The sequence below is a fragment of the Nelumbo nucifera genome, chromosome 4 (assembly GCF_055504915.1).
Source record: "Nelumbo nucifera cultivar China Antique chromosome 4, China Antique-T2T, whole genome shotgun sequence".
Taxonomy (NCBI): Eukaryota; Viridiplantae; Streptophyta; class Magnoliopsida; order Proteales; family Nelumbonaceae; genus Nelumbo; species Nelumbo nucifera.
Window position 1 is genome coordinate 13,876,865 of NC_142652.1, and position 72,089 is coordinate 13,948,953.

General features: G+C 37.1%; 5 protein-coding genes and 1 long non-coding RNA gene across 13 annotated transcripts in view; 2 read left to right on the forward strand and 4 right to left on the reverse strand.

The window, feature by feature from the left end:
* Positions 1–13,673: 13,673 nt before the first annotated feature.
* Positions 13,674–16,208, forward strand: LOC104608003 (glycosyltransferase family 92 protein RCOM_0530710-like). The gene has a single exon (XM_010273835.3). It carries the CDS (start codon positions 14,097–14,099, stop codon positions 15,939–15,941), a length of 1,845 nt encoding a protein of 614 aa, XP_010272137.1. The 5' UTR covers positions 13,674–14,096; the 3' UTR covers positions 15,942–16,208.
* Positions 16,209–16,570: 362 nt separating this feature from the next.
* On the reverse strand, positions 16,571–24,134 carry LOC104608004 (uncharacterized). The gene is made up of 2 exons (XR_737041.3): positions 23,668–24,134; positions 16,571–16,963 (listed from the first exon to the last, which is right to left on the reverse strand). It is a non-coding gene; the product is annotated as an uncharacterized LOC104608004 (long non-coding RNA).
* A 5,460-nt stretch (positions 24,135–29,594) lies between these two features.
* On the reverse strand, positions 29,595–35,985 carry CCB4 (cofactor assembly of complex C). Of its 7 annotated transcripts, none has more exons than XR_016085126.1 (10): positions 35,647–35,985; positions 35,394–35,560; positions 33,956–34,055; positions 33,756–33,829; positions 32,481–32,665; positions 32,298–32,368; positions 31,645–31,709; positions 31,429–31,508; positions 30,200–30,355; positions 29,595–30,058 (listed from the first exon to the last, which is right to left on the reverse strand). XR_016085126.1 is itself a non-coding variant. In XM_088902392.1 (9 exons), the coding sequence occupies exons 1-8, from the start codon at positions 35,755–35,757 to the stop codon at positions 31,470–31,472; spliced, it is 816 nt and encodes a 271-aa protein (XP_088758518.1). In that variant the 5' UTR covers positions 35,758–35,985; the 3' UTR covers positions 29,595–30,355; positions 31,429–31,469. The 7 variants fall into 7 exon arrangements, 3 of the variants coding, with proteins under 3 accessions (XP_088758518.1, XP_010272139.1, XP_010272141.1); XR_016085125.1 differs by having other exon boundaries at positions 31,429–31,512; XR_016085127.1 differs by lacking the exon at positions 31,645–31,709 and having other exon boundaries at positions 35,647–35,981.
* Positions 35,986–36,741: 756 nt separating this feature from the next.
* LOC104608070 (uncharacterized) lies at positions 36,742–37,293 on the reverse strand. Its single transcript, XM_010273933.1, has one exon. It carries the CDS (start codon positions 37,291–37,293, stop codon positions 36,742–36,744), a length of 552 nt encoding a protein of 183 aa, XP_010272235.1.
* A 5,405-nt stretch (positions 37,294–42,698) lies between these two features.
* Positions 42,699–59,194, reverse strand: LOC104608006 (uncharacterized). Its single transcript, XM_010273840.2, has 4 exons — positions 59,000–59,194; positions 58,563–58,739; positions 44,552–45,955; positions 42,699–43,084 (listed from the first exon to the last, which is right to left on the reverse strand). Exons 1-4 carry the CDS (start codon positions 59,012–59,014, stop codon positions 43,052–43,054), a joined length of 1,629 nt encoding a protein of 542 aa, XP_010272142.1. The 5' UTR covers positions 59,015–59,194; the 3' UTR covers positions 42,699–43,051.
* A 12,039-nt stretch (positions 59,195–71,233) lies between these two features.
* Positions 71,234–72,089, forward strand: part of PTAC2 (plastid transcriptionally active 2) — an 18,386-nt gene continuing 17,530 nt past the window's right edge. Inside the window, exon 1 of one of the 2 annotated variants that reach the window (XM_088886573.1) lies at positions 71,234–72,089. This exon is cut by the window's right edge and continues 1,324 nt beyond it. In XM_088886573.1, the coding sequence (XP_088742699.1) occupies positions 71,540–72,089 (550 nt within the window). In that variant the 5' untranslated portion in view covers positions 71,234–71,539. The other variant, XM_010273841.3, reaches the window with a different exon arrangement.

Below are 72,089 nucleotides of genomic sequence, written 5' to 3' on the forward strand. Positions count from 1 at the left end.
ACTTAGGACCATAAGACAGACCCAAACATCGCTGCAATTTCCATAAATGCAACAGAATACATATTTAAATGTTTGAAAAGGAAATATAACTTACACAAACCAGAAATGAACACCTCTTTCTTATTTTCCTCCAACTCTCCCTTCAACAATCAACACGTACCACAATTAATATCGACCATTACTGCAATTTTTCTCACTACCTCTACCCTCTTGGTGGAGGGTGGCGTCGTGGTTAGTGCAGAAAATGACTTTAAATTTCAGTGAAATTTCAAATTTCAATCAGCCCCGGATATGTTGAACTAAAATAAAAACATTGAAAATTTGGGATTTCTTCATTTATTTCATCCGAAAATTACAGGCTTTTCTTTCAAAATTAATAATTTCAATAATATAAATATTTAAAATCTTTGTAAAATTTGTTGACTATCAAATACTCTCCCAAAATTTTGCAACAATAAAGGATATCAAATACTCATTTTGATAGGGTTTCTCATGGGTCGTTGTAGTGGAGACTCAACATCAAATCAATGTTGCAAGACTCGGCCCAGATAGGACAGTTGGACCGTGAAAATTGGAAATAGGTGGCTTTCTGGGTCCTGATTAAATGACAGCTTTGCTGGTTCTTTATGGGCTGAACAGCTTAACCGTTCAGTTATCGGTAAAATTCGGACCCATGAAAGAAGAACAAGATGAAAAAGAAGAAGATGATGATGATGATAATGAATCTAGGTATTTTGAACGGGTTTGTGGTGCAATCAAAGATAAATGAACTAACGAAGATGTTTATATTCAGTGAAAATCTATGTATATGTTTGGCAATGATGTTGTATATACAGTACCGTTTTCTAAGAAAATAATGTCTTTTTTATGTTTGAAAATGTTGCTGTCAAGTAGGACGTTTTTGGGGCAACAGCAATACCCTATGTTTGATACCAATGCTCTATCTGTTTTTAGCATGGGTACCCATTATAGGAAGTCCACATCACCGCCACATCATATGCTAGTTGGAAGTAACGAGTTCCAAATTGAGAAAACGTTAAATTTGGCATTTTCCCAAACCATGCCTCCTCGATTTTCAAAGCGTGGTTTGGAGTATCATTTTTTATGAAAAAACGGTTCCAAACATGTTATCGTTTTCTAGAGCACCAATTTTTCCAACATGGTGCTGATATATCACCGTTTTCTGGAGCAACGATATCAATGCCAAATAGGGCTGTTCACGGGTCAGGTTGGGTCGGTTTACTGAGATTTTTTCAACCAACCCGACCTGGTCGGGTTACCTGAAATTGAAACCGAAATTGATCCTATGTTAAGCAAAACCGACCTGGTCGGTTTGAGTCGGGTTGAGTCAGTTTTGGCTCTAAGTTCAACAATGGTAATAAATTGGTAGATTGGAGAAAGAATGTTGAAATTTGATATAAAAAAGACACCTAATTCTATTAAAGAAAGAAGACTGAAATTGGTAGGGGGCAGACCAAGTTAGAATAAAAGTTATCAAGAAAATAGAAATTCAAACTGTATTAGAGAAAGAAGACTGGAATTTGTATATTTCAAGAAACCTTCTAATCTAAGTAAAAAATGACAACTAATTCTAATTGTAATTGGTTGCCTATTTGGTGTAAAAGACCATAAAAACTATGACCCTTTGATTCTTTTCTTTAAACTTTTCCAAAAAAATTCATTGTCTAGTTGTCTTACAATACTTATCATTAATGTCATTCCTAACTAGAAGACTAGAAATTAAGTTAGGTTGTAACTAGGATAGAGACAACTTAGTTAAGTAGGAACTAAGTAGGTTGTAAATACTAAATAGGAACTAACTACTAAGTCGATTCGGTTCGGGTCGGTTTCAATTTTCACATATGAAAACCGAAACCGACCCGAACCATTTATGATTTTTTACAACTCGAAACTGACCGATACTAAAGAAAACCCGACCGATTTAGGTTGAGCCGGTTCGGGTTTGTCGATTTGGTCGGGTTGGGTCTTCTTATCAACAGCCCTAATGCCAAACACCACCTACGATACTGAAAATACATGGTATTGCAAGAGTTTAAAATTTTGACAAATTCCACCTCATTGATTAACATAGTTAATTGGTCAGTAAAAAAAATAGTGTATCAAGGAAGCTTATTTTGATCAATACTCTTTTATTAATTATTTTAATTTGATAGTTTGTCCATAGAAATGGTCCATCAGTTATTAACATATAAAATAATTAAAATAACCAAACTCTTATAATTTAAATATCAGCATAAGATACCTTGCTTCTATTGGTATTACATTATTATACACAACTCCAATTTTAAATGTAGATTTCAATGCTTTCGCTGACAAAATTTTAGTGGATCAGAAGTTTCTCTTTAATTAATATGTAGGTAGGTCGGTTCCAGAAGCCCCATTTGGAGTACTCAACAATAGACCCTGCAAGAAGAATATCTGCTGAGACAAAAAGTAAAGAAAGAAACCTCATATAATCTCATAAAATTTTCACCTACTAAAGTTGCTAACAAGGATTAATAATCACCTCAGGAGTCGTGATCAGGGGTAACCAATCAGTAATTATCAGTGTTAAAACTGATCCCAACTTGTATTGATGTTATACGTCCCAACTAGATGCCAATTTTGAAGGATTTCAATGGAATAATGGGTTGGGTCCGTGTGGGAATTCAGTTTAGTTTCAACTCCCGAACTGGGCGGTGATATGTCCAAACACAACCTTCACTGTAGCAGTGGTCGTGCTTGCCTCTAAATAAGACAGTTGTGCTCGAACATGAAATTGAATTCAATCCGCTCAAGGCATTCCAAATTCGATGCATTTATAATTGGATTGAGTGTGGGTACAATCAAATCTGATCTCAATAAATTAATAATAATATGCATTTATTTATTGAAGTTATTGGTTTGAATGTTGTATTTTATTAACGGTGATATAATTTTTTAATCATTTTTAATTTACTCCACGATCACGATTAATAGTGTATTAAAAAATCGAAAAACTGAATTGAATCGATAAAATCAAAATAAAAAAAAATTCAGTTAATTGAATGGATTTGTATATTATATATTATAAAAAATTCATTTAATATATAAATATTATATATGTTTATTTATAATATATTAGAAATATAAAAATTGAAAAACTAAAACCAATCGTCCAGTCGATTCGGTTGCTAATCCCGTTTTTTTTTTTTTTTTTTGTTGGTGCCCTCCTTTCGATGGTTTTGTGAAGTTGAATGTTGATGGAGGCTTCCTTTGGTTTTGTTGCGAGAGATTCAGCTGTTGGACTGCATGTGGTCCTCTCTCAGATGATTCCCCTTTGGTTTTTGAATTGGACTGTCAGCTCCTGGTTACACATCTAAACAGTCCCTCTCCTCACTGTCCTAAGGAGTCGGTCTTCCTCAATGAAGATTTGGCTTCTCTCCGTGAAGATTTGGAGGTCAGGTTTTTGTTGTGCCCTCGAAGTGCAAATTCGGCTGCCCCTGCCCACGAATTAGCTAAGGCTGCAGGTGCAGGTTTTCACTCTGTGCTCTGGTTGGAAGGAGCTATTCCAGCCTGGTTACCTTCGTTTTTATGATTAGTTTGTTGTTTTCTGTAGTAGGTTTGTTGTGTTTATTTCTTGTTTTTTCTGTCGCTTTAATTAGTTTGTTCTTCTTGAATGAATCTTGATGTTTGTTTTGTTGTTGGTGGTTGTACTCGTCCATAAGAGTCCACATTTTCTGCCAACAAAATACATTCTAACATCCTTCCAACACGATCTTACATCATACATCTCATACATGACAAGTTCCATCTAGGGATCTAGGGGTGCAATTTGGGCAGGTTCAGTCTGAGCCCGAACTGGTCCAACCTGGAACTTTACATGGGCTGGGCTTGGATTTTTGATCCTCAGACTAGGCTCGGACCTAAGAAGTTGGGTTTTTTATTTTTCGGGCCGGGCTCAGGCCTAGCCCTTAGGTAGCCCGAACCCAGTCTGAGCCTGACCCAATTATATACATTTATACATATATATGTGTATATATGCAAGTGTTGCATACATATTTACATACATACACACACACACACACACACACACATATATATATATATATATATATTGCATAAATACATTTATATATGTATAATTTTAGAGTGGGTTCATTGACCAACCCGAGCCCAACCTGAGTGCATCAAATTATAGAGCGGACTAGGCTCGGATTGGAAAAATCAGGCTTGACCTCGGGCTTGGGCCTTAAGCCCAAATTTTAAGGCCGGGCCTGAATTGACTATAAACCCAGTCCAACCCACCCGACTTGCACCTCTAGTACCATCGTAATCTTATATACAGTGTCAGATCATGTTGAGAGGGTGTTGAGACATGTTTTATTGGCAGGAAATGACACGTTCGTCCATAGACAAAAATGGCCATTTGGATCTCGGATGCATGATAAATCCAAGCCCAGAACAGCTAGGTATCCTTAGTGGCACCGTTGAGTCCAATTAGGATTCACTGGATGTGTATTCTGGAACACCATAGGCTCCTCATTAATTATGGTCCAATCTCTCCACTGCAGACATAATTTCTTCTGTCTGCGTATAGTTACCACTTACCAGTTCTCCAATGCTGCCTACCCTGCCTTCTTACATCTAGCTTCGCAAATTCAATCATGACACATTATGGTAAAAGTTAATAAACAGAGGTATTTTTTTTAGGTCTTATTCGTTTCTTGGTAAGTTATTTATTCGGGTAAATATAGTTACTTGGGTAATTTTTCCTGGGAAATATTTACCTAGATAAGTGTATTTATCCATGTTCTTTTATTTCTTATTTAAATAAGACAATGATTATTTTAGTCATAAAAATCCATTATTAAAAAATGCATTATTGTCCCATTCAAGTATTAGCAACTTTCCCTTAGGTGGGAAAGTTATTTACCCACCTAGGATCAGGAAAATAAACTTTCCCAGGCCACTACATAAATCTGAAAAAAGAACATGAGATGTTCTCATTGACCAACTTTCTCCCTCTCAAAATCCGAAAAAAATGCCCCCTTATTTATAATTAGGGATGTGATCCCTTTCTCATGAAATGGGATGTGCGATCTCACCACAACACCACAACACTTTCATATGTCTTGATTCAGTTTAACTAAAATATTATTAAGCTTGAGTTCTAGTTTGATTTATACTTTACTTCCTTACTTATCTCAAGTGTTTCAGTGCTTGTTTTGGGAGGGTTGAGCTCAACATTCAGATAAACTGGTTCAACTGCTTTGAGGCACTTCGGATAAGCTATTTAAAGATGATGAATTGGATAGACCAAAACATATAATTGGCCGAGAATTGATTTGGGCTCTCTAGATTATTCAACTTGGAAGGCCAGAAACTGCCATACATCAACCCTTCCTAAACACTCAAAGCAGCTGAATGAGCTTAGCTGAATCTTCAGCTCATCCCTCCCAAACAAGTATTAATACAATAATACTAGATTCATGTGCAGCATATCCAACACGTATCTTTCCAATACCTTGAACCTTGTTAATACTAAATCCATGTGCAATGCACACGCCTTCCTGCTAGTAAAATTACATAGAGTGAAATGGCCCCGTTCTATCAACACAAGCTAATGGTAAGCACGCATTTCATTGTTTGAATTTTAATAAGAACATTGGGCCTCATTACCAAAAAGAAGAAAAAGAATATTGGGCCTAAAAGTGATAAATAATCCATTACATCACTTGGGTGGGTTGGGAGTCTTGTCGCTGGCCCATAATCATCGTATGCCTGACCTCAACACTTGTCATGGGCCTCATGGCTGAGAAGATTTGGCATGTATCTGCTAGACTTCTACCCACAAGCCACAGCAAACTAGTATCTTCTGAGTAGTGTGGCTAGCGTTTCCTATTGTCTAACGCTTGCTTGCCGTCATATTCACACTCATAACATGTATATTTATGATATGACTCGAGCTGGTAGGGTTTCAACAGCAACAGTGCTGACCAATTTGTTGATGTGAAGGTTTCAAAAAATCTGAAAAATAATAAAAAAACCTAACCCAATTTATACTCTATCTCCTATTCTCTCTTTCATCTTTATCATAACAATCCACTCAAATCTTATCATGACATTCCTAGGCTCAGTTTGGAAGTTTGGATAGAATACAGATACAAAAATATATATACAGTGCAAATACATATAAAATAGAGGTTTTTAGCACTTGACAGAACTCTATACAGTCCAGTCCACCCAGAGGTTTCACGCTTAGAATTTAGAGAAACCACTTAGTTGGGGAATCCTTGAGTCATTGTTTTTAATGAAAATATAGGCAATGGAGGAAATAAATTTAGAAGAAAAACACTCCCCTTCTAGCTTCTCTACTCGACTAGCGACCTACCGATACCGACGCTAGCAGAAAGTGATTAGCTACTGGGTGATAGATCAACTAACGGTACAAGATAAATCTCCCATCCCTCATGTTTTCAATGAGTTTGGTGGTGGATAACCATTTCTACCAACCCACCCACTGCATTCATTCTCTTTAGTTTGAGATTTTGAGCTTCGAAAGAAACGAGACATGGAAAGTAAGACCTAGGGACAAATTAAACATATTTGAAATAATTATATGTAGTGTATTACACTGAAAACGACTAATCAAAACTTATTCTATATTCTTGATTGGAGGGTTGCACTTCTTATCATTACAACATCCATTATTCTTCTGCTCAATGCATTACTTCATATTTTCCCTTCTCCTTGGGCGCCTCTATTTTCTATTTTAAGTTACGACACCCCAATTATGACTTGTAATCAATCGTTTGCGGTATCTATTTATTTATTTATTTATTGTTTTATGTGGTTGCACAATGGGATATTCTATCTCTTTTTTTTTTTAAAAAAAAAAAGGGATATTCCGTGGCAGCAGGATGTGATTCCACGTCTCTACTCTAACGACTCAGAAATCCTATTAACTAAACCACCATCAATGTTAAAGCCCTTCCATTGAACATATTTTATAGTTCGACTGTGTGATACTATAAAGATATGATCCAAAAAAAGTGTAGCCAATCAACCAGTATTGTACAAGTGGTAATCAATCAGGTGATTATTTATCAAATTGATGAAGGGGTTTGATTGGTCAAAATCCTTTCAATATGTAGCATAGATTTTCTCTGTATTTTAAAAGATCATTTACTAAAACACCCTTATAGTTTTATGGCTTTGCTAAAACCTAACCTATAGTTTGTGTTTTTCTAAATCGTCCCTTATAATTTGCAACCAACTTAGTGGAAAAAGATAATTTTAACCCTAACATCCAAGCCTCAATCATATGCACCCAATTTCGTCTTCATCTAAGTTTTGTTTGGCAAGCGGGGAGGGGGGTCTTTCTAAGAGCTTGATATGAAATGCTAGCGGTACTTTCGGAATAAACAACAATGAGCCCGCCCATAGACAACTTCCACTCAGTTTAGGTGGTCATGTGATCATTCCAAATGCCAATACAAATGCTTCTTGATGAAAGGTCAATTAAGTAAATCAGCAAAAACCCATAAGGGGTATTTTAATAAAACACAAACTAGAGGATAGATTTTAGTAAACACATACAATTATAAGGATTTTTAACTGAGCTTTTCACAAGTCCGGATGGGCTTAGACTTGGCAATTGGGTTGGGTGGGTCAGGTTTGAGTTGGGTCAAGACTCTTCAGGTTTGTTTTGGGTCAGGTTGAATTTCGGATTAGGTCGGCAAATGCTAGACCCTAACCCTAAATGTTTGGGTTAGGGTTAACCCACAGATAAATTTGGGTCATCCCAAAAAAAAATAATTAGAATTTTAAAAAATAAAAAAATACATGAAAAATACTAAAACTAAAGAAATTAACCTTAAAATTCTAAACATAAAACTAAAAACTTGAACATTTAACAATTCAAAAAGTAAAGATTAAAGAGTGGAAATTTCTAAGAATATATAAATAATCACAATCAATTGGATCGGCGGATTCACCAATGAACCAACCCAACCCAGTTTCTTTTCCGAGTTAAATTGGATCAGGTTGGGTCGGGTCGAATTCGTGGGTTGGATCCACTTTTTGCCACGTTTAGATGGACGAGAAACAAAGTGGGCTGTACAACCTATCAGCGGTGAAATCTTCTACGTAGGACGCACATATGAGTTAACATCGTCGGCATCCGGGATGCAAAATTTCTACATCCGCGAATGAGAAAGCACCACGTCACTTATAGGTTTCAAAGAGTAACGGAGTCCAGCTTTAACGGACGTTGGTAAAACCCGCCCAAACTCCAATCCCCTTTCTTGTCTGCACTCGAAAGTCCTGTTCCCCTCACTTTCCTTCGCTCTCTCCCTGCCTTCTCTCTCCTCTCAGGCTCTCTCAGAACCTATCACCGTCCAGCGTCCACCGTTACTAGTGCGCCATTGGAACTCTCTCTCTTCCTTTGGAATCGGCAACCCAACCCTCCATCTACATCTAGTGCCGCCACTGCAAAGATAGACATACTTCCTACAAAATGATTTTCCATATTCTTCAATGAATTCAGTTGATACAAGATTCGTATACCTCTAATCTTAGGTGGAGTCTCACCAGGTAACTCACTCCTATTCTGATCAATGAATATTAACAGCTTGCATTGGCTGATCTCTATGGTGATTGGGGTTGAGAACTTGTTTTTGCTAAAATCCATCTTGTTGCAATCTTACCATCTCAGTTGTATTGCTACCTGAAAAAATTCCTGTCAAGGAGTTTTTGCTTGCCAAATAAGCTTTTGATGGACCGTGGAAGAGATCCCATCAACTGTTTGTTATATAGATTGCTCTGCTCAAGGTTTTCAACTTGAATTTCTACCTAGGCAAGCATGGGGGCTAAAAGGATTGTGTTACTAAAACGTGGCGTTCGATAAATTTGAAATCTGAAGTCTAAAAAGTTAAAAAGATATTAAACGTGTCTGAAATCTGAAAAGAGGTATAAATGTTTTTCTACTTTTTAGAGGCTTTGAATCTACAAATTTGTTTGTATTCAATCAACCATTTATCATCTGAAATTTACTGGCTTTACTATTTTACCCCTAAAATATACTATTTAGAAATGTTGAATTCAATTTGCATTATCTCATAAAAAATAATTTTCAACCTCAAAATAATATTGTAACAATGTAAATAAAAAATAATAAATTAATAATTAAAAATTAAAAATTACTAATTATTAATCATTAAATGAAACGATTAAAATTAAAAAAATAATTAATGATTATAAAATATTAAAATAATTAATAATTTATACAAATAAATATTAAAATAATTTTTAAAATTTAATGAAATAATTAAAATTTACTAGTTAATAAAAATAATTAATAATTAGTAATGTTTAATAAAAAATAATTATTAAATATTAATAATTAATAAAAAATATTTAATAATTAATAAAATAATTAATGTTTAATAAAAATATTAAAATAATTAATAATATTATTATTATTACTATTCACCGAACCGCCGCTGTAAGTTGCAACGGTAGTGGCAGTGGCAAGAAGATAGGAGAGAGAGAGAGAGAGAAGGAACCGTCACCGCTGCAGCGATGGTGAGGAAAAGACAAAGGGGAAAGAAAGAGAGAGCGAGAGAGAAGGAATCGCCGTACTGCAACTTGCAGCGGCGGTGACAGAAAGGTAGGGGGAGAGAGAGAGCGGCAGCGATGGTGATGGGAAGGCAGGGGAGAGAGAGAGAGAGAGAGAAGGAACCTCCGCCGTTGCAAGTTGCAACGGTGGTGACGGGAAGGCAAGGGAGAGAGAGAGAGAGAGAGAAGGAACCGCCCCTGCAAGTTGCAGCGGCGGTGGCAGGCAGTGGAGCTTCATTGGGTTGCAAATTCGCAGTGAGGTTCGATTCGAGTAAGGTTGTAGACTCGCAGTGAGGTGCAACGACGGTGGTGGCGGTGGAGCTTCCTTAGGTTGCAGACTCGTGAGGTTCGATTCGAGGTACACGAAGGACAAAAAACATGTAATATTAAAATTTTTTTGAAGTTATTTATGTCTTTTAAATACCTCTGAATTACGTCTGATCCATTAAGCAACAGCTCTATGTCTTAAAAATTAAAATCTGAAATCCAATTTCAAACCTCTAATAAGAGGATATACCAAACGCTTGGTGGCGTCTGAAAAACAACATTTTTAAATTTAGACATCTAAAAAGTAGAATCAAACGCCACCTAAGAAATTTCTCTCGGGGGCCAAAAAAATACAGCTCTCGCCTCTCTGATGGAAATGTACTAAAAAAGGTTCGACTCCGAAATGTAAGAAGTCAATAAGTTACGAAATTGATTAAAAATAATCAAACCGAGGAAATAACTCAGATAAAACCTAAAAAGTGTAGGGGTTCGTCCACGAAAAGCCCAAACCTACACATTTTAATTAGATGGACGAATCATAGCCCAATTTAGCACCTTACCTAAGCCCACTTACGGATATAGATCCATTATGGTTTCTGAAGTCTGATTCAAGCTTTATTACTACCAGACTGCGACAACTAGTGGACCACTTCAAGTTCTTGTGTTCATTTCATGTTGGTGGTCTACTCCGATGGTTATATAACACAAGTGGATTAATTGCACTATTGTAAGTGTGGACTCTCCTGTGTAACTCAGCAAAAAACACACCCTGCGCAGAGTTGAAGATGGTCCTTGGCGGAGGACCCTCACCCTCACCCGACCGTGATGATGATGATGATGGTGTCCGACTTTATGGATGGAGCTAGGATAGACATTCTGTTGCTTGAGCCCCACGAAATCAAATATCAAACTGTCAATGCTCTGTCAGAAGGAGAGAGAGAGAGAGTCTGGAGTGGGACCTCCATCCGTGAATCATTGCATTCTCTACCAGTGGGACCCCTTCCAATGACCAAAGACTCGCAAATGGGAACCCCATTTTACAAAGTCAAGAAAAAAAAAAATCAGTAGCAGTAAAATGGATAGGAGGATCCTGGGTTTTCCCTCATCCAATGAGTTGGTGATGGTAATTGCAGGAAGAATATATTCCATTGGATAAACCCAACAGGGAGACCCACTTGAGGGGGGCATTAGGATTTGTTTGGTAGTTGAGAATGACAAACATATCAGTAGATGTACACTTTTAAAAAAAGGACATGTATGTATATCCCCTAGCTGCTAATGTCATTCAATTATATGTGGAAGAGGATATTTGTTTATTCATCTCTTACCAATGTACCTAATGCCATGTACAACACAACTTCCAGCCAACCCTGAAATTACAAAAAGAAGAGGAAGAGAAAAAAATGGGAAAAACAAAAGGGTATAGTTCAGTTACAACCCAAATGAAGATCCAGAACTTGCTTGTTGTGATGGTAGGCTGGCCCCAGCTCCCAAGGAGACTAGGACAGTTGTTCTGAATGAGGACCCAGCACCTCAGAACCGAACTATTCTGATAACTTTGGAGTTTATATTATAATCCCTAGCTAATAACTGTACTGGGATGTAACCTCTCAGAAGGATGAGGATTCATCCAAAGTTCAATGGAGGATAATTTATAATTTTGGGGGCCTCTATATATGAGCCAAACCAAGGATGCCTCCATGAAAGAACATACACATTAACGTTTACTCTTAAAAAAGTATGTAGAAAGGGCCCCATTTTTTTTCCTTTTTTTGGTTTGTGTCAAGTAGGAAGTAGCAAAGCTAACACACAATGGGCTGCCTATACAAAAACACAAAAATGGGCATGGATTTGCCGCAATCACCATCTTGTTGCAGCAGTCAAAGTATCGGTAAGTATTGGTCCATATCGGCCGATACATATTGTATCGGGAGCTTTTCTATATGTCCTTACAGGTGATGTATCAGGGTTTTGACCAGTTCAGGGGGCGGATGAATCTTAAACAGGCCCCTTTAAATCAGATTTGAACTAAAAAAAACTACCAATACTGTCCAATACACCTCTACCAAAATATCAGACATATCAATATTTTGAACTTTTGCAGGTACTGATGATAGACTAAGTGACCAACTCATTTGGGTTTTCTTAAATTTTTGTTAGAATTGCTTACGGCAGTGCGGATAATTCATAAAGTATGATTTGTTAATACTGAAAGCTTCTGAGTTAGAAGATTTGTTTGGGAGGATTGTTCTTCATATCGAGCTCTGCATGGGATGCCAGAGCAATGGTTGCGTAGATGATAATGAAAATTTTGATAGAAAAATAAGTCCAATGAGACAATGATGATGTGTATGAGGAATATTTTTTATTAGGATATGATAGAATATTAAACGGAAGGGAGGCAGAACCCAGGGAGAATGAAATGAGACAGGAGGCAGCAAATAATTAATTCAAAAACAACTGCAATTGTCCAATGCTATATTTTATTTCATAACTTGTTTTATGGGCGAAGTGGTTGCTCTTGAAACCCCACAAACGTAACGTAATAATAGTAGGGTTATTTGAGGGAGAAGGGAAGTATATGATCTGGGTTTTGTGCTGCCTCTTCAGGCTTAGTTTGAAAAGAGTATAAATACAAATTTGTAGAGTGTAAAACCTTATTTTTTGTATGTATTTATACTATATATATTTGTATTTGTACTCTTTCCAAATTGAGCCTCAATGCTAAACCTTGCATTTGCACCGTTATTTGTACTCTTACCAAATTAAGCCTTTAAAAAAAAATTAGGATAAGTGCATCTTTCAAATGGGGTAATATAGGTAGTTTGAAAACTATGATGTGGCAGGCTAAGATGGGTCAGAAACGCAATAGGCGCTTAAAAAAGTCAAAATTTTTAGTTTATTCAAAACAGGTTTATTTCCTAAAAAAAAAGCACTATAAGTGTTTATTGTTCTAGCCTAAAATAAGCATTGTTTCTAATAAGTGCTAAAAAATAAACAAATCTCAAACGGGGCTTAAGAAGCTTCAAAAGGATAGCTCAATGAGGGTTCCTTGTTAAGTGGTTAGTAGTCACACCTCACAGTATCACACTTAAAATTGGATTGAAAAAAGGTCAGTTCTCCCCTCCCTACATCCCCAACTGTGTCTTAAATGTTAATGGAATACCACTCACTGTTTGTTTCTCCATGGAAAGACGCTTTCACTGTTTCTATGGGTGTTAATGGACCGGTTTTGAATTGGACCCCGTCCAGTCCAAAATCAATTTGGAAGGATTGGACAGACCTACAAGATATATTGGATTGAACCAATCTGGTCTAAAATATTTATTAGATTGGATTGGACCTGGTCCGTCCGTGACAAATTTATATTGGATTAAACCAATATCTGATCTATTGAATAAGATAAGAATATATGTATCAATAGACCAAGTTTGGGTTAAAACCAATTTAAAACAAAATGAATTTGAACAGATTAAACGATCTAGACATTGAATTGAACCAGTCCAAATTGATCTAAAGCATTCATTGAATTGAATTGGACCTGGTTCATTTATAATGGACTCACATTGAACTGGATCAAATTAGACCAAATCCAGTCCAATTGACAACCCAAACTGTTTCTCTCTCCTCCACATTGATCATTGAACTGAGTCCCGGTGATAATTCCAACAAATGGGATTATGGGACAGACAATACATGGGATGGAACTTGGAAGGCCGATACAATACAAAGAGAATCCTTGCTGTAACACTCCATAAAGTTTTTATTTTATTGGTCAGCCAAACTCAGCCTCAGTGTCAGGACCTTCTATTGGTCAAACCCTCTCTCTCTCTATATATATATATTTTATATTTGTATTTCCTTTTGAGTAAAGTTGCCTATTTGGACTGTGGTGATGAGCCCAATCCTCACGCGTCAACAAAATTCACGGGAATTAAGACTTCCTTCCTTCCGCTTCCTCTGCCTTCTGGACAAATATTCCGACACATTCTTTGCGTTTTGGCCTCTTGGTAAAAGAATTTACAGCTGCAGTTGATAGCGTCGACTCCCTCACCCCATAGAGCAGCTTCTCTCTCTCTCTCTCTCTCTCTCTCTCTCGTCTAAACTCAACACTCCAAGAGTCTCTCTCTCTCTGCTCTCGTCTTGCGTCACAAACTATTACATCTCATATCTACACGATTATAACACCCCACACAAGCTTCAGATCTGGATTCCCGCTACTCCCCACCATGGATTCCGAGCAGCGCCGCAAGAGAAAGCGACTCCTCCCCCTCCGCAGGCCCTCCTTCCATTACCCCTCTCTAATTTGGCCCCTCTTCCTCTGTTTCTCCTGCTTTGCTTTCTTCCTCTTCGATGGCTTCTCCCTTCGCTCTGCTGCCTTCCGCCCTATTCTTATCTCCTCCCATATATCGTCTCTCTCCTTTTCTGCGAGCAATTCAATTCAAGATTCAACTCTGGGATTGCCTTCCTTTAGAATCGAGGATCGAGTCTTATTCCCGGACCATATTTTGCTGTTTGTCTCTAACTCCAGGAGTACCGGTTCTAGCAGTAGTCTTTCTTATCTGCTGCGCTTGCATCAGGATGGTGAATTGGATTGCGTCTATCAAAAAATCCGGAACAATTCGGATAAGGCCATACAGACGAGAAGCCAAATCTCCGCTCCTGCTCTGTCGGTTGACCAATACGACGATTCACGATCAATTGTTCGGTGTCCGTTTCCGCCGGCGAATTTCTCAGTTGCGATCAATTTGCGGAGGAAAGGACAGCATGGACGCGGTGACAGGTGGTTTGTACAGATGGATCGGTCGGTTCATTCGTGGGAGACTCTGGTGTATGGTGCAGCTTTGGATAGGGGCACGGCTGTCGTCTTTGTCAAAGGCTTGAATCTTCGGTCGTTCAGGGAATCGGATCCAACCCAATTCAGTTGCCACTTTGGTTTGGGGGATTTGGATAAAGGAAGCGGTTTTTCTCTCAGGACTCACGCCGTTACAGCAGCTCAGGAAGTCGTCCGGTGCTCCCTCCCTCTTAGCATCAGAAAGAATCCCGATAAAGCTCAGGGAATCCGAGTCACCATCAGTGTTGCCTCCCATTCCAATACCAACCATCGAGCTGCTTCTGCTCGCGTTCCTCTGCCTTCGGTCGCTAAACTTTTTGACTCCAACAACTCAGAAGGCAAACAGAAGAGTAGGACGAATAAGAGGAAGAACTATGAACTTTGCGCGTGTACCATGCTCTGGAACCAAGCCTCGTCGCTTCGGGAGTGGATTGTCTATCACGCCTGGCTTGGTGTGGAGCGCTGGTTCATCTATGACAACAACAGCGATGACAACATTAAGGAAGTAATCGACGAGCTAGACAAAGAAGGTTACAACGTCAGCAGGCACATATGGCCATGGATCAAGACCCAAGAAGCTGGGTTCTCCCACTGCGTGCTCAAGGCCAGGGATGAATGTAAATGGATTGGATTCATGGACGTTGATGAATTCTTCTACTTCCCCTTCCCGACTTCTCAACACCGTTCCATGGGCTATCCTGGTCAGCATTCATTCCAATCCCTGGTTGCAAATTTCTCCTCCTCGACGGTAATTGGTGAGATCAGGACTGCCTGCCACAGCTTTGGGCCATCGGGATTAAGCACACCCCCGTCGCAGGGAGTGACCGTGGGTTATACCTGCCGGCTCCAAAGCCCAGAAAGACATAAATCCATTATCCGTCCAGAAGCTCTAGACGATACCCTACTCAACGCGGTGCACCATTTCCGTCTCAAGTCAGGGTACAGATACATAAACCTACACCAGAGCACCGCTGTGATAAACCATTACAAGTATCAAGTTTGGGAAGTCTTCAGAACCAAGTTCTTCAGAAGGGTTGCCACCTATGTTGCCGACTGGCAAGAAAATCACAACGAGGGATCAAAGGACAGAGCACCTGGGTTGGGGACTGAGGCCATTGAGCCACCTAATTGGCCACTTCAATTTTGCGAGGTCTGGGACACAGGTCTCAGGGACTTCGTCATAGCTAACTTGGCCGATCCTGCTTCTGGGTTGCTGCCCTGGGAGAGGTCTCTGATGTAAACAAAACTACCGTGGTCGTGCAGCTTGTCTGCCCTTGCAAAACGAATCACACACACAACCAGCCATTCTTTCTCTTCATTGTTTCACTTTTTTTTCTGTTTTTTTTTTTTTTTTTTTCATTTGCCTGACATGAAACCCATAAGAAGCCATAGAAGATATAGAGAAACAGAGTTCTTACAAAATTGTAATTCTGTAAACATGTTACGGGATTTCTTGTTCATATGCTCCTTGAATGATTTTATTTATTGATTCATTTTCAATTTTTTGTTCTTTTGATTGCACATGATCATCGTCAAGCTGTGTATTTATTTGGTCATATCAGAAATCATGGATAAAAAGCTCAGCAGTCATCCAAACACTTTCTTGATTATTATTATTATTATTATTATTACTATTTATTATGCTTATAATAAACATTCTATGCGGTGTAGAGCTGTAAAGAGTTGCAAAAGAAGATCTTAATCAGCAAAGGAATGTACGAGCAACTAATGTAGTAAGAAAAAAGCGAAAACGATTCGCAATTGGAACTACAGCGTGGAAGTCAGAATACAAGTCACATGGATGTTATCATTCTAATGATAAGAGAAATGGGAAAACATTTTGTTTACCCTCAACAATAAGATGCCCACTTCGTAAATCACAGTTCATATCCTTCTACATTTACTGTTTTATTCAGAAGCTACATAAAACATACCCCAGAGATCATATCATCCGATAGAATCCAAATGAGGTTGCTTCCTGAATAAAGAGAACATAATAACCAAAGCCATATTTATCCAATGTTCTAGGAGAGCTCTATAAGATAGTATAAATTAAAATCCCTAAATGAAACACATTGTCTGAAAACCTTGGCTCTTACAACACCCAATAGGAGTATGGAAAAAAGAAAATCAAAATGAATAGAGGTCTATGGAAGGTTACATTGTAAAATTTTAAGGAAAAAACAAATTCAATATGAATTTTTTGGCCATAATGGGAACTCCTCACTGGTTTTGATTTTGAGATTCCTCCTTGTCAACTTTCTGCATAACGTGAAAATGGCAATCCATGTTAGTATCTTTTATTGATAATACAGCAGCATATAAGAACAGTCACCAAAACAACATAAATGCAAATGACTAGGGCAGGAAACTCCTCACAGACTATCAATAAAAGAAATCTGTTAGTTTGATACTTAGTCTGACATTTGACAAATAACTAGAGGAAACATACAACAGACACAACAAATGAAAAACATAACCATCAAATAAAACAAGGCCTAAATCCTACCAGCAATATAGATCAAGAAGGTCTCAACCACAATGTAAAAGAAAATGCTTGATCATCTTCACAAAATGATATTAAGGTAACCGAGTAATACTAGATAGACACAAACAAGTTGCAGACTTTGGAAAATGGCAACCAACGCAAGGAATTCTAAAAAGACATCAATGAAGATGTTCTGACGATCCAAAGAAATAAGAAACCTTCTGATTGATACTTCAAAGTTACTTTGCAAGTTTGCATTAGCTGAATATATCTTGCATGTAAAATATTTAAGAGGTATGAGTAAAGGTTTAAAGACCAAGTTAGGTAAGACTCTTCTTCCTAGGGATATCCATAAAAAACCGAAAAACCGAACCGAACCACAAAATGCGGTTAACTGAACCGATCGGTTTGGTTTTGGTTTGGGATTTTTGAAAAACCGAAGGACCGGTTCGGTTTTCGGTTAACCTACAAAAAAACCAACGGTTAACCAAACCAACCGGTATATAAATTTTTATGTATATTTTATATATATTTTTAATATGTCACATATTTTCTATGTATTACATATAAATATATATTCATTATCTTTTATTGCACGAAAACATCTATCAAATTTTACAGTAGAAAATTAAAAATGTAAGAACTACACATAGATATAAACAAAGAATGATCTTTAATAACAAATAAAGGAGTGGAGAAACATGATTATTTTGACAAGCATGACACATTTCCCTCACAATCATTCTATGCATCCTAAGTTCAATCGCAAATTACTACTTCCAAGTTCCACTTCAAAATTAAGTTGGAGGATACCAAGTCAAAGTGACACTTATACCTACATCGTGCCCACTGCAAAAAAAACACCATGAAAAGGGAAGAGATAGGTAATTATAAGTCGAGTGAAAGATTATGGTGCAAAGCAAAAGTTCAAGTCAAAAGGCTAATAATATATAACTAGTTGAATTGACATACCAGTGTGTATTAAAGAACAAAGAGGGAACCCCCTTCCATCCTGCTTGGAGACAAATAGGGAAATAGAATTAACTGATCTTTGAATCAAGAAAACAAGATGTTCACCCAGATACCAAGGCTCTAGCCTCTCTAAGGACATCTACTAGTCTGCAGTCACCACAACAATCAAATATTCACTGTATTGCCTACCTTGCATTCTACTCTTCCTTACTGCATCCAAACCCAGAAAGTGAACTGACATGAAACATTATAATAGAAATAGTGATTGAGCTCTAGTCAAGTTCCTCTCCCACTTAACTCAAGAAGGCAAACATATGAATGACAGAGCCATTATGGGCCAAATTCCAGGGAGGCCACTCCCTCCTCAAGAACTCCAATCTTGACTAAATAATAGCCTAAAAACTACAGAAATCATCTACAATGATTTTGTCATTCCTTTCTTCCAAATGCTCCTCAAAATCTCCAAAAATTCAACACAAGTTTCATTATTGCAACTACCAAAGCAAACTTATTAGAGGAGCATCTCATTATGGTGAGCCCAAGAAATTCTAAGGAATCAGAGACATGGTTTCAAATGCTAAAAGCAAGGTAATAAATCCTCCTATGATTTTCTGAGGAAATCAGAGAGCCATCAGCCATGAAATCAGAGAGACAAGACCTACCAAACCTCAATATTTCGACCTCTACAAAAAAGGATTATGGCTTAGATTGACCAGAAAACTAGATTCAGCATGATCAACTATGATGCCGTTTTGCAAGTCTTTTTAGGAAGATCTTCTGACAGCCTAGAAGGCCAAAAGATGTAATGAGCTTTTAGGGGCTTGTCTTTAAAGATCTAGACAGTTTGGTAAGTATCCTAGTCTACAATGATCTAAAGAGCTGTTAAGTGAAAGATTTTTGGTGCAGAAAGACAAGAAGCTTCATTTGAAGCTTCCAGATCCAGATTTTTGGCCATTTTGGGCTTCCATGAGCTTTTTAGGGCATAGGTCTTTCTAGCTTCCTGTCTTTCATTTCCAAACAGAGAAAGACCAAATTCTAGTCTTCCAAGCTTTGAAAAATCTGAAAAACCACACAAGAAGATTTGCCAAATGCCTCCTATATAAACCCAGGAAGAAGAGACCCAAAAGTGCAGTTCAGTGACCAAAGACTTCCAAACTTTTAACTCTCTCACCGGATATAACATTTTACTTGATTAAAGAAAGGAGATGGGGAACTTGGTAGATGCATTTGCATTGGATATAAAGAGTGGAAATGTTTGCACATTAAGAATTCCACCCATTGGAAACAGGATCATACTTGCAACAGATAATAGAATTTCATTCATCAAAAAGAAAAAAAAAAAAAAAAAAAGATAACAGAATTTCATATTTTGAGGGTTCCACAAGGAAAGAACCATTTTATTTGCCCAAGAAAAGCAACATTCATTCTTTAAACCTCTCCAAACCAAAACCATTCCTGTTAAACAAAGCACTTATACATGCAAACAACCAAATTATATGTTTTAGACACTCCAAATCCCCTACATTGTCCCATTCTTCTTAGTTCTTAATGATTTAGGAGGATGTTCAATGACTGAGAGATGATAAACAGGAAAGTCAGTGAAAGTGGATATAGTTAGGAGATCCAACCACCAAAGGAAACACATTCTAGCCAAACTGTCCTGTTTAAAAAAGAAAAACACCTAAAGATGCAGCTAATAAAAAAAAAAAAAACAGCTTTTACACACCCCAATTCGTATAACTTTCCCGTTCTTCTTAGTTCTTAATGACTTGGAGGATATTCAAAGACTGAGAAATGATAAACAGGGAAGCCAGTTAAGGTGGAGTTAGTTAAGAGATTCTACCACCCAGATATATTGTTATTCAGGTAACAAGCTTCTCAGTGAATTTTTAAACATCCAGGCCCCAAAACGTGACCAGATACAGATAATCATCCAAGGAGATTACAAGATATTTCAAAGGAAGGCTCTTGACTGTGCATCCTAAATTTTAGCCATTCACTTTATTTTCATGCTAAGTTTTTTTTTTTTTTTCTGATCAGTTATTTTCATGCTAAGTTCCTATCAAACTGCTCTTATAAAGTTAATCTGAGACTTGAGTTGCCTTGAAAGTGCATGGAATATGGTTTAAATTTGAAATCATCTTAAAGCCATAGAGCAAAAGTTTAAAGATGATGTCAGCACATTGTCAGGTAAAATATTTCAACCAGAGTACTCATATCATAACACCATCTATGCAACTCCCTAGGCTTTTTGAAGGCCCATCGCCTAGGCAACCAACTAGGGTCATAGATATAAACACTCTACTAGGGGGTGAATAAGTAATTCTACACCTTTGTATACAAATGTCTATGCTATTTTGGTTTAATAGGAACATATGTGAAGCCAAAAATTAGGGCCCTCAATTCTTTCTGCATACAAGTTTTCTACTCCAAACCAATGATTTAGAGACTGTCCTGGATGTCAAACTGGAAAGCTGCCAAGTCACAATTCAGCAGTTCAACCAGTAGTTCATCCATTATTATAATCAAAACCGTCACAAAATAAGGACCCTGTCGGCTGCCTGGTTTACCAGTTTGGATGAGTCAAAGAAGGTTTGAAAACATTGTTGTCAAACTGCATTTATCAAAAAAAAAAAAAAAAAAATCTTTGTTTATAAATTGGGAGGTTATCCATAAATCTTTTCATTTAGGAAACTATCAAAAAAAAATCTTCTAATTGTTCATAAAAAGCACGTGTATAAGTAACATATAATTACATAACATTATGTATAACCATTTATAAGCATTAAAAATGCATAAATTTCCTTATTTTTTGTCACTTCAACATCAACTTGCCTTGCCAGGGCAAAAATGATTTCTACCCTTTGCCAATTCTGAAGCCTCTCGATGTATTACACTCTTGAAAATTCGCAGTCAGACAACTTGAAGAATTCCAGCAAGAGAAAGAAGAAAAGCAGCATCAAGGTTTCTCATCAAAACCATTTCTTAATGAGAAACATCTCTTCTAGGTAAACCTTAAATGCACAAAAAAGAGTTAAGGATAGACATGCTATTCACATACTCAATCTGGAATGAAAAGCTTCCTTTTTCTCTTGATAATATCCAAGGAAACACAACTAACTTTTTTTTTGATAATTGAGGAAACACAACTAACATTGTTATAGGCCTTTCCCATATCCAACTTGCACTCCACTCGGAAAAAAAAAAAAAAAAAATCTGAAAAAAGGTTGATGATTGCACCTATTAGCATAGAAATATCTGAAGTAAAACTAACCAGATGTTTAATATAGATGGTGAACTAGAATGCACAGCCTTCCATAAGGGGATTCTGCAACCCATTACACAGCAGGGACTCATTGATTTTTCAGGAGTTTGAATGCTCAATTTCTGCTGCAAAAAGAAAATCCCCATTCCTTTAAGATTGCAAGTTGTCACCAAGGCTCAAGCTGGTAACCTATCTCTCTCCTATAGTCCATTAATGTTAAGGATTCCGTTGCGGAAGAACAAACCCAAGACCAAAGTCAATTGGCAAATAGAGAAAAACAAGAAGAAAATGCAAAATAGACAAATTCAAGAATGCACACAGAGATCAGCTTATAGCTTACGTCCAAGGGCAGAGGAGTAGAAATTCACTTAGAAAACGGCAATGGAGGATACAATGTTGTGCAACCTCACTCTCACAGAAAATCCTAAACCCCAATACACCTAAGCCTTCCACTCACAGATTCTCTATCATTTTCCGCAAACCAAAGATGCAGAAAAGAGAAAACCCCAACTTAAGATAGCATATTCGGGTCAGACCCAAAAGCTGAGAATGGAGGAGGTGTAGACTGCCACGGGAATCACAGGGATCCACTGCCACCACAGGCCACTATGAAATTTTTCCTTCGGATTTCTTTACAAATGTGGGTTGGGACATGGAGCAAGACACAACAAAGAGTTCAAGGCACAACTCAACAGATTGCACCAGATAATGGACACAAATCCGTTGACATGTCACTGTATTACTCGAACGGAACTATGAATAGTGTCCACATGTTACCATGGTAGCATAAGATTCAACAACCTATTTCAGCCACTTTAGTGGTTCAACTGATAACCCATGATTCCATATTGTTCAGTTTCTAGATGCAACATGTGCGTACTGGAAATTAAGACAATTTTATCTGTGAAAACTTTTAACCTTTTATGTGTCCTGGGGTTTAGTATTAGTTCTTGTTTTTGGTTCATTTAGATGGTGTTTGGTTCCATTGCCGTCTATCAGAAAATCAGCACCAGCTCAGCGCCAAATTGGCATTTCCTCATATGAAGCTTGAAATTTTGTTTGGTTAAGCCATTTATCAAGAAAATGTTTTTCTTGAGTTGTGTTAGAGACATGCATTGGAGAGACACCCTTTTATTGTTTGGCTTACGTGGTGCCTAATGGCACCTTCTGTCATAAAGTAAAAATAAAAGTTTTGTCCCGACTTTCAAGAGAAAATTTGTGCAAAATGTTTTTTTCTGATAAACGGCAATGGAACTAAACAGCCCCTAAAACATCTGACTTCTACTAAACCATTAATCCGTGATTCTGGGAACTGCAAGGATTCTACTTTCGATTAAAGGGAGAGTTCAATATATGGATTTTATGGTTTCACTAAACTGGCATTAGATTCTGAAACACGGATTACTATTATGTATTTACTCCTGCTGGCTGGGCACGGGCAAATATTTGAAAGTGGTAAATCAGTAGGAGTTGCCATCAAACAGGGATAAAGATCATAGCCTTCACTAATATTATTATAAAAAGAAAAGGAAAAAAAAAAAGATTGGGAAAACGGAGTTTTAAGTTAGTTTACAAAAAAACAGGAAACTTTAACAGCAACGAGTCAAATTTCCAATAACTGGTAGCTCCTTAGAGCATGTGCCAAGGGTAAGTCATCATATTGCACAGAATTAATAAGAATTTGGTTATTCAAACAGATTTTACCGGTTTTGCACAAAAACAGGAGTCGTTGTTTAGAATATCGATGAAGTGGAGATGGATTAGATAACACCATCCTTTCGATACTAGTCATATTCTTGGAACTGATGATACGCTCAATTCAGTTCAATAAGCAGGGAAGAAATCAAACTGGTGGATCTGGCTCACAAACACTCAAGGAAGAGGTACTTCCCCCAATTGACGTTTTGTCCAAATGTGAAACCTCGGGTAGAAAAAATCAAAGTGCCAGGTTCAATAATCTCCAAAACATTAATTCAAAGAGAAAAGTTCCAAAAGGGAAAACCCGTTTTAATCCAAAAGGCCCATTAAGAAATGTTTCAACTTTCGACATCTTTCTCTATTAATTTCTAGAAGTTTAAGATTTAGCTCCAAATAACATAGAATGAACATCATTATAGTCCTAGACATTTAAACAACAAAGAAAATGATAAAGGAGAAAGGAAATGGAAGAAAAAGGGAGAGTGAGAGATCAATGGATAAGAATTGGATGAGAGGAGAAGATGAGGAAATATGATGGCGTACCGATTGGGCGTTGTGCCAAGCAAGTCCTCTGTAGACGTTAACAGAGAAAGTGGCTGTGAGATAAATGGTGGCGACGCCCAGTCCGGCCGTAAAGGCCTTGAACGCCCAGTCCCCTACTTTGCCTGCGATCCCCATTTCTTCCCTCCGACCGTATCTATCTTCTCCAAAGTCCAAACCACTTGTATTCAAGAATTACCTATAAAGCTGAGGCATCGAAGTTCCACTCCACCAGCTCCTATTTTATTCCCAAAACCCTGCCTGCCTCAGCCTCAGAGTTGTTACGTTGATTCATATTACACAGCCACGCAATCAAGCAAATTAGGACTTCGGAGTTGACTTGTTAGACATGAAAATACGAAAGCCTGATAGCCAGTTGTCGTGTAATCTATCTAGGTTACACACTAAATGCATCGAATTCGAATGGGATCAGGTTACATCCGAATTCGATTATAAATTTTTAATATCGAAATTGGACGGTGGGTATTGAAAATGAATATTGAAACTTAAATTTCATTAAATATTCAAATATTCTACTCATTATTGATTTAGGTAATTAATAAATATATATTTATATATAATATATAAATATATAAATTATTTATATAATTAAGTATTATATATAAATTATATAAAATGTATAAAAAAATTTATAAATTATATATAAAAATCAAATAATTAGTTGAATTTGGATATTTATTAAATCTAATTAGGTCATATATAAATTTGATTCGATTGTGTCCAATTTTAAATTCAAAATTAGATTTTCAAATAACACTCCTACTCTCCCAACTTGCTTTAGAGAATTCATCCGAAGAAAAGCCCTCCTTTTGTTTTGAACATCATTTGGGCTTCTTAGATTTTTCGCCAAATCTAAGAAATCGAATCTTTGGATTAGATTCTATGATCCGATCACGGATTGGATTCATATCACCCCCTATCCGATCCAATGTGTTATATATTTATAAATATAGATATATAAATATATAATACATATATATATATATGTTATTTATTTATAAATATATTATTTATATTGTATTTTTATAAATTTGTTACATTATTTATTTTTTTATAAAAAACATGTATATAAAATGAAAATAATTAAAAAATACTTAAAATTTTTGTTTTTTCTTTATTTAAATCGGTACTAGTGGGGACCCGTGCGATGCACGGGATTTATTATGCGAAAGATAAATAATAGAAATGTTCATTTACTAAAATATCCCTTATAGTTTCATGGATTCACTAAAATATATCCTATAGTTAGCATTTTACTAAAACACCACTTATAATTTGCAATGGATTTAATCAATTTTCCATTATATGATAGTGGAAAATGACAGTGTTGACCCTAATGTTCATTTAAATAATTTAATCAAAAGAAAATAAAAATAAAATTGCCATTTTTGCCCTTAATAAAACACGGACAACCATTTTATTGGCTATATTTGGTCAATTTTGTTTTCTATATAAAAAAGTGTTAAGGGTATTTTTGGAATAAAAAACCATGGGTGTAATGGCAAAACAAACACTCCTTAATGAAAGGTTGATTAAGTAAATAAGTTATAAAATATATGGGATGTTTTAGTAAAATAAAAACTATAAGGTATGTTTAAGTAAATATGTAAAACTATAAGGTGTGTTCTAGAAATGATCATAATCGAAACACATAAGAGTATACAATTGTTTTATATTTTCAAATTTTTAAATAATAATAGTTATTCATAGTTTATATGCTACTTTTAATAAATTTTTATAATACAAAAATAAAAATAATTAATTTCAATTAGGTTTATTCATCAAATTGATGAAACCGATCAACCCGACCAACTCGACCCAAGTTGGTTAGTTTTCTAGTATTTTAGGTTGGCTTTGGTTCAAAAATTTCCCAATTCGACCAAGTTGGATTATTTTCACTTTGGACATTTGTAAACCAACCAAAATTGAACGACCTAACCATGGATATATATTAATATTTTATATTTTAAATATAGAAAAGTGGGAAATTTCCCATATTTTTAAGTCTAAAATGTTTTATATCCTAAATCTAATGCTTAATTTTTTTTTTTAAATTTGCCCTAGCCTTTAGCCTACCTCTTGCACTCAGCTTTCCTTTGTCCTTCAATGAGACTCCCGTGTTATTAAAATACCCTTATAATTTCATGGATTTACTAAAAATCTACCATATAATTATTATTTTACTAAAACACCACTTATAATTTGCAACGGATTTAATCAATCTTCCATTAGATGATAGTGGAAAATGACAATGTTGACCCTAATGTTCATTTAGATAAATTTAATCAAAAGAAAATAAAAATAAAAATACCATTTTGCCCTTAATAAGACACAAGCAACCACTCTATTGGCTATATTTGGCCAATTTTGTTTTTTGTATAAAAAAGTGTTAAGGGTATTTTTTTGGAATAAAAAATCATGGGTCTAATGGCAAAACAAACACTCCTTAAAGAAATGTTCATTAAGTAAATAAACCGTAAAATATATGGGATATTTTTAGTAAAATGAAAATTATAAGGTAGGTTTAAGTAAATATGTAAAACTATAAGGTGTGCTCTAGTAAATAACTATAATAGAAACACATAAAAGTATACAATTGTTTTATATTTTCAACTTTTTAAATAATTAATAATTATTCATATTTTATATACTAATTTTAATAAAAATTTTTATAATACAAAAATAGCAATAATTAATTTCAATTATGTTTATTCATCAAACTAATGAAGTCGACCAACCCGATCAATTCAACCCGAGTTGGTCGGTTTTTTAGTTTTTTATGTCGATTTTGGTTCAAAAAATTCTCAATTCGACTAAGTTGGATCAGTTTCACTTTGGTCGTTTATAAACCGACCAAAATTTAACGACCTAACCATGGATATATATTAATATTTTATATTTTAAATGTAATTTGTAATATGAAAAAGTGAGAAATTTTCCATATTTCTTAGTCTAAAATGTTTCATTTCGTAAATCGATTTTTTAATAATTGTTGTGAGTAAGGTGGTTAGGCTACGCATAGAAGTCTCCTTGAAAGACGAAGGAAAGCCAAGTGTAGGAGGTAGGCTAAAGGCTAGGCAAATGAGGTGATGTAATGATTATCTCATTATAAATTGGACCCCTATTTATATGAAGGGATCCCGAGGTCTCGAAAGGAATGAGCCAAAAGTATTTGGTTCCCATTAAAAAAGGAAATCTTCAATTTTATTTTAGTTATTAGGGAACACTACTAGGGTTTCGCCACGTGTCTTATGAGATATTTCAATGACGAACTTTCCTTTCATTTGAGGATTCTCATAATACACGTGTGCTACCTCATTTCATGACCATTTTAAAAAGGCATGACATGAGTGACGTCACTATTTAGCTTGCGCACTCTCATTATGCTCATGGGGTGTCCTGTCACGCGCATTATATAACGATGCATGTGTTTCTATTATTTGTTTCTGATCTGCGGTGAGTCTGCACTCATCACAGTTTAGTGATGACTTTAAACTCATTGCAAGTCCACGCGGGTTCAGAGTTCATCGCGATTTTGCGATGAATTTAAACTCATCGCAAGTCTACGTAGGTCCAAAGTTCATCTCAACCTGTTTTGATTATGAATTCATCACAGATGTGTGATGAATTATGAACTCATCATAGATGTGCGATAAGTTATGGACTCATTACAGGCATTTGGATAGTATTAGTTTGACACCTCCTCTGTTTTGATGGTCTAAGTGACCACTATTTACCTACAATTGCACTGTAATTTTTAAAATTAAACTTAACTTTTAAGTTTAAATCTTTTGAACCAACTAACCTTTTGTGAAAATCGACCCAAACCGATACAACTTGAGTGGGTCGGTTTTCACAAAAGGTCAGTCGATTTCAGCTAACCAACTCCCCAACCTGACCAGGTCAATTTGGTGGTCAAATAGCCTATAACCTGTTCGAACCAACTCATGAACACTTATAACTTTAGCTAAATTTATAGTCTTATCTCCGATAAATAACAATAGTTTAATCTACAATATTTATTAAAAATTTATAGTGAAAACACACAACTATAGAAAATATATTGATAATGAAAAAATACAATAATTACAAATATACAATAAGTACTAAAAATATATTAACAGTCACTAAATAGAATAATCTTAAATAATAGTTTAATCTCTAATAAATATTAATTAATCGATAAGTTATAACAAAAATACAATAAATACAATAACTACAATAAATTATATTTAAAAATTTAATAATAGTAATTTAATCTCCAATAATTATTGAAAGTTTTCTATTAAATAACAAAAAAAATTATACATAATCATTGAAAAATACATTTATCACTTTATATAAGTGAAATTAGTTATTTACAATATTATGTAAAAATATTGAATTATTATTAAATTCAATATTATGTTATAATTATTCTTCTATTTTTTAGATTTTTTTTAATTTATTACATAAGTTATTTATTTAAACTGTTTAAAATCTAGTTATGTTAAATATTTTGTTATTTAAATACTTAAATAATATTTAAAGTATTTAAATTTTAAAATATTAATTATTTATTAAAGTTAATTATCCATAAAATCATAATTTATACTATTATTACATAATTTCATATTTTTGTAATATATTAAATTATTGTTAATTTCAATATTATGTTATAATTATTTTTCCACTTTGAAGATTTTTTTTTAATTTATTACATAATTCTGTTATTTTAAGTATTTAAAATCTAGTTATGATAAATATTTAAATAATATATAAAATATTTAAAGTTTGTTGTTATTTAAATTTTATTTATTTAAAGCTATTGCATATTATTAAATATTTGAAAAACATTTAAATTGATAATCCAAAAAATATAATTTCAACTGTTAGTACAGAATTTTGTGATATATTTTGTAAAATTATAAAATTATTTTTTTGTGTTTTTAATAAATATTTTAAAAGTTATTATATAATTTTGTTAGAATATTTAAATAATTCTTAAATTTTGTAATCCAAACTTTTTTAGATACATATAGATAAAAAGTAGGGGAGAGGATAAATAAGAATTAGAGATAATTTAGGAGAAAAACTCTCAAATAAATTAGAGATAATTTTGCAGATAAATAAGATTTAGAGATAATTTAAAAGATAAATAGGAATTAAAGATAATTTTGAAGAAAGTGAGGGAAGTAGTTTAGGATTATAGGAAAATGCATCTCATTGGTTGTTTAATCTAATCAAGATAAGAAGTGATTAATTAATGTTTTATATTTTTAAAACAAAAGAAAATAAAAAAATACAAAAAATGAAGAAAATAGATAAATAGCTTCTTTCAAAGGAGAGCTATGCTGACATGGACGGACCAATTTTAATATATATATATTTCTTTTAATAATTTATTATTTTTTTTAAAAAGTTAGGTCAAACCAGATTCGATAGGATTCAAGTTCAGATCAAGTCCTATCAGATCCAATCGGATCAAATCCGACATAAACAGTGTCAAATCATATTCAAATATATCCTGATTCGAATCCGATTCAATCCGTTTGCATCCCTACCGCCAAACATGCAAGTTTTGAAAGCAAGATTCAGCACAATTACTTTCCAACTCATATTGGGCTACTCTAAGATCGTAGTCCATCTTCGTTTCTGATTTGCCTTCATACATTACAAAAAATAGAATCAAAAGATTGGTTTTTCTAGTATTTATTTATTTATGTTGGTTTCGGGGGATTCTTTTTTTTTTATCAATCAGGAGTTGCAAGCTTTAATGTCCAAAACTCCAAACTAGTTCACTTTTCATAGCATTAGCCATTAGGGTCAGCATGAATTGATGTTTGGATGCCGCAAGGTTGTTGGTTATCAATTGTCGTAGGAGAAGGGAAACCGGGAAAGATGACAACATCCCAAAAGCAATGTTCTTGTGCTTCTGAATTTCTGATCATGAATTGAATTGCTTTCATAATTCTTATCATCCATTGCATTGAGCACGGCCCATGACCTTGGTCGACACTTGAGTCTAGAGCAACATCATGGCCCCCTAGCAGTCAAGACCATGGGATGAGAACAGATACAGAGGGGTAGAACCATTTTCCTTTCCTCATAAATAAAAGCGAAAAGAAATAGTTAAGTAGCAAAAGAAGAACCTAATCTGAGTCTGACAAATGACCCAATACGAAAGAAAAATAGATTTTAGGTAAAACGTCATCTGGACAGGTGATATCATCCACTTTAGCCTGATATGAGAGAAGTTTTTTTTCCCCACATGAAACGTGCGTTTGTCAAAAGACTCGGAACCTACCTTCTTGGGTTGGAGCTGCATATTAAAAGCACTCTTTTTGTCTGAAGTGTTGTGTCAGCACTCTGCGTCTCAAAGGATCCATAAGAGCTGCAACATCTAACAATGTTGATTAGCAGTCACCATAGAAAAGAAAGGACAGAAAATGCCCACTACCTTCCCCTCCTCCCTGGCATCTGGCAAGTACTACCTACCACCAAAGTAGTAGGAAAAGAAAGAAAGAAGAATTACCTGGGCTAAACAGATTTAGCAAATGTGTATATGTATAATGTGAATTATCTGCAGATCGATTCTTTTTCAAACTTTGTTCTGTGTGGCCAAAGTGAGGCTATTCGAATATTTTGAAAGCGTGGAATCCAGCTTCTCGGCTATTAATGTAATCCAGGCCTACAAAACAAAGTTAGGGCACTACTAAAATTTAACCCAATAGTTTCCAAGAACTTTCTAAAAGGATTATTGAAAATGTGTTGATTATGATGCGCAAAACAATCTGAATAGACATAATATATGTGATAAATCATTTTATAGTCAATTTAAGTTTCGATATATGGGGCAAAAGATTTAAATCACATATTAATAAGAGAATAATATTCATTAAAAGAAATTTGTGCAAGTTTGTCTACTTATGGCCATTAGGCTCAGTTTGGAAGGAGTACAAATACAAATATGTAGAGTGCAAAACTATGTATTTTGTATATATTTGTATTTATACTCCTTTCAAACTGAGCCTTAAGTGAAATGACTAAACCGAAACTTTCTTTTGGCTACTAGCCTAAAATGAAACTTGAAGGACCGAAGAAATCAACCACAAATCAGAAACTTCTACATTTGCCAGATTAAATACATATTTTCTTGGAGGGGCAATGAAATGTCAGGCAGACAAGCGTGAGGATATGGGTGGAACTCTGAGAATAATCACTTTGTGAAAATTGCCAAAAGGATGGATCCTAAGGTCCATATCCAATCCACACTTTCCAAGACCATAAATGGTTGGGACAGAACAAGACAGCATTACTTATGAAATAAGTTTAAAACAATAAAATATTATAGTATTAGAGTTATTATATGTAATTGGTATAATTTGACTCAAATTATACCAATATTATAGTATTAGGTTCTCTGACAAGTTGGAGTAGAGACCTGGGATCGAATCCCGCTGCCACCAGGGGTTGGCAGGGGGGGGGGGGTGGGTGGGTGGGGGGTTAAGGGAAAGGGGATGGGCTACCCCCTGTTGTGTAGCCCCATGAAGCGAAAAAAATTAACATTTCTAAGAACCATGCAACCAAAAACCCGTTTTAACTGCCAACTCCCATTCTAATGGTTCAAGCATTCAGTCTGGTCGAAGTGACAACATTGGTGGGTAGATAATCAGTTCATTACAAGAAACATAATACTTCCAACTAAAAACATAATATTTCTAAAACAAGCTTAAATTTTAAAAGCTAACAAACAAAGATCACCTGATCACTAGTAGTGAAGCCCCTGATTGTGTCACCACCAATTACTGCGATTCCTTTATCTCCAAGTGGCTGCAAGATGACTGCCTAGTGAAAAGAAAATGATCAATAAACTAGCGTTTAATAAAGGGGGGGATGTCAACTAGATGAGTATTATAAATGACACATTTTACTATAAGATCTTTATGGTAACAAAAATGGTAAGGTACCATACATTACCAGAATGAAATAAGTTTCTTGTGAGCAATGCACAGACATGTAGTAGCCCTACAAAATCTTAGACGCTGCTCCCAAGGTTAATAGCCCATTTTTGTATAGAAAATCAGCCTAGCAACAGCATCTGTCTGACCATGCTTATGTGTATATAAGAAAATGTATGATTGTACCATAGAAAGGGAAAACTACCAATACAAGGCTAAATATGTGTAACAGGGCTACACAAACTCCTCTCAGACTGTACAATAATATTTCAACAATAAGATACTATACCCTGGTGGCTTTAAATAGAATGGATTGGCAAAACAGGATTCATGTAGCCAACCCCAAAAAAGGATACTACCCTGGTTGGTTCATTCATTTTGTACCAAAAAAAAGGACAAAATCAGATCTATGTGCCTAGAGAATGGTCAAGGCTCAAACTGACCAGAATTCCCATCAACACCCCCTGCTCCCCTGAAAAAAGAAAAATAACCATATGCAAGTTTACTATAAGCTAACTACAACTTCATCTTTTTCATATATCCATAAAGGGGCAATTGTATATCCATTTGCTTGTAATAGAAGATAGTGGATCCAAGGGAAGACAAGTCACCCTCAAACAAGGCTTCATGGCAACAATATACAATTTGGGAAGATATTGGATCAAGTACTACCTGTGTATTTGAAGGCAGAAATGGCAGCTCAGATCTCGCAGGATAAAGAGATAGGTTGGCCAAGTAGCTTTCTGCAAATAAATAAATGAACACTACTCATCTCAGTATTAAGAAGTTAAGATGACTCTGTATACCAGTGTATAGACTTAATTGAAAATTTCCTATATTATTGGGATTACTTACGTGATCCAGATTTCATAACACTTTCATAAAGCGACCCTTGCACCAATTTAGTGGTATCAACAATAATAGGATCACCACTATTTATGGAAGATTCTGCTGCAACCCCAATTTGAAGAACACAATTGTCTTGGTAAACAATTATCAATGACCTGCAGCAGGTTGCAACTGACAGAGATTCCCATATCCTGATGATTAGAAAGAAGAATGAGATTATTACTTATTATCCTAATGTTAATATTAAAAAGAAGTAAAAAGAAGTAATGCCATCCTAAGTTACTTATTCCATGCACTGAAATCCATGTGTAGCTACTAGCTAGCAGGTATCTCTTTATCTACATGTTTTTTTTTTTTTTTGATGGGTGACATAACTTCTATTAATTAGGAAAAAGAATCTGTATCATCGTATGTACACCATATGTGTAAAAAGATATGTTTTTACTCTACATGTTTTTAGTACAATGGTTTTATCTTTACTCTCTTGCCCATCATTAGATTTAGACATGATGATATCTTCTGATCAAACCCCTTGTTAACTCAACCAATAGCTTGCGGTTTGGCCAAGTATGCAAATGTAAGTATGCCACCTTGGCATTTCTCATTGACCATTCACTTAAAATGCAATAGGATCCTCCTTCCCTCATAGCCTAACTCTTCATATCAGGACTGGTACTTCAAAGTCCGGCTATAAATAAAAAAGTGTTTCTTTTTTTTTTCTATGGTTTCAAAGTGACAAGGACTGACAAAGCTTTAGCCAGTTCAAGGAAGTGGAGCAAAGTATGCTAGCAAAGGGATGCAAAAAGAAATTCCATGAATATTACACACTCTGGAGTTTCCCTAGCTAAGATAGCCATATGCTTAGTTATTAGTAAGCAATGTCATGCTGCAGATTCAGTCCTGCATTTTTTTTCTTTTTTTGTAACAGTTCCCTTGTTTGTATATAAACAACAAAATACTTCAATAGTTGTATACCTTGCTCGTTTGCTTAAAACTTGTACAATTACGGTTCAAGGTATGTGTTGAAAATTAAAATTATATTTGTATTTCAAAAAAAAAATCTTATGAATCTTCTTATTATTTTAAATCCTTCACACTTTTTACATTGGACACTTTTTTATTCAGTTTTGGTATCGTAACTTTTCTGAATTTCAAGAGACACATTTGGAAAGCTGTTCACCTGTTAATCTAATGAAAAGAATTGGCATATGATATAATAGAAAACAAGTAGACAAAATGGATCCTTTATCTATATTTTTCTGTGTTTTAAAGATAACATACCACAGTAGTTCAGAAACTACATAATCAGGAAGATCATAATGTATCCTCTGGCATGTCACACCTTGAGGATTTACCTGTAACCAGAGATTCATAATCAGGAACTTTATTGCCATCAAAAGCGACAGAACTAGAAAATAAAAAAGAATAAACTCAATCAGAAAAAAGAGCATTGCTGTAAATGGATGATGTGAAATACTCACCACAGAGATAGATTTTGGTCGGATTGACAGCCATACCAAACCAGTGAGAACATTGGTAACAGCTAGACCAAGTGTAAGTAAATCTGCTCTTGATTGTGAACTGCCAGGTAAAAGAACTTGAATGTAAGCACTAAGCATGTGCCAGCAAAGGAGATAAATGACAATAATTTCAAACTGATGCTGAAAAATCAATGTACCAGAATGACAAGAATCACAAGATATATTACAGTTTCTAATCAAAAGGAGAAAGAAAAAGATTATTACCCAATGTTGGTCCTAGATACTGGGATCTTGGGAAACAAAAGTGGAAAAAAAAGAAGACATACTTCAGCAAGCTTTACCAGAAATAGATAAAAGTTTGCGAACCCATTAAGAGTTTAGTTAAATTCCAAGGATTTAGGCTCCATAACCAACATTTGAAGTTGAGAAAGAAAGACTCCTCTTCGCCTTAAACCCAAACCCAAGAGAAAGGAGGACTACTGCATCATTAAGCAATAAGAACCCATATTTTCTGGGGCCACTCACTTCATCATTGTTCTTTTCTGCTGTGTTTGGTTTGAAAGAAAAGGTAGGGAAAGGTATGCTTTCTTTCAAACCAAATACAGCCTTCTTATCTTATTCTCCTGGAGTCCATGTATGCCATCAAATATTTTCCAAAATGCCCGTTTCAAATCAAACAGATTTATTTCTGCTACAATTTTCCTAAACAAGAATGGCAGGAATGCTCTTTTGTGCGATTCCAGGTTTCCAATAAAGATTGTATTATTGGACTTCCAATTGTTATAAGCTGATTTGCTTCCTCTATGCTTGTTTCCAGCAGGTAATGGCAACCCAGAACCTCTTCAAATCATGCAAGTGAAATCTAAATCGTCAACGCTTATATACCCTCTAAACTTAGGTGGAAAAAGGTGAAAGAATGGTTTGTCACATCATGGTCCATTGAACTATGTCAGGGATTAATAGATCTCATATCCCATTGAACCTATTCCGGTTGATGGAATCAAAGAGGTGAAATTGATTATTCATCAAGCCTGGACTCGTCTACTCTGCTCGTTCTGAGGGATGGAAAAACTAATGCAGCCTGGTTGCTATTTTGTCGCACTTTGGGGTCTATAGCAATGTTTGATAAAAATAAGAGAATGACTGGTCAAGTTAAGTCAGCTTATTTGAAGTGGTACATGGCGTAATATTTCACAACCGCTTGTTTCGGAACATGACGTCATCAATCGGAATGATAAAACCCATAGTGACCTAGTGGGTATAGAAACAATTCACCATGCTCCTTTCCTATGAATGATAAAACTCAATAATAGAAAAACGAAAGCGAACCATATAATGCTGATGGCGCGAGTTAAATTTTGCAAAATCGAGAGAAGGGTGAGGAAGACGAATAACCGATTTGTATGAGAAGAGCAGGGTTGAGAGTAAAAAATTTTACCTGCTGGCATCAGCGACAGGGGCGATACCTGAGATACTGCGGTTGAAAAGAACGGCCAAGAGGGAGAGTCCTCCCACGTAGATAGGCAAGCTTCGAACTGTATCGTCGTTGTTGGAGACCCAATCTGCTACCCAATCCTTCTTTGGCTTTGGTCCTCTGTATCCTCCCTTTTCAATGAAGCGAAAAAGATTTGTTTCGAGTGCTGATAAAATGAGAGAGAGTGGAGGGGAGGAGCTGGGTGCAATTTCAGTACCTGAACATCCGACGAAGCCCTAAGGGAGCGCGGGAAGATGGGAAGACAACGACGAGGAAGATGACGTATTGGAATCCATGAAATGGAACGGAGCAGGGCGCCCGCTTCCATCTGACGGTTTTCTCCTTGTCGGAGAGGATAATCTTATCATGACCTGTTAGTTGTTACGCGCCCTTTTATTGCGTGATAAGACACTCGCTAGTCGGAGTCGTATCTGCTACGCACACGATATTACAGCTGCGCGTTGGGAATATCTCTCCTCATTCATTGGAGATGTTCGGATAATCGGATGTTCCCAATGTCACTGGGAGGTCGGTGTGAGGAATTGAGATCTTCTGTTTCCAACCCTTTATCAACAATCTAACACCCCTGGAACCCGTCATATACTCATGTATGACATTAGGTTAGTAAAGGGTTGGAACGTGTTTTATTGGCAAATGATCCGAACTCGCGTGTGAAAGGCGCTCTGTGAGGAGCAGATCCCAATTTCAGTCGAATCCTCATAGAACGCTTCTCACAGCATATTTCAGCCGTAGATCGGGAACATCTCCAATTCTTATCTATTATTATTATTCATGGATGATGTTCCCAATAAAAAGTGGGATGTGGCTGTGAGGTGGGTGTGAAGAGCATATCCCAATTATCCTCAGCCGGCGCAGGTCCGGTTTAACCTGTCAACCTTGAATAGACATTCGCCGTATGCGGATTGATGCCACAGTGGACTGAAAATGAAATTTGGGGGAGTTTTTTTTCGCATGTGCAAAACACAGGGGAGGTGTAAACAATTGTCAGAAAACGCAGGGAAGGTTTTGGAAACCCATCTCTCACAAAATTTGAAATTTGAGTTCTAAAAGAGAAACACTGTAATAAACAACATATCAGTCATCAGTATTTGAGTTCCTAGACAACAATGCTATGATCATTAGTGGTTACAAGAATTAAAGTCATTAATGGGATCCCTGGATCACGGTTTCCCCCAGCCGTTCACCATTAGATCCGAATACCCCGCTATGCACGCTTTGTCAAATCCAGGATCCGATGGTGAACAGACGGGTACTACTGTTTGGATGGACGATGGATTTCCTTCCTCATCTACTACGCGACCACGCCGAGTGGAGGAGTTGGATCAAGCCTGGAACCGGAAGCCAAGTAGCAGCGGCCTCTCCCCTTGGCATCCAAAGCCAGTTGCTGCCTGAACATCACGATGAAAGCTTCCACCTTCGCGTTGAACTCTTCCTTTGACAGCCGAGAGCCTTCGCCGTCGTCGACAGGCTCCGTGAATATGGCGGCGTCTTCACCTTCACCATCACCCAAGTGGTTGTGCAACTCTACTTTCGCCGTCACCGACTCACTACACCGCTTCTTGCTCTTGTTGTTGTTGTTGATGATGAATCGGGCATCAAAGTTACAGTCTGTGGTGCTTCTGTGGGTACCCGACTTGGAGGAGTGAATGGACACGAAAAGGATGCTTAAGAGGACGAGATTGAGTAGAAGGAAAACCAGAGCGCGCCATTGCTCGAGAAGGGATGTCAGGGCGTGTTTCAGACCAGCTACAAGCAAAATTGTGCCCAGCATCACAAACGCAATCTCCAACTCTTGTGCTACATTTCCATTCTCCTTCTTCTTCTTCATCTTCTCTCCTTCCATTGTCCTTCGTTAACTGGAAGTCTGGAACTATTAAAAACTCTTCTCTCGCTGGCTGGGGGCGCCTTTCTTCCCAAGGAACAAATTTATAGGCCAGAGAATCGGAAAGAGCCCATCATCTTTAGATTATTTACGAAAACACCTCTGTGACCTGAGCAACCCACTACCACCAGTTGACGGCTTGACGCATGCTATTTTTAATGATCAGGAGGCCCGACATTATCATTGGCAATGTTTGGGTTTAAGCATTTAAGTGTTGTTGGCTTTAAGCATTTCTTCAATTTTGGATGGGCTCGGGCCGGGTTTGGGTTTGACTAAACTCTTCAAATTGAAGTACCCGAGTTCAAACCTTCGTCCAACACAAGCCTTATTATATTCAATCTCAATCAAAGCCATTGGATGATGATTTAACCGGTGGAGCGCTTGATTTGATATGTAATTAAATGCAAGAAATCATGGTTATAACTTATAAATTGGGATGTCAACCGTGTCCGACTATCCAGGTACAGAATTACAATATCAGTTTAATGGGGTGGAGCCTGAAGGCCCTGAACCCATCCCAACTCTTATGGTACCAAAAAAGAATGGCACCTAGAAGAGCTTACACAAACAAAATCTAATGTACATTTGAGTGAAAATACAGGTTGATTGGCTATTAATTTGTTGGTGGAGACCGTACATCTTCAGTATCATATTGGGACTTACATACCCAGATGAATATGTTTATATAAAATTAACATGTATTTTATTATTAAAGTTTGGTTAAAAATTATAGTAGAGTTATTCTTAATTTATTTTATAAATATACATATATAGCCTTATTTTGCATTTTTTTTTAGTTTAACTTATTAATAGTATATATAGTATCTGAATTGTATATAAATGCAACAGAAAAAAAAAATCTGATTTGAAATTGAATAAAATAAACTATTAGATTGGATTTAAATCTAGGTCCGACCCGAGTCCAATCCGTTTGGGGCGAGGGGGGTAGCTGGCGCCTGTAAAGGCAAGCACAACATGCTTTATGCTAAAATCAGAGTCAGACAAATTAGCAGAATAGAATGGATGGGGTTGTGTGTGTTGCAGAAAAGAAACGACATCATCATTAGTCTCGGCACATGAAGGGTCCTCTTTCTCTTGGTCCCGGCTTCTGACTTCTGATAGATAAATAAATAATATAAAATTCTGTATAAGCTTAAACTTTCGATACCATTATTACGCTTCTGGAGTCTGGACACATCCTTCATCGTAGATTGTTATTAATTTATTATCTCAAATTACTTGAATGACATCTCATGTGTTAACTGTGTAACTGTGAGCCATGAAAAAAAAAAAAAACTTTATGCACTGAAAAGATAAAAGCAAGAAATCATTCAATCCTTATTCTGCCACTTGGCTGTTATCAAACGGCAAACTTTGCCTTATTGTGGCAACTCTCAAATCTCATCATCTTCTGTCCTGATGGCCTCAAACGCAACCTCAACTCGAGTACTACACCATTTCTTTGGAATCCGTGGTCGGATCGGGCCTGCCCCTGCTTGCTTTCTAACCCAATGGTTTCAAATAGCTGCCCATTCATTGGGGTGACAACTAGCCGAGCTTTTCACGAGTTGCTCACTCGGCTCGTGAAAAGTTCGGCTTGGCTTAGTTTCAACTGAGCTCGAGTTCGAGCCTATTAGAGTTCGCCGACTCGAATATATATATTTATATAATAAAATTATAGAAAATAAAATATATAATAAAAATATTATAATTCTTAATTTTTTAAATATAAAATAAAAAAAATTATATATAATTTTTATTTTTAAAATATTTTTTCTAAATATTTTTATAATAAAATATTTTTATAAAATATAAAACGAGCCAAGCTCAAGTTCAAGGTTCTGGCTCAAAACGAGCTCGAGTTCGAGCCGAGCTCAAGTCTAGTATTATTCGGCTCAAGTCCACCCCTACCTCTCGATGATTTGTATCCTTCTAATTTTTAGGTAAGCAAAAGCGATCGTCCATTCATTGGCACCAACACTATTACACATGTTTGATGGGTCCTAAGTAGAAGCGTCAATTGGACTAAATTTGATCTAACTTGATCTAGTCCAATGTGAGTCCACTTACAAATGGACTGAACCCAATTCAGTCCAAATCCAATTCAAACCATTAATATGTAAATGGACTGGATTGGATCCAATACAAATCGAATGAAATATCAAAAATTATATAAAAAACAGAATATATAAAAAATTACAAAAATATATCCTTTCACTTTCGGCATTTAAAAAGCACTTTCGTAAAATTGATTTTGTAAAAGTATTTTCATACTTTTATAAAAACTAAAAAGTACTTCCGTAAAAGTACTTCTGTAAAAGTGCTTTCATAAAAATACTTTTTATAAAAATGCTTTCGTAAAAGTATTTTTATAAAAATGATTTTATGCCGACTTTAATTCTGATTGGTTTTAAATTGGACAAGGGTTTGGCTTCATAATCAGATTATTAAAAATTTGGTTTAAATCCAATTCAGACCAATAAAAATATGGACCAATTTATTTTGGATTGGCCCAATTCAATAATTACAACGGACTGTCCAAATTCAATTTAATAAGGTTTGGATCGAATTAGATCAAATCCAAAACGGTCGATTGGCACCCCTAGTACTAAGCACCAAAATCTTAAAAAAAAAGGTTATATAAGGCTTCCTACATGGTAAGTCGGTGACTGACTAGTGATGGCTGATGGATCCTCTCTTAAACCAATTGGCTTGATCACCGTCTACCATTTGGGTGGGATCAGATTCTGTCCTATTGGGAACATCTATATTTTTATTCATTGGAAGATGTTCTTGGACTTGAAGTGTTGTGAGAATAGAGGCAGTTTTAGCCTCAGATCCACGGCCCACGGAGCCAGAACTTCACGAACCCCCCCCCCACCCCCCCCCACACACTTAGACCTGGCAAAAAGTTGATCCAATCCGCGAACCCAACCTGACCCAACCCCAAAAAACTGGGTTAGGGTCTTGTATTCAGCTACCTGAATGTGAAAATGACCCGATCCGACCCAACCTGGAAAACACTAGATTGGGTTGGACATGAGTCAACTCGCTAACCGATTGTCAAGTCTAATTGGGACTATTTATGCATTGTTAGAAGTTTCCACTCTTTATTTTTTTTTTCTATTTTGTCTTTACTCTTTAAATTGTTAAATGTTCAAGTTTTTTTTATTTTATATTTGGAATTTTAAGGTTAATTCCTTTAATTTTGACATTTTTCACGAGTTTTTCTTTATTTTTTTTAATTTCAGTTATTTTTTGAGATGACCTGAATTGACCCATGGGTCAACCCTAACCCAAACATTTAGCGTTAGGGTCTAGCATTTGATAACCCAACCCAAAATTCAACCCGACCCAAAATCAACTCGAAGTGTCTTGACCCAACCCGAACCTGACCCACCCAACCCAATTGCCAGGTCTACACACCCCACAAGCATACATAATCAATCACAAAGTGAACACGCCAGTGTTCAATTACATAGATCTACATGGGCCTACATAAACCATGTGTATAGAACACTGGTGTTATGGGCATGCCAGCCGGAAGCACACTGCGGCGCAGTCATAAGGCAATAGCACGCACAGCGGGCCGCCCAGCCGCACGCACCGCCTGGCAGCGTGCAACACGCACCTGTTATGGGCCACCGCCCGGCAGCGCGCACCGCACCACACGGCAGCAGCAGAGGCAGCAGCACGTAGTCATAGGCAACAGCACGCACAGCGGGCCGCCCAGCCGCATGCACCGCCCGGCAGCGTGCACCACACCACACGGCAGCAACAGAGGCAGCAGCGCGCACCGCACGGCAGCACCGACCGCGCACATAGCCGGCACCGCATGGCAGCGGCACCATGAGCCGCGCGCACGCACTGCGCGGCAACGGCACCGCGCACACGCACCGCGCACGGCACCGCGCGGCGGCAGCACCATGAGCCGCGCGCACGCACCCGGGCAGCAACAGCAGAGCAGGGCCCACATGACAGCTCATAGGGGTGGGCCCACCCTTATCAGGACACATCAAAGAGAACTCGCCACCAGCCTTCCTTATCTTATCTTATCTTATCTTTATCTTATCTTAAGTAAGAGTGAGTTACCAATAGGAGTAGGTAATTAGGAGTTTGAGTTCAAATTGGAGTTTGAGTTTAATTAGGAATTTCCTTCTGTAAGCTCCTATTTAAGGAGCCACGAATTGAAATAAAGCATTCAGTTTTCCAGTCAAGAAAAGAGTGAAGAGAGTTTGGGTGGTCTCTTGGACAAACACCCTCTTAGGAGAGTTCGGGTGGTCTCTTGGACAAATCACCCATTCAGTTTCCGTAATCGAGTCTGCAAGCAAGGGAAGGCGCAAGGGGAAGTAGGGCTTTCGCACCGTGGACCGACCCGTGACGGGATCCTACGTGCGGGACCATAACAATTTGGTATCAGCCACGCGCACGCACCCAGGCAGCAACAGCAGAGCGGGGCCCACATGACAGCTCATAGGGGTGGGCCCACCCTTATCAGGACACATCAAAGAGAACTCGCCACCAGCCTTCCTTATCTTATCTTATCTTATCTTATCTTATCTTATCTTTATCTTATCTTAAATAAGAGTGAGTTACCAATAGGAGTAGGTAATTAGGAGTTTGAGTTCAAATTGGAGTTTGAGTTTAATTAGGAATTTCCTTCTGTAAGCTCCTATTTAAGGAGCCACGAATTGAAATAAAGCATTCAGTTTTTCAGTCAAGAAAAGAGTGAGGAGAGTTTGGGTGGTCTCTTGGACAAACACCCTCTTAGGAGAGTTCGGGTGGTCTCTTGGACAAATCACCCATTCAGTTTCCGTAATCGGGTCTGCAAGCAAGGAAAGGCGCAAGGGGAAGTAGGGTTTTCGCACCGTGGACCGACCCGTGACGGGATCCTACGTGCAGGACCATAACAACTAGTGTATTCACTCCTAATTGGTTAGTAGACCGTTCTACAGGTTTGTGTTTGCAGTAGATCAAGAATTCCCCCACAGACAAAATCAGCTGGAAAGGGGACAGAACTGCGAGATCCAAGGCAGTAAACAACCGAGTGTCTAAGTCTAAGATGAGGAACAAAAAGAATTGATTTCTAAATGAAGACATGAGAATTTGTGAAAAGCTGGACCAAAAGGAGTTCCTAGTTTGTTTCTTAATTCCTTGATGCTTCATCACCTTTTAACTTAAAAGCTCCACTTGTCCCACGATGCCCATGAATAAGAATAACAAACTTGAACCATGAAACTTGTTCCTCTGAGCAGCAAACCTACTCACCTACACTATGGAAATAACGATCTAGCCCTTATTTCGACCAATATTAAATGCTTTGATCAGTTCAAATTATTCACCATACTCAAACACAAATGGACAGATGGCCTCCAAATAAAACATTACAGTTAAAAGTAAACTTGTAGCTAATAAAAGATGGCATCAGGATATCAGAAACAGTTTAGTTGTACAATGACACGCTATGATTGAAGAGAAACGAAATTAGAAACATAAAAAAAGAAAAAAAGAAAAGAAAAAAGAAAAAGAATGCTAGAATTATCATAACTTATTGGAAGTAACGCACATACATTGTTGCTCGGAATCCAAGCTCTCTTTTGATAAATGATAGTCATTGTGTTCTCTGAAGCAGTTAACTTAGAACTTCAACACAATGGGATTCAGTTTCCTCAAAGGCTCAACCTCCTTATCAATGGATGCAAGGAACAGCCAACTCCAACTACCACCACCTTTTCTCAGACAAAGAAATGAGCTGCAGTGGAACCAGTCTATTTATCAATATCAAGCATAGGATTATTCATTAAGCACCACATCACAGCACAGAACATGAAAATTAACCAAATGAACCAACATAAAATCACATAAACATTCAGTCTATTGAAAACAAATATGAGTATGTCATACATAAATTGACCAAATCAGATGACTGTAACAGTCTAGTATGGAAAAAAAAAGACTAACCATTCAGTGCAAGGAACTTTTCCTTTTATAATTTTGGAATGCCCACCATATTTTTCGGCCCATTGAGTAATAGCCCTTTTTCTGTTTAAAAAATATAAATATGTTGGATTATTTCTACTGTCCAATTTGCCCCACTATTCAAGAGTTCTCATCTCTCAACTAGGAATACTAAGACTCCATATGGGATTGCTAACAAATATCTTACCTTTGGTTAACAAGCTCAAGCCTTGTGAACATTTTTTTATTTAAAGATTAGGAACAAGTTTTCAATAATGGAAGGTGGGATGACTTCAACATTTCAATATGGTTAGTATAGGGATTTTAACATTTAATAAGGAGAGAAATGTCAGTCTAATATTTCCAATGTGATTTCTGTGGTAGAGTGGGATCATCGGTTTCAAATAAAAAACATTAAACCTACATTCTACAAAAGGAGATTTTAGCCTTTAGTTGTAAGCTGCCTGATGTAGCTTTCAACTTAACTGACAAAATAGCTCATTTCCACAGATGTGGATAAGGAAATGAGCTAAACCAAATGCCAGGAAATTAGCCTTTTTTAAGACAAAATTCTATTGTATCCTTATGGACCACACTGCTATATATAGACTACAACTTGTTTGGACTTGTCAACATAATGTTCTCGTGATGGCTCAAAAGAAGTAAATTTGACAGAACAAATAATCATGATCATCAAATTGAATCAATTTTTTAGCATCGACTTCATAAGCTGGAGCCTTCCAAATAATGACTGTGGCAGAAATATGTACACTAAGATGGATGAGTGGAAAAACTAGAAAGGATTGGGTCAAAAATTAAGTCATTTAAAGGAACCTAAGATTAGCTCCAACAGGTAATAAAATAAGAGAAAATAAACTAAGATGGTTTGGTCACAGCATAAAAGACCATCTGACAGCACCTGTAAGGGCCCAGAAGGGAATAGGAATATAGACTAAATAGGACATGGGTCCAAGTAAGAAATGATTTAAGCTCTCATACTTTAACAATGGGTATATAGCATTAAACAGAAAAGAATGGTGAAACAGGATTCATGTAGCCAACCCCATATAGTTGGGATAAGGCTTGGATGACGATGACTTCATAAGTGGAGCCCCATCAGTAGTGGGTTGTGCTTACTAGGAATTTTAAATTCCTGCACTGATTTAAAAATTGAAAAAAAAAAGAAACAACTAAGTAAACTCAGTTGCAAACACATATCAAGAAATATGTGCCAGACGTGAGAATGTGACCATCCACCAACCTGACGAGCAACTTGCACCAGTCGCCTACTGTCTCTGGATGACTCAATAATCAAGCTTGACTTCTGCGGCTCTTGAGCACTGCTTGGATTGTCTCTTGCCCTCCTCTTTGAAGTGTTTTTCTTTTCAAGGGAGGCATTCTCATCATGGCTCATCAAGGATTCCTTTTTACGCTTTCTCCGGAATGTATACTTCAGAAGCCCATCTTTCACTTGAGTAGGAGCTCCACCAGTGGTTTCAAAGGTTTTACCATCTTTGCTATCAGAATTCGTTAACTGAATATCAGCGGTCTCAAGGTTTAAATTGCATGCTGGATCTCCTGAAACACCTGCAGCTTTGCTACCCTGGCTTGTTGATGCTGTCTCACCCATTTCCGTATCCTTGTTTGTAGCATTCTGAATATTCTCATGTTGGCTTTCAGTTCCATCAACACATCCTGATTGAGGATCCATGTCAGTTGTATTTGGTGGTGAAGTATGAGCCATATGGGAGCCCAAATCCTTCTGGTCCTCACATTCAATCACCTTTGATGGATCTTCAACAGATTCAACATTAGCATTGGCAGGACAGGGGTGAGTTTCAGGACAAGAAAGCAATGATGCTTCACTAGCTTCTGTGGCCTTATCAGAAAGAAACTTGCATGAGGTACCCTTCCTGTATCTAGCTTTTCTTCTTCTTCTCTTAAATCTATGAAAGAACTTTATGTCATCTTTAACAAAGCTACTATCATGCTGTATAAGTTCTGACTCAGTTGGGTTCTTATCCATGATATTTTCAGCCTTGGGTGAAGCTACAACACAGGTTTCTTCAACCTTTCCATCTTCTCTGACAATTAATTCATTCTTCATATCTGAGAACTGATTATCTCTTTGCCTGGGAAGAGGCAATTTGCCATCAAGTAGATTCCTTTCAAATGCGCGAATTCTCTGAGTACATCCATTTCTGTAAAGTTCAGGCTCTTTGCTTCTCATTATTATGGAAGCTAAATCAGGGTTACCAGCATAATATTTCTCCACACGAGAATCAATAGATGGTTCAGCCTGTGCTGTTGCATTTTCTAATGCAAGACAGCACCTTTCATCTGTGCTCCTCTGACCCAGAGTTGTACTCCTCGTGTCATTAGTAGATGCAGATTGGAGTCCTGGTTCAAAAGGAGAGCATAAAATGGAATCTGAAGTACTTAATTTTTTCTTTTGTGATAAATCTTCATGAGAAACAGCATTCCTTTCAATGACTTCTTCACTTAGTGGCTGCAGTTGGTTATTTTTCACCTTCTGCAATTCATCTTGCACTCTTTTCATCTCAGCTCTAAGATCCCTCACTGTATCTTCTGCTTGATGGAGCTGCAACTCAAGCTCTTCAATCCTTTTTCGTTGACTCAAGGATGTTTTTTCTGCTTCAGCAATCTGTAATGAATATGCAGCATCTATTAATTACTGCTATGTTCTTTATTAAATCATGACAATAAGAGCAACAATACAAAAGGCAGAGCTTGGAATTGAGTTTTCCCTTTCATTTTCTCCCATGTCTTTTTCCTTTTTCATAAATTAGTTATGACTTATGAGATAAATCTATATAAATATATAAATACAATAAATGGATTACAGAAAAGTTTATTGTAATAAAGTTTCCTCAACTTTGGTATGTCTTTCCAGGGGGTGATGAATATTATAGAAAAGGTTGTGATGGCCAAAGGTAGGCATTCACATGATAACAGAAGACGACCCTTGTTTTTTTTTTTTTTTTATCAGTAAAAAGAACTTTCATTAATGAAAAGAAATTACAGGGGTTACAGTTTATGAGTAGCCTCGGCTACCCCACTACAATGTGATGTATCCACTATTAAATTGATTTTTCACTCTTACAGTTGAGTCCAGAAACAGCGATCCCTGTTCACCCCTTCTTTGGCTAGCTGGTCTGCAAATCCATTTGCTGCTATATGGGTCCACTGAATTGAAAGCTGCATGTCCTTGGATAGACTTTTAATCTTCTTGATGTCATTTCTGAATATCCAGGGTGTGCTGTCAACAGAAGACGGTACCCTATTGGACAGCTAATGATCGTGTTTTAGAGTTCAGTCCAATGTTTTGAAAACTGAATCGGACTAAACATAAGCATCAGAAAAGTAAACTAGGCATGGTTGCAATTTCCAGTGCGGGGATTTTAGCAGTTCAGACCAGATAAACCAATTAAACGAGGAAATTGGGAACCAGCCACCCTTCCGGTTCAACTTTCAGTCTGGATTTCAAAACATGGGATGAGTGTATTGAGTCTTAACATATGAAAAACTTTTAAACATAAGCTACTTCCCCATGGCTTGACTATCTTCTGTCATAATCCAAGTTTTGTGGGAACTGTTTACTTTCTTATGTTTGAATTGCAGATCTGCACCAAAGTCATTTCAACAAGATAACCTACATCAACATGCCTTTTCTATGTAAGATCCTATGGATGCCAATGAGCAAAAACAAGAAGATTCAAGCAACAAAGTAGGGGTTGTGATTGCAAACAATATTAATGATATCTGTGCAACCTCCCAACAGAAGTAATGAATCAGATTATGTGAACTGCCTTGCTGATTTAGGCCATCTGTCCCTATAATGCTAAACATGACCATTAAGCATGAAATCTAAGGGGAAAAGGGGCCATTGAAACTGCATAAACAAACCTGTAAATTTACTCAATGAAAGTTAAACTTGGATTATAAATTCAAGCCTCAAGACGAGTGAAACTAAACTTAATCTGGGCACATGACTAGTCAGTCAAACTCATGATTTTCCTCATTGAAAGTTAAACTTCTGTTTTAAAATATTGAATAATGAACCATAGTGGAAGAGCAATAAATTTGGGTTCTTTTGGGGGAGGGCGGCTCTGCAAATTTCCTCCTCCCTAAACTACCAAATTGTGCAATGCTCAGGATAGATGAAACCTTTTGAATGAATTCCTCCTTAATCCTTCCCTATAGCATGATTATCACCATGCAATTCACATGTCTCTCCATAAGTTCATCTTCCTTAAGAATTTCCTAGATCCATCCACCCTTTGATGTAAAGCTATAAGGTGTTTTTAGCATGTGTGATACATGGACACCAATGCAGTAGAAAGTTTTGGAACAAACTAACTGATACCAGATAAAACCAGAATGAGATCTGCGGAATGAAGAGAAAATAGGTTAAAATAATATAGGCATCAGCAGATAGAGGATCTAATAGGAACCAACGCATAGCAGAATTTTGAAGGTATCAGCACATTCATGGTGTCTAGAATCAACAACAAAAAAAAAAAGAGTAAACATATATTTACTTCAGTTTAATTGCGCATCATACACTTGACATGCATATGTCTATATGTATAGATTCTAACTTATCAATGACTGCTGTTTGCTGGAACACAGCAGCCGAAGAAGAAGAAGAAGAAGAAGAGAAGATTTGAGAAATGCGGCATACCTACTTCAGCCAGCCCTACAATCTTATATAGATGATTATAAAATAATGTTACATGAATGGACTAGAATGCCCCTGATTAGTGATGGGACACCTAGACAAATAAAACAAATAAAACATTAAACAAGTTTATGCCCAATAACTAAGAACTTAAGACACAAATATGACTAACATAAACACTAAAACAGTCAAACCAACACTCCCCCTCAAGCTAAGCATGGATGTCAGTCATGTTTAGCTTGCCAAGTAAGTCTGAGAACTTCGTTGAAGCTAGTCCTTTAGTTAACACATATGCAATCTGCATCTCGGAAGGAGTATAAGGAATGCAGAGTTCTCCTGAAACGATTCTTTCTCTAACGAAGTGCCGGTCAATCTCAATGTGCTTCGTCCTATCATGTTGCACTGGGTTATTTGCAATGTTGATGGCAGCCTTGTTGTCACAGTACAGCCTGAGAGGACACTCGACCTTTATCCCGAGCTCACCAAGAAGGGTCCTAAGCCATAGTAGTTCAGCAACACCATGAGTCATAGCTCGATATTCAGCCTCTACACTTGATCTAGCAACCACATTTTGCTTTTTACTTCGCCATGTAACCAGATTTCCTCCAACAAACGTGCAATACCCAGAAGTAGACTTCCTGTCTCCAACAGAGCCAGCCCAATCTGCATCAGTATACGCTTCAATTTCAATTTTATTGTGTTTTTTGAACAAAATTCCTTTTCTTGGGCAAGTCTTCATGTACCTAAGAATTCTTTCCACTGCTCTCATATGAGGAATCTTTGGAGAGTGCATGAACTGGCTGACAACATGTACAGCATAAGCAATATCTGGTCGGGTGAGAGACAAATATATCAACTTCCCTACCAGTTTTTTGTATCTTTCTTTATCAAGGTAGTCCTCTCCAACTGATTCCTGTAGACCATGGTTCTGTTCTATTGGAGTATCTGTTAGTCTACACCCCATCATACATGTCTCCCCTAGAAGGTCAAGGGCATACTTCCGCTAACATATATAGATGCCCTCTTGTGACCTAGCAACTTCAATTCCAAGGAAGTATCTTAGATGGCCCAAGTCTTTGATCTCAAACTCAGAAGCCAAGAACTCATTTAATCTTTTTATCTCTTCCAGATCATCCCCTGTAATCACCATCTCATCCACATAGACGGTGAGTACCATAAATCGGCTATTCTGTTTCCTTATGAACAAAGTATGATCTGCACCACTTTGAGTGTATCCCACTCTCTTCATGGCCTCACAAAGTCTCTCAAACCAAGCTCGAGGAGACTGCTTAAGGCCATATAATGCTTTCCTCAGTTTACATACTTTCCCATCAAAGCTATAACCTGGTGGAGGATCCATGAATACCTCTTCACGTAGATCACCATTTAGAAAAGCGTTCTTCACATCCAACTGATGTAGCTCCCATGAGAAATTTGCAGCTAATGACAATAAGACCCGGATTGTGTTGAGCTTCGAGACTAGAGCAAAGGTCTCTTTGTAGTCAATCCCTTCCTTTTGAGTAAACCCCTTTGCCACAAGTCTAGCCTTGTATCTTTCAATGGACTCGTCCTCCCTATGCTTTACAGTGAACACCCACTTGCATCCCACATTGCTATTCCCTTCTAGTAGATCCACTAATTCCCAAGTCCTTGCTTTCATTTCTTCATTCATAGCCTCTTTCCATATTGGATCAGACACTGCCTCTAAGTACCTAGTAGGAACATGCACGGAGGAGAGAGCAGACACAAAGGAATAATAACGAGGAAATAAACGTGAGTAAGAAACAAATTCAGCAATGGGGTGTCGGATAGTACAAGAACGGGTAGACTTACGAAGAGCAATAGGGAGATCCAAATCAGAAGTATGAGTGATAGAATTACCTGGAGTTGCTGAGGCAGATTGATCCAAGTCTGATTGATTGCTGCCATGAGTTAGAGGGTCTTTTTTCCTTCTGTTGTAGGTGATCCTTATATCTTTTTGTTGCTTACTGGTGTCCTCAGTTACATCTGCAGCATCAAGAGTGGTAATAGGTGCAATGGGAGCCTCACTAGGTTCACCTGGGATGCTACAACTAGGAGGATCAGGAGGAGAAGATGGAAGGCCCGAGGCAGAAAGAAACACAAAAAAGGAGGGGGAAGAAGAATCCTCTTCCATCCCCACTAGTCTCCCCCTGAAGAGGATTCTAGGAAGAATGAAAATAGGAGTGAGACTCAAAAAATACCACATCTTTTGTGACGTATTTCTTCTTGGTGACGGGATCATAACACTTGTAACCTTTCTGTGTAGGAGAGTACCCAAGAAAGATTCCTTTCATAGCCCTAGGATCCAACTTGGTCTTCTTTGGATCCTTTACATGTATAAAACATACACAACCAAAGACTCTAGGTGGAAGAGGAAAGTCTGGAAGATTAGGGCAAAGGACAGAGAAAGGAGTTTTCATACCCAACACCTTGGATGGCATCGGATTTATCAAATATGATGCAGTAAGGACTGCTTGAGACCAGTAGTGCTTGGGAACCTTGTGCTGAAATAATAAAGCTCGAGCGGTCTCCAATAAGTGTATTTTTGCGCTCAGCAACCCCATTCTGTTGAGGGGTACTAGCACAAGATGACTGATGTAGCATGCCAGCATCTTCCATGAACATGTTCAAGGATCTTTCAAAATATTCAGCAGCATTGTCTGAACAGAATTGCTTAATCTTCTTGTCAAATTGAGTTTCAATCATTTTACAAAATGCCATGGTTATCCGTAGCACTTCATCACGTCCTTTTAACAAGTAGATCCATGTGCATTGTGACTATCAATAAAACTGATAAAGTAACGAAAGCCATCCACAGAAACAAGAAGTGAAGGGCCCCAAACATCATAATGGACCAAATCAAAAGGAGCTTGAATTTCATTACTAGAAATTGGATAAAGAGTTCTACATTGTTTTGACAACTGACACACTTCACAAACTAAACTTTGACTCAAAATACCCTCGAATAATTCAGGAAACAGCCCTTGCAATGATGAAAAAGGTAAATGACCTAGCCTAGCATGCCACAAGTGTAACCTAGCTATTGACTCCTCATTATTCTGACTACTGGTAGCAGATGACTGTAAGGTCGAACTTATGTCTACATCAAAATAGTAGAGACCTCCACACTCATGACCGCTCCCAATCGTTCTCTTCGTCAATCTATCCTGAAAGACACAATGAGTAGGAAAGAAAGTTACGCTACAGTTTAAATTCTTGGTAAGCTTCGTAACAGATAAGAGATTGGAAGTAAGATTTGGAACATGTAGAACAGATTCAAGAGAGAGGTTCTTGCTTAGGTCAACCCCCCCCCCCCTTCCTAGAGATGGTGGAGAGGGAACCGTCAGCAACTCTCATCTTATCTTGGCCAGACATCAATTGGTAAGAAGAAAATAAAGAGGACGTGTGTGTCATGTGGTCAGTTGCACCGGAATCAATAATCCAAGAAGTAGAGTCTATAGAACTAGTTGTGCTATAAGCAGAGACAATACCTGATCTGGCAAGAGAGGTGGAAACAAGGGAATTAGTCCTTAGACGGGTTAGGGCCCGGCTAAGGACCTCTATCTCATTAGCAGTGAAACCCAAAGACCCGGATGTGGAGGAATTAGCAGTCTGTCCCATGGGAGAAGATGCAACTGTAGATGTGTTCTTCGAGCTATCACCACTGTGACTAGTAACATGGTTCCCACTTGCTGTTTGATTCTTCTGGGACTTCTTGTCTTTCCTTAACGCAGCTGGTTTCAGATGAGGATAAAGAACCCAGCAAGTCTCTTTTACATGCCTTTCACCACCACAATGAGAGCACTTAAGATGCCTCTTGTCTAAATGCTTGCTCCCCTTTTGGTTTGAAGAAATCAGGGCTGAATGTTCAACAGGCTGTTCAGCTGGCTGTATTTGAGTGTCAACTTGCATCTCTTTCCTCCTAACCTCTTCATTCCTTACTAGATAATAGACATAGTGTAAATCTGGCATTTCATCCCTTCCCAGAATTTGAGACCTTATGCTCTCATACATTGGGTCTAAACCAGCCAAGAACTTAAAGGCTCTACCCTCTTCAATTTGTTTGTCATGCCTCTCCTTGTCTTTTGCATTCTCCCAATCAAGAATAAGATGATGATCAAGTTCTTCCCATAGTCCTTCTAGGGTTGCAAAATACGTTGCAACTGTCATATCTCCTTGTCTCAATGCAGCAATGTCTTGGTTCAGCCTATAAATTCTGGCATTGTTCTTTCTCTATCCATAAGTTTTAGAGACTTTCTCCCAAATCTTAGCAGCAATAGGAAAGTGTTGAACAGTCCTGGCCACTCTTGGAGTCATCGAAGCAAGAAGCCAGGACATAACAGTAGCATTTTCCTTACGCCATACTGCATACTCCGCACTACCCACTACAGGTTCCTTCTTCTGTCCATCTAAATAACCCGTAAGTTCCCGGGAAGTAATTAAGAGCATGGATGAAACAGACCATTCTCTGAAGTTATATTCATCCAACAATACACTAGTGATCTGCAAGCTGTGCAGATTTGGATTTTCCATATTAGGAGACCTCCCACCAGTTCTATTATCCCTAGAAGACACTTCTCCCGATATTGAAGACATCTCCTTCCTCTTACAGTGATCACAATTGAAAAATCAGTACAAAGAACACTATTTCAGACTTACCGAAGTCAGTCCTTCCACCTAGATCTGCCTCTGTACCGTGCTGAACTCTTTTGGACTAGACTGGGCTTTGACTTCTATTGTCGTAGACTGGGATCACCTTTACGATCTGTACTAGGACTGTCGAAGTCAGTCCTTCCACCTAGATCTGTTCCACACAGATCTCTCTTAGCAGCCGAATGGCTACTACCTGCTGCAAGGTGTCTAGTAGGGCATCGGTTTCTGGAACAAACTCCCCTTGGGCTCTACAACCAAGGGAAACCCTAGATACAAACCTTGTTGTGTTCTACGGTCAGCCCTAGGGTTTCTTCACAGCGACCAAGATAGGAGAGAGAGAGAGAGAGAGAGAAAGAGGAAAAAAGGAATAGAGAAGAGCAGAGAAAAGTGGCGGCTGTAACCAGACAGACGGATTAGTGCTCTGATACCATGTTGTAACCAGACAGAAGAAGAAGAAGAAGAAGATTTGAGAAATGCGGCATACCTACTTCAGCCGGCCCTACAATCTTATATAGATGATTATAAAATAATGTTACATGAATGGACTAGAATGCCCCTGATTAGTGATGGGACACCTAGACAAATAAAACATTAAACAAGTTTAGGCCCAATAACTAAGAACTTAAGACACAAATATGACTAACATAAACACCAAAACAGTCGAGCCAACAACTGCTAACACCGTGATTGCCAAGTCAACAATTTTCCAATTCCACACTGATGCTATGAACCTATGGCAGTGCAGGATACCGACACCAATTGCTAATCATCTAAAAGAACACACACAGAGTGCAAAAGCTAATATCAGGAAATCATGAAGCTACTTCATCCATCTTCAAGGGATTGTAGAGAGATTATAGATTTTATTGGAAGGAGAACCAAACAATCAATAAACAGAGTAGAGTTATTGACAAAAAAAAATCATAAAATGCCTTGCCATCTCCATAGTATGTTCTAGCATTAAAATAAGCCCTAGGGTTTCTTCACAACAACCAAAATAGGAGAGAGAGAGAGGAAAAAAGGAATAGAGAAGAGCAGAGAAAAGTGGCGGCTGTAACCAGACAGACGGATTAGTGCTCTGATACCATGTTTGCTGGAACACAGCAGCCGAAGAAGAAGAAGAAGAAGAAGAAGAAGAAGAAGAAGAAGAAGAAGAAGAAGAGAAGAATATTTGAGAAAGGCGGCATACCTACTTCAGCCGGCCCTACAATCTTATATAGATGATTATAAAATAATGTTACATGAATGGACTAGAATGCCCCTGATTAGTGATGGGACACCTAGACAAATAAAACATTAAACAAGTTTAGGCCCAATAACTAAGAACTTAAGACACAAATATGACTAACATAAACACTAAAACAGCCAAACCAACAACTGCTAACACCGTGATTGCCAAGTTCAACAATTTTCCAATTCCACACTGATGCTATGAACCTATGGCAGTGCAGGATACCGACACCAATTGCTAATCATCTAAAAGAACACACACAGAGTGCAAAAGCTAATATCAGGAAATCATGAAGCTACTTCATCCATCTTCAAGGGATTGTAGAGAGAGTATAGATTTTATTGGAAGGAGAACCAAACAATCAATAAACAGAGTAGAGTTACTGACAAAAAAAATCATAAAATGCCTTGCCATCTCCACAGTATGTTCTAGCATTAAAATAAGCTAATAGCAAGTGACACCATGCTATAGAATAATGAGATATGGTTCACTGATGGATCAAAAAACTAAAATGTCCTTCCCCTTGATCATTTCTTTAACAAAGATAGCTTTATGAAAAAGCTTCATCAATTTTGTACCAAGGGAGATAAAGAATTTTCAATTGGTAGTTCCACTTTATTAATTAGTTATAAAAACGAGGGAGATAAAGATACATCTAACCCAACATCAGCATCCATAGAAATCAACCCCTCCTACCTGCAGGGGGGGGGGGATTCAACTGCTTTTAGAAGATGCCTCTCTCAGCTTTTCTTCTTGCTTATACCTCCTATCTTCCTACTGCTTCATTTACTCAACAACAGCAACTAAATTGCCACACAGTGGTGTGAAGTAATCTTATATCACCTTTCAAATTCTCCACTTCACTTCCACCTCAAGTAAAAATATGTAAATCAGTAATAAAATCCCTCATTAATTTATTTATTTATTATTTTTTCTTTCACCTAGTTTACCATCTACATAAATTTGGCAAAAGATTATTCTCTTCACGATACACAATGTATTCATTTAAAACTGATATTAGAAATATATAAAAAGTAAAAACAGAAAACATCTAGTTTAGAATTGTTCCAACTTCAATTAACAGAAGTAAAGTGAAAGAAAACGTGAAAAAGAAGCAAAGGAAGAAGGAAGGGAAGAGATAGAGAAGAGGAAGGGAAGAAAAGAGGGAAGACAAGCAAGGACAAGTCGAACTAACTATCCTTACTGTCAACCCAGCTTTTATTAACATTTTACTGGTTGCTGAAATGATAACAATGCCCCTAGATAAGTTACAACACATATAAGAGAGAAAAATAACAAGAGAAAAGACAAGTATGCCCCTGTCAACTAATTCTAACAAGAATTAACATCTATAATAGCCAACTAATTATTACATTGGTGCAAGAAATAAATGAGAATAACAAAGAAACACTTCACTCTACAAGATTTCTAACGTACTAACAGGAAAAAGACAACACAAGCATGAGAGGCAGAAAATCAAAGAATTTTTTGCAAGGGTAAACAGATTCCTTGTGAATGTGTGGGCACAAGAACAGGACACAACTGGGGCATTCTCCTCAAATAAGTGCCCTGTTGAGTACAATTCAATTTCTTTTTTTTTTTATTGATTAATGAAAAAGAACGATGTAACTACAAGATGCTTAGCAACCTCCTATGCCAAATGGTTAAAAACCAACATATCTCCCAAGGCATGTCAAATCTCAATCTAATTTGAAAGTTTGTTCAGACCAAATTCCAAATGATTCAACCAGGATGATGACTAGCAAGCCCCATTATAACAACCACCCTCCAAGTGTCAAACATGCTCATAAAGAAAAGGTCAGGGCAACACTGGGAGGAGTAAGGATATCCATTCTTTATCACTAATCAAAGTTGACATTATAAGATGCTAATAATGTTCTGAATTTAAAAAATAAATAAATAAACAGAAAATCATGCTAAATAATTCTGGAAACCGTCACACAGATACATAGATAATGCATCATTAGACCCGTCAGTCCTAACCTTTAAAAGGGCTCTAAACAAAACCATGAAGTCTGTATGTTCAATGCATCATGTAAATTTCCTCTGACTAAATGATTAACAGGGAATTCTACTTGCAGAATGCTTCAGCAGTATAACTGAAATCCATTCTTTAAGAAAATGAATTCTAACAAACACATACCCAAGTTCCTAGAAAACAAATAAGGTGTTATTACATCACATCTCAAAAAATGTTTTTTGTGGTTTTTCATTCCCAGGAACAGAAAACAGAAACACACCAGATAAATTTATATGTAGCATTACCAAATGTTACCTAAGCATCTAGAAGATACATTACATATTTACATAAACACTAATGCTTTCAAGGAAGCCCTGGAATAACAACCGAATTTTCTTAAGAGCTCCTCTAAAATTTAAAAAAAAAAAAAAAAACAGAATATAGGACAGTTTAGAAAGAATCAGTGTGATTTTATGCATCATAGTCTACCCGTATTATGTTCAACCACTAGTATGTTCTCAAATTTTCTACCATATTCTTGCAATGTGAGACAAGCATTGAAAAAGGGAATAATAATCAAAAAATTCACAAGCTATTTAATAAACAATCCAGCCTATCAATTTCCAATTCTATAACAATATCTCCACTTCATTTAATATCCTACTGACCAGAAACATATTGACTCTAATCCTGTACTAACTACAAAATACAAAAATCAAAAGTTGTAGAGGTCTTATGTCTTTTTTTTATAAGTTTGTGTAAGTCGTATATCTTACTCGGGTTTATCTTACGAGTTGTAACAAGACCAAAAAAGGTCATCAACATTGTATGAGATGTGATTCAGACCAATAAAAAATTGTAAAAATATTTCAGATTATAGCAGAAGAGGAAGAGAAGAAGAAGAAGACAACAAGAAGAAGAAGGAATAATGGAGAAGAAGGGAGAAAGAAGGAGTTCGATAATCTCCTCTTTCTCCACGGTGTTTTTAATCTTACTAAGATTACATAAATTACAAGTCTGCCCTTAAGTGGGCGTCCACCTCATCAGCATACTTAGAAAACATAAAAAGAATTAAAGGCCCATTAAGAACAAATAACAAGAAAGAACTAATCAAGAAGATAGTAATGGGATAGGGCCCATTCGGCCCAGTCTCACTACAATATGGTCATGTAAATTATCAAAAGCAATGGTTAGGTACAGTTTACAAACTTGGTCTATTATCAACCAACACCTGCAGGCTTCCAGAATACAGGGTATAATACATCTAAAAGATATGATACATAAAAAATAAACATGTTGAGAAAACTAGGGCTAGAAAGAAGACCACATAAAGACTATTTGCATCTTTAATATGAGCATGAATTGGAAAATCCATTAAATATATAATTACAGATGAAGTTATAGATATTAGCTAAACCACAAAATTGCAAATGATAGTAACAAATACCATATAGGTAAGTGTAAAATGTCCTTAATACCAAGGTACTAAGTCGTAATCTCAAGTTACACAGCTAAATTGAAGGACGACTGAGCTTGCTCCCAAGCCATTAAATTTTTCACTTAGAATTGTATCAACAAATTAGTCAACTATTGTCAAACTTCATATGCATTTCCACTCCAAAGGATTATGATCCACATTTCATATGTGAATCAGGGGTGGCAATAGACAGTTCTGGGAACTAAGTTTAGATCTCATAAGGTCTCTTTGTCAAGGTAAGTTTGCTTATACAAGATATATTTCTTCCAATTTTTTCTTCTATTGTTTAAATTAGAATCTTTCTATGAATATCACTTAGACCCAGCCATAGGATGTTGGATCAGGATCCTGGGCTTCTGACATAATAATGTCAGGTTTTCTTTTTCTAGCTAAGATTTTGGAGTTTTGTTAATTCATAAGATGCCATCTCAAATGACAGATTTAGCTCCTTCACTACAAATGGAGATAAATATGTTGATTTGCATTGGAGTTTTCATGTTTTATCCTTTATCAGATGACAATCACTAGGGTTATACACCTTCATGTTATATTTCTTAGGAAGAGGTATGGAATTCATTCCTGTTTCAAATATCCTACAATGCAAATTTTGATGTTCTATTGCTAAATACATGGATCACATGAAAGCTTTTTCATCTTTTGGGCTTGCAGGAGTCCAGAAGACACATTCAGAAGTAAACTATCACTATCTGTTATTCACCAGTTTTGAGTTATTGACTCCAATGAAAGAAGAAATCTTGAAATAGCATCATACTATCACAGAATTTGAATCCAGTTTGAATAGATTTCCCTTCCTTGTAAAAGCAAGTGGTGCCAAATTCCCAAAAACAATAATTACACTGTTAAGAAAATGGTCTTCCCAAACTAAACAGTTAGTTTGTAAAACCCTCTTCACAAATCGAAGTATTAGAACATAAAATCAGAACTAGACATGGACAAAAAAGGCTCTCATTTCATGCGAATGAAATATCAGCTACTTCTAATTCATCTGGACAACAAATTGCAGTGAAAACACTCCACCAATCGCAGAAGGAAAAGAAAAGTCAGTAAACAGCATTTCACACCAGTACCATGTATCAAACTAAATAATGCAGTAAAATAAATCAACTTCGCATAATACGTCCTTATACCCACAAAGAAGACCGAGAACCACAACCGACGACCAAAGAAAAGATGACAAACAAATTACCTTAGAATTCATGAGTTGCTTAAGACGAAGTAGCATATTAAGCGCCTCTTCCTTGGCGACAAAGAGGTCCTGCTGGAACTGAAGGGCCTTACGCTCAGATACCATAATCCGAGCGGCCGCCTCCTTGGCCGTATTGAGGATTATATCCGCGTAAGCCTTCTTCAAGGCTGCCATTTTCTGCAATCAAATACCAGATGGTGAGTAACAACCAGAGCACAAGTATGTCTAGAACAAACCCCGATGGAAAGGAACCCTCATTAGTGAAACTGAAAACAGTCCCAAAAAACGGTTGAATGAAGAAACTAAAAGAAGAAAAGAAACAAAATTTTCGAATACAGATACGGATTAATAACAATTGTGGTAGTGCTGCCGGCTTGCGGCGGCGGTGGTGGTGGCGATGGTGGTTGAGATGGATGTTTGGTGGTTAGGTTTTTTACCTCGGCTTCCTCCATCAGTGATGGGGCGTTTTCGGTTTAGACCAGTTTGATGGCTGTGGAAGGAAGGTTGTTTTCCCCTTTCCTTGCAGCTGCTGTCTGTTATGAACTGAAATTTCAGTTGCAATTACCCGATTAACCCTTATTGCCACTGATATTACGTTTTTACCACATCAAGCGACAAATGAGATCACAGCATCGGTGAGACGGTGAGGTTTGGCTTTTATATATATAACAGTTCCTCTGTATACAACTACAAGAGCGCGCCATAAGAAATTGTTATTATTCTTGAATCTTTCATTGTGACGTTGATGTGGATCCAATCATCCAATACGCCGCACGTCTTCTTTGAAAGGCGTAGATCGAAGCTTTTCTTTAATCTTTAAAAAAAAAGGAAAAATTAAACATCAACAAATATCTCAGCTTTTGTGATTTTCTTTAATCGACGGCTGTGGTTGCGGCTGTATGGACTACCAACCACCTGATTCGTTCCAGTTCCTCGTCTTCGGGAAATGACTTTGGCGCCCAAATCCCAATGCCCATCTATAACTGTTAAAAAGAAGAGATCCCCGCCACTCCGCCAGGCGAAACTGAGGATTCATTCCGTGCTACCAACGTCGTTTTGTTTTGAGAACTATGCAGTGATCTTCACCGTTCATTAGATCTCATCAAAATTGTAGTTTTAGCAGAAACCCGATGGGGTTTTTAGGATTTTGGCCTTGCATGAATGCCACGTTGACTGACGTTGGACTCCGTTGTTCCTTCAATCTTCATGTGTGCGTAGCGGCATTTCATGTACGTACTACGTACGTAGCTTAGGCTTTCGTTTCTACTTTCTACTTGAATTCTCTCGTCCGTCTCCATTCGAAACCCGAAGCCTGTCGTCAACGCGAAACGGCGAAAATAGGAGAAAGAAACCTCGGTGGTCTGGTCACTGGTGTGACAAAATCTGAGGGTGTTTTTGACATTTCCCAACCAACAGAAGACAGAGGAAATAACGGAATCGCCATGCGTCCAATTCCATGCCCTCTATCTCGCTCAAGGTCCGTTTTAGTAATTTCAAGGGTTAAACAACTTCTGTGAGTTCCGTCTTCTGCGATGGGAAGGTAGCCAGCTGGTCACCGCCATGTAGGGACGGTATGATCGTCCCGCCGGTTCAGTTATAGTTGGTAGTGTGGCTTGTCATGACTCGTGAAAACTTTCGATGGGCTTCCAAGTTTCAACGATCGAATGAGTTAACGCTGTACATGCAGTCGACATGCTTTTTCCCATCGCAAGCAACAGTTATTAGATCCTTGAAAATGATTGCTCAGCTTGACACGTGGCACCCATCAAGAGGCGCAACCGCATTGTGGATCAAAATAGGGCCCAAGATAGTAGATCACAACTGCGTCCCACAGAGTACATCCCACAAATGCCCTACATGCACATCTCAACATCTCAGCATGTATTGAAAACATCTTCTGAAATTGTCAGTGGAGATGTTTTCAATACACGGTTGGGATATAGTGTGGGGTATCCTCTGTGGGGCACAGATGTGAACTCCCAAGATAGAGGTCAAGAATCAAGGTTCAATAATATGCCTCCTGGTCTGATCTCTTCACTTGACACTTGATAGTTGATACTCGAAAGAAATCGATGTTGTCGCCAACGTCGATGTCGGATTGGATCCAACTATCGAACCATTTGGCCTAACCAGCAGCCAAGCCGGTGTAATACCTTATGAAATTATATTGTTTTAATTCTTTAGTTTTTGTTTTTCTCTTCTTTTATTTAAAATAATGGAGCATAGAACAAGGCGGGCAGACCTTTATACTAAGTGTGACTTTTTTATTTTAATGCATGAAGGCTATCATCTCATTGGTGGTTAGAAGTTAGAGGAAACATTCACAGGGACCTATGAACCAAAGCGGACTCCCGAAGATACGAGTTGGTTTTGTTCAATTATTGAAGAATTTCAATTACAGAGGCTTAGAAGTTAGACCCATTCAAAATTTAACATATATTCAACCCAACTGTAGCAATTAGCATCTTTTTTTCCTCGCAAAAGAAAATAAGATTTTAATTCACTGTATTGAATACGTATAGGAGCAAATAGTTTGGAAAGAGTGCAAATACAATGTTTAGTCTAGAAAAATCAGGACTCTTTACCTCCAATCTGCATGTCAAATGGTCCAACCGTGTTTTCTATGGCGTCTCTCCATAATTACACATGTTCTCTGCAAAGCTGACTTAGCTCGTCCAGGAATGTCTTCCCAAACTAACTGTTCCCTGTGTGATAATGCTGAAAGAAAGCCCACCTCATATTTTCTTGCATTGCCACTTCACCAAACTTATCGTATTTGCTAGCCCTTGGTCCATCTCTTTTCCCGCAAATCTTCATTCTCTCCTTTATGTCCTAATTCACTTAGGCTATGTTTGGTTTGAAGGAAAAGGTAGGGAAAGAAAGGGAAAAGTATGAAAATTTATACAAAGTTTGTAAAGGTTTCCTTACCTTGCCTTTCGTTTTCCTATCTTTTCCTTTAAACCCAACATTACCTTGGGAAATAAAAATAAGAGAAAATTTCTGATTAGTACTATGTACTTTGGGCCTAGTGCCACTTTAGTCTCCGAACTTTAAAATGCGACAATTCAGTACCTGAACTTTCAAAATGTGTCAATCCATTACCTACCGTTAATCATCTATTAATCAGTCGTTAAGTGGCATTTGAAAAAGACACAAATGCCTTTTGAATGACATACAATCTTCTTTACCAATCATCCAAACATTGACAAAAAATTAACAATCACAAATCTTTGCTTATTCTATTCAAAAAAATTGGGGTCACATCAAGCATTCTATAAAGAAAATTAGATGACACTCGGAGGGCATTTGTGTCTTTATCAAATGTCATTTAACGGTTGGTTAACGGTAGGTACTGGATTGACACGTTTTGAAAGTTCGACTACTGAATTGTCACATTTAAAAGTTTGGGGACTAAGGTGGCACTAGGCCTAAAGTACAGGATACTAATCAAGAATTTTCCCTAAAAATAATAATATAAGTTTTGCTTGATCAAATTCTCGCTTGGCCTGTTGTAGCTTGGTACTTCATCTGGTCGGCAGGAAAAGTGTCATTTTTAGAAGTGAAACTAAGACTGTTTCTTGGACCCTAAGCCAGATTCAGGTGAATTTCCTCGGGGCCCAAATTTGCTCTAATCAAGAGCAAAGACCAAACCCAATGCAACAAATGCTTGTTAACCTCCACGCCCAGGTAGATAATTCCATTTACATTGTTTGTGATGGAGGAACTGCCTGCAATAATAAAGGCTCTACGGCATAATTATCTTCAACAATAATTTCAAATTTTTGTGTGCTTTAGGTAACATGATTGATTTTGTTTGCAGTCCGATGGAAGCTGAATGTGAAGTTGTTCTTCAAAGTCTTCTTTTTGCGGAAAAGTATGGTTGGTCCAACTTAAACTTACCATGCGAAGCTTCCCTCGTTTCCATTACACATACCCGGTCCACTACTCCAGATTTTCTTGAGTGAATTTGTCAAATAGCTAGCAATCTTGGTTTAATTGTCAACCTAAAATAATAAGTTTAAGGAGAGTAACAATGCCATGCAATACCCATGTTCAGCTAATTGGTTTGATCTGAAATTAAGGCTGCATTTAGAAACGATGCAAATATGTAGAATGTAAAATGGTCCATATAAATTGCAAAGTTGGGTTAATTTTGCATTGACAAATTTACCTTATTACCAAACAGACTTTTAGCTTTAATGGATGCAAACACGAATTCCAATAAAGCATATGCCTTTTTTTATCAAAAGCCCACTTGAATGCAATTTTACCTCTTTTTTATTGATGTATGTTTACATCTTATGTTCAATGTAAATATGCATTGGAAAATGTGTTTTCTGTCATTTGTCAATGCATAAATGTAATATTGCCGAACAGAGGCAAAAGTGAACTAGAGTGCAAATTTATCATGAACTGAGATTTACATTCCATTTGCATCATTTCCAAATGCAGCCTAAGGCAATGCAAAATTTGTCATGTTTATTGTATTTAAAATCAATAAGGATCCAGCCCAATCCAATATGATAATCTTTGAATATGTTAATATGTATCTATTCTAAAGTTTGTTTGAATGTTCTGTGTAGCCATAGGCTCAAGTCTAATAGAATTATGTTTTTTTAATAGAGAACATTTCATTAATACTTAAGGTGGGTACATTTAGGGGTGTCAATTGAACTGGATTTGGTTCAATCCAATGAGAGTCCAATACAAATGGACCTGGTCCAATCCAATCCAATCCAATGAATATTTTGGACCGGTCGAGAGACTGCTCAATCTGTTCAAATTCATGTTAATTTAGATTGGTCTCAACTCAAACCCGGTCCATTGACACCCATGTTCTTATCTTCTATCAATGGACTAGATATTGGCTCAATCCAATATAAATTTATTATGGATGGACCAGGTCTAATCCAATATGTCATATTGGTCTGTCCAGTCTATCCAAATTCAATATGCTTTATTGGTTCGTCCAATCCATCCAAATAGATTTTGATTTGGATGGAGTCCAACCCAAAACCGGTCCATTGACACCCCTAGGTACATTGTTACATAATCCCCTTATAAGGAAAGACCAAATCAAGGATGCAATGAATTGAGAGTAACAAAATCAGGGGGATGGGGAGCCAATAAAATATGAAATGACACCTAATGATACACTGAATTTGCAATTCTACTTGTATGACTCATGTGATGACTCCACACCATGCAAATGGAGGGGACCCTATAAATCACATCCTATCCGTGAATTTGGCATCAATCCACAGGTAGGATTCAGTCCACCTCTAAAAATCCTAGCTCCACCCTAGGGGTGGACTGAACTATAAAACCCCCAAAAAAAATCCTCATTTTGTACCTTCTAGATGAACCAACACACTATGGCTAACAGTGCTAAGTGCCAATGGATGTAGTTGATAAAACATTGGTCTTGAGAACCAAGATACCACCCAATCACCAAGAGATAACACCTTTCAAATTATCAACCTAAAGGTATAATGGAGATATGAGCCAAACACTCCTAGCTAGGGGGTAGTGGATAAGCACACACTCTACATATATACTCTGGTACACCCTCACACCAAAAGCAACTTAGAAACTACACCACTCTTATGTGACATAATATATCTTGCATTGTAGAAGCCTTCGGCATTGCCTTCCATCTAAAGTGCTTGATCATGGGAAACACTAACAATTTCTATATCTGCCTCCAAACACCATTGTAAGATAAAAGGAGTTGGGGATTAAGAGGGAAACACCTCGATTCCTTGAATGGCTACACCAAATGATACCCCAAATGAACAATATTATAGTTGTCATTTTGAGATAACTGCCAAATGACAATGTCCTCTCCCCCTCACTACCAATGGGAATTTGCATTATTTCTTCCACTTCAGCTCTTCAGAACAATTGAGACATCAATTGGCAATTCCATCAAAGGGAGTGAGAACAAAAGAGCTCATACACATACCCTCCAAATTAAGATCCAACCATCCTCCCAAATTTGAATTATTCTTCCATTTCCTACCCGCCACAGAGCACCCTTTCTCGTGAGATCCATTCCCTAATAAATACTTTTCCAACACCAAGAATTTGCACTATCTACCTTAACTTCTAAAATTGACCCCTCCACCCTATGAAAGTACCTCAACAAGTTCAACCCCTATGAGTTGGTTTCCTAGAGCACCCTCCAAGCCACTTTTGCTAGCATTGCCTAATTTAAGTATTGAGAGCATTGGTAGCCCAAACCACACTTTCCCTTAGCCTAGTACATCCTCCTCCATCCCACAAAACAGATCTTCCTTTCACCACCCTTTTGGCCCTAGTAGAAAGTTGAACACTACCAGTTGATAATCTTATTACACAACAATTGGGATGTTTTAAAATGGCTCATTATTGAAGATGGAAGTAAGGGTGTCAATGGACCGGTTTTGGATTGGACCCCATCCAGTCCAAAACCAATTTGGATGGATTGGACAGACCAATAAGACATATTGGATTGGACCAATCCGGTCCAAAATATTTATTAGATTGGATTGGACCTGGTCCATGTGTAACAAATTTATATTGGATAGGGTTGAATTAAGCCAATATCTAGTACATTGATATAAGATAAGAATATATGTGTCAATGAACCGGGTGGGTTGAAATCAATCTAAATAAAAAATGAATTTGAACAGATTGGATGGTCCAGACATTGAATTGGACCAGTCCAAATTGGTCCAAAATATTCATTGGATTGGATTGGACTTGGTCCATTTATAATGGGCTCACATTGGACTGGATCGGATTGGACCAAATCTAGTCCAATTGACACCCCTAGATGGAAGAGTTGTAGCCATTGTTTTAACAAGAATCTTGTTGCTTGTTACAGAAAGCAAGCCCATTTTCCACCCCTGCAGTTTAATGTTAACCTTCTTTGATATGAAGCTAAACATATTTGCCTTTCTTCTCCCCACTTAAGTTGGTAGGCCCAAATAGTGGAATGTTTCATTTGCTCCTACAATTCCCAAGGTTGCAAGTTGTATTTGTCTTAGCTAAAGAGGGTGTCCCTACTAAAGAAAATCCCTTATTTTCTTTTGTTTACCCACAACCCAGGTACTAAGCATAATTTTTTCAAAATTTCCCCAAGTATAGAGTTATTTTTTTTAAGATATTTTATTTTAGAATTCAACTATGGTGAATTCACTAATATTGGTTGCACATCAAATGTAGATCTCAACTAATCTTTAACCCATCATAGAATATTGTATGATGGATTAGAAGAGGAAGAGAATAAGAGAAGAAAGCAACAAATAGATTTGAAAGAAAAAGGTTGAACGGGTTAATGGTAGCTTCCACTTCACCCTAATATATTAATAAAATAAATAATTATAGAAAGGTCCCCTAAAAGAAAAGAAAATAATAGGAAGCCCCCACGCACCTAAAACATTCATAAAACACCACTTCCACCTTAGTGTGATCGTGCTTGGTAAAGAGGAGGCCTCTACTTAGGTGTTTTTTCAACTAAGCTAGAACCCTTTCAATAGCCTTGAAGTGAGTATGCCTAGGTGAGTGTATATACTGCTCGGAACACTCACAACAAAAGCAATACTAGTCTAGCCATGAAAAGATATAACAACCTCCCAATGACGCTCTAATATTGATGGGCATTCAAATTTGTCCTACCTTCACAATTTCTAAGTTTATGACTTGGATCCATAGGAAAATCAGCTTCTTTACACCCTAGTTTTCCAATATCCTTCATCAGATCAAGAATATACTTCATTTGGGAGATAAAGATACATTGTCAAATTATGCAACTTTAATACCAAGGAAATATTTTAAAAGCTTGAGATCTTTAACTTCAAACTATGAAGCTAGAAATTTATTTAACTCTTGAATGTCTTCTCTTAGTTTCATATAATCACAATATTATCAATATACATATATCAGAATAGTAGTCATACCACCTCATTTTTTTTTCACAAACAATGTATAATCAATCTGGCACAACATAAAACTAATCTATTGAACAACATTATTGAACCTCTCAAACCATGTCTTAGAGGATTGCTTCAAGCCATATAAAGATTTCTTTGAATGATAGACTTTATCCTTATTGCTCTGCACCTAAAAATCTAAGAGGCTAGACCATATATACTTCCTCATTGAGATCAACATTCAAAAATACATTCTTCACATCTAATTGACGAACATGCTAAGATAAATTGATATCTATTGATAATGGCACCCAAAGAGATTTCATCTTGGCAATCGAAGCAAAAGTTTTATCATAATTCACATAATGTGCTTGTGAGAATCCCTTTGCTATTGGCTTTGCCTTATACCTTTCAATAGACCCATTAGCACAAAGCTTTACCATAGACATCCACTTGCAATCTACAGGCTTATTTCCCTTTGGAAGATCAACAAGGTGTCACATGTGATTTTTATGAAAGGCATGGATTTCCTCACATAGCATTTTTCCATTCAAGTAATTCCAAAGCCTCTATAACATATTTAAGAATAGACACACTATAAATAGCAGAAATGAAGGCACAATAACTAGGAGACAAGTGAGGAATATAAATAAAACAAGCAATATGGTGTTTGGTATAAGTCCTTACACCCATACAAAGAGCAATGTGAAGGTCAATATCACAAGGAAAATGTTTATAGGTATATGAAGGATGATTGGCATGAGGATTTGGCTCATAAGAGTTTGATGGCAATGGTTGCACTTCAATTGGTTTCATACCTTTTAGTGGTTAATCTAACGATACATCTTTGTAATGATGACATGTATGATGAGAAAAAGTATGACAAGGTGGTGAATGAGGTAGAGCTAATAAGGAATATGAACAATAGAAGGAAAATAAAAAATGTCTCACCTTGTCACCACTCTCTCATTGATGTAAGACAATAAAGAAAGAGTGTGACTACAAAAATGAAGCATCCATAGAGATGTAAACTTTGTGAGGTATAGGGTCAAGACACTTATACCCCATATGAGTAGAAGGATAACCAAAAAGCACACATGGAATTGCATGGGGTTTAACTTACTAGACAAGGGAGAAATATTATAGACAAAACATCATTAGCCAAACAGATTGAGAAGAATGGAAAACAAAGGAGATGAAGGGAAAAGCAACTGATGTGGGACCCAAGAGTGCAACAATTTCAATGGTATGTAGTTAATTAGGTAGGTTGCAATGAGAATTGCATCAGCCCAAAACCACTTTGGGAAATTCGTCTAAATAAGCAAACCACGAGCCCTTCCAATAAATGCCTATTCTTTTTCTTAACAACACCATTTTGTTGCGATGTATTAGGGCAAGAGCTCTGATGTAGTATATTATTATCTACAAGATAAGTATTGGCATCCTTGGTAAAGTACTCTTTAGCATTATTTAAGTGAATAATTAAGTATCAACATGGAACTAAGCATACACCATACAATGAAAATTCTTTACAATATCAGGAACTTCATCATGAGATCACATCAGACATTTTGTTGCGATGTTTTAGGGCAAGAGCTCTGATGTAGTATATTATTATCTAGAAGATAAGTATTGACATCCTTGGTAAAGTACTCTTTAGCATTATTTAAGTGAATAATTAAGTATCAACATGAAACTAAGCATACACCATACAATGAAAATTCTTTACAATATCAGGAACTTCATCATGAGATCACATCAGACATTTTGTTGCGATGTTTTAGGGCAAGAGCTCTGATGTAGTATATTATTATCTAGAAGATAAGTATTGACATCCTTGGTAAAGTACTCTTTAGCATTATTTAAGTGAATAATTAAGTATCAACATTGAACTAAGCATACACCATACAGTGAAAATTCTTTACAATATCAAGAACTTCATCATGAGATCACATCATACATATCCATGTATAGTATAAGTAATCATCAATGAAACTGATAAAATATTAACATCCACTTTCAACCATAATGATGTAAGGCCCTATACATCAAAATGCACAATATGAAAGGAAAAACAACTTTTTTATTAGAGGATATGGGCTTCTACAATGTTTGCTCAACTGGCAAGTAGAACATTCTAATGACGACAAAGACACTAACTTGAATAAGTCTGTAGACAAAACCTTCAAAGAAGCAAAGGATAAATGACCAAACAATAATGTCATAGGTAAATCTAGTATTTATTACGCTTACTCTTATGCAAACTATATTAACTCAATAAACTAGTGCTCTTAGAAGAATCAAAAGCCACTAAATCTAAAATACGGAGTCCATTTGTCATGTGACCTCTACCAATCATTCTCTTCGAAGTTAAATCTAAAAAAAAAAAAACAGTAGTCAAGGAGAAAGGTAACAAAGCAATTTAATATTTGATAATGCAACTAATAGATATGGGATCAATAGGCATCTTTGGAATATGGTAAACATCAAATGAGCTTAAGCCAATTGGAAGAGAGGCAATCCTTGTCCAACAATAGATAAGGGCCATTAGCAAATTTAACTTTATAGTTTCTAGACAATATACAATAAGAAGAGAAATGGGAAGACTTACCCCAACCATATGGTTTGTGGCACCTTAATCAAATTAAGGAGCTGAAGAATCATGGAAAGCATGGGAATGGTTACTTGAATTTGCTACATACGGGATGGAGGGAGTAATATAAGTTTCCTCCAACTATTTGAGAACATGCCCAAACTATTTAAATTGATCACACATGATGCTTAGAAGACAAGGCCATCGTTAATTACAGAGGATAGAGGATGATGAATTAGAGTAGTGTTGCCCTAACTGGGCTATTGAGTATCCTGTCTAGTAGTGGAAGAAGCAATATTAGTTGGGTCAACCAACTAAATCCCAACAAAATTCCTTTGTGTGTCCAAATCTCTTACAATGAGTACACAAAAACTTGTCTTTGTTACCTCCTCCCTTCTTCTATATCCCACCCTTCTTGCTATCATCCTTAGAAAGTAAAGCCACCTACACCCCCTTAGAAGGATCTATAGAAGCAACCATAGTTTCCTCAAATTGCACCAAAGTAACCACTTCCTCAAGGGGTGGAAGTTCCTTACTACCTAAAATCTAAACCTGTATAGGCTCATAAACAAGTTTCAAATGCAAACACCCTTTCTCGAGAGAGAAAATTTTCATATGCGGAAGCATCCTTTTTACTATTGTAATATATAGACTTGTAGCGATCCAGCTCCTTCCACATGGAAGTAAGGGCTGAATAATAAGCTGCAATAGACTTCTTCCATTGTTTCAATGCAATTGACTCCACTTGAAATTAGTAGGTTCAAGTAAAATGCCTTTGTTTAGAGTATGTGGACTTTTCTTGGTTTCAAATTTCCTTGGTTGTTTTAAGTGTAAGCTGAATAGAAGATGTAAGATTTTACCAATTTTGATGCCATTGTTTTATTCAATTTTATCAATAATATATAACATTTTGTTTTTCTTAGTTCAATTTATCAACTGATTAATATCCAAATCCAATATGAAGTTGATCGATAAGATTCAAGTCAAATATGAATATTAATGAATCAAATTTAAATATGGGGATGTAAATTAAATAAAAAATTGACTATCAAATTAACAACCGAAACATTTCATTGGATTTTACAGAGAAACAAAAAGTAGCCCAAATATTTGCAATTATTTCACAAAAATATAAGGCCCCATTTGGTTCACAAGAATAGAGGTCTAGAATGGGTATCGGAATGGGCTATTCTGATTCCAACTGTTTGGTTGGGCAGAATCGGAATCCCATTCCCATTCCTACCAGAATGACATTCTCCCATTTGTGGGAATGGCCATTCCCTACCCCTCCCTTGGGAATGAAATCCCATTCCTGCTGATTCCAATTTTCATTCCTATTCTTGTTTGAACTGAACAGACCCATTCCTACCAGAATGACATTCTCCCATTTGTGGGAATGGCCATTCCCTACCCCTCCCTTGGGAATGAAATCCCATTCCTGCTGATTCCAATTTTCATTCCTATTCTTGTTTGAACTGAACAGACTACGAGTAAGGGTGAGCATTGTTCGATTAAAACCAAACCCAAAATTTTCGGTTTCAGTTTGTTTGGTTTGATTAATTCGGTTTTAAAAAATTTTGGTTTTGGTTTTCAAGAGTGAAAATTCGGTTAACAGAAAAAACCAAATTAACCGAAATTTACTATATACATACTATAATATATATTATTAATATGTAAAACATAATATATTATAATATGTATCTAATATATATCATATAAAATATATTAATATATGCATATATTATAATGTACACAAATATACTAATATATAATATATAATATGTATTAGTATAATATTAATAAAATTCAGTTTTTAACCGAATAAACCGAATGCCCACCCCTAATTATGAAAATGGGCGATTCCGATTCTGATTGCAAACCAAGCATACCAATGCACCAACTCCACCAAGTGATGGCACATTACTGATGCAAATGGGGGAGAAGATTGAGCAGCCGGGTCATCTAGGCCAACGCGGGCGAGTTAGAATGACACGGCCAACAGCCCTAATTCATTCCCAGGTTGACGACTCGACGGTTTAGCTTAAGCGATCCAATCCACCAAATCCTCTGTTTTCACACATCCTTAGAAGTTAAAACCTCGTTAAAACGGTTGAAGAAATCATTTTGTTGAGTTCAGCTTCAGTCGCGCCACTCTCCACTGTCTTACCCACGTTTTAAAACCTTATTACCATGATTCTTTATCCACAGCCAACAGGATGTCACGTGTCACCATTGGAGCTTCAGTGTCATTCTTCAGAGGACTTCACGAGCTCCCTAGTCTCAAGTCCTCGTTATCCATCTTCTTTCTTCTCAAAAAACAGATAGAAGGCTAAGCAAACGATTGAAATCTTCTCCAGCGTCCAGCTTCTTCTATCTACCTTCTACGGTTCTACCAACGATCAACATAGAAATCTCATGAACTCCAGCGAGAAATCTCGAGAATATAAAACGGAATTTCTTCAAAGCTGATGCTTCTTCCCATTGCACCCAAAATGACCCTCATGTCCTTTCTCTCCGTATCTAACCCAGCTTTTTCATCTTCTATACTCAGACCCTTCCATGGCAAACCAAGAAGTTCCAACTTTCTCGGTTGGGGCTCCTTTCCCACCAAAAGAAGCAACTTCTTATCCGGTGGCCGGAGTTTCTTATCCGGGTTAACCAGAGCGAAACCCAAAGAATTGATACTCGGAAACCCATCTGTAACAGTAGAGAAAGGCAAGTACAGCTACGATGTAGAAACCCTAATTAACAAACTCAGCAGCTTACCCCCTCGAGGCAGCATAGCTCGGTGCCTCGACGTATTCAAGAACAAGCTTTCACTTAACGACTTCGCCTTAGTCTTTAAAGAGTTTGCTCAGCGCGGTGATTGGCAACGTTCGCTTCGCCTCTTCAAATACATGCAACGGCAGATCTGGTGCAAGCCAAATGAACACATCTACACAATTATGATTGGTGTGTTGGGCCGAGAGGGATTACTCGACAAGTGCGCTGAGATATTCGACGAAATGCCCACTCATG

What these genes read in the sequence shown, in the direction of transcription:
- LOC104608003 (XM_010273835.3), top strand. Translation starts at nt 14,097, where the DNA reads ATGGATTCCGAGCAGCGCCGCAAGAGAAAGCGACTCCTCCCCCTCCGC.
- LOC104608070 (XM_010273933.1), bottom strand. Translation starts at nt 37,293, where the DNA reads ATGGAAGGAGAGAAGATGAAGAAGAAGAAGGAGAATGGAAATGTAGCA.
- LOC104608006 (XM_010273840.2), bottom strand. An exon ending in AGCAACTCATGAATTCTAAG is followed by an intron (nt 45,956 to 58,562) that starts GTAATTTGTTTG and finishes TATTCATTACAG; the next exon opens with ATTGCTGAAGCAGAAAAAAC. An exon ending in TGGTGCAAGTTGCTCGTCAG is followed by an intron (nt 43,085 to 44,551) that starts GTTGGTGGATGG and finishes GTTCCACTGCAG; the next exon opens with CTCATTTCTTTGTCTGAGAA.
- CCB4 (XM_010273837.3), bottom strand. Translation starts at nt 35,757, where the DNA reads ATGGAAGCGGGCGCCCTGCTCCGTTCCATTTCATGGATTCCAATACGT. An exon ending in GGGCTTCGTCGGATGTTCAG is followed by an intron (nt 35,561 to 35,646) that starts GTACTGAAATTG and finishes TTCATTGAAAAG; the next exon opens with GGAGGATACAGAGGACCAAA. An exon ending in TTCTGCCTTCAAATACACAG is followed by an intron (nt 31,513 to 32,297) that starts GTAGTACTTGAT and finishes TCTTTTCACTAG; the next exon opens with GCAGTCATCTTGCAGCCACT.